The sequence below is a fragment of the Vicugna pacos genome, chromosome 20 (assembly GCF_048564905.1).
Source record: "Vicugna pacos chromosome 20, VicPac4, whole genome shotgun sequence".
Taxonomy (NCBI): domain Eukaryota; kingdom Metazoa; phylum Chordata; class Mammalia; order Artiodactyla; family Camelidae; genus Vicugna; species Vicugna pacos.
Genome location: NC_133006.1, coordinates 39992692 through 40064292, shown reverse-complemented (window position 1 = coordinate 40064292; position 71601 = coordinate 39992692). Strand labels below are relative to the sequence as shown.

General features: G+C 48.7%; 4 long non-coding RNA genes across 8 annotated transcripts; 1 reads left to right on the top strand and 3 right to left on the bottom strand.

Moving 5' to 3' along the window:
- Nucleotides 1-29286: 29286 nt before the first annotated feature.
- On the bottom strand, nucleotides 29287-31276 carry LOC140687828 (uncharacterized). Its single transcript, XR_012062444.1, has 2 exons — nucleotides 30918-31276; nucleotides 29287-30477 (listed from the first exon to the last, which is right to left on the bottom strand). It is a non-coding gene; the product is annotated as an uncharacterized lncRNA (long non-coding RNA).
- A 74-nt stretch (nucleotides 31277-31350) lies between these two features.
- LOC140687825 (uncharacterized) lies at nucleotides 31351-53572 on the bottom strand. 5 transcript variants are annotated; one of them, XR_012062438.1, is made up of 5 exons: nucleotides 52965-53115; nucleotides 52753-52881; nucleotides 50199-50238; nucleotides 47839-47986; nucleotides 31351-31935 (listed from the first exon to the last, which is right to left on the bottom strand). It is a non-coding gene; the product is annotated as an uncharacterized lncRNA (long non-coding RNA). The 5 variants fall into 5 exon arrangements; XR_012062440.1 differs by having other exon boundaries at nucleotides 52753-52832; nucleotides 52965-53033; XR_012062441.1 differs by lacking the exons at nucleotides 50199-50238; nucleotides 52753-52881; nucleotides 52965-53115 and adding an exon at nucleotides 53415-53572.
- LOC140687826 (uncharacterized) lies at nucleotides 53117-55702 on the top strand. Its single transcript, XR_012062442.1, has 2 exons — nucleotides 53117-53253; nucleotides 53446-55702. It is a non-coding gene; the product is annotated as an uncharacterized lncRNA (long non-coding RNA).
- Nucleotides 55703-59161: 3459 nt separating this feature from the next.
- Nucleotides 59162-64917, bottom strand: LOC140687641 (uncharacterized). Its single transcript, XR_012062041.1, has 3 exons — nucleotides 63336-64917; nucleotides 60502-60674; nucleotides 59162-59889 (listed from the first exon to the last, which is right to left on the bottom strand). It is a non-coding gene; the product is annotated as an uncharacterized lncRNA (long non-coding RNA).
- Between the last annotated feature and the right edge of the window lie 6684 nt (nucleotides 64918-71601).

The window sequence follows — 71601 nt, the reverse complement described above, 5'->3', positions numbered from 1 at the left end:
CTTTCCTATATATCAGCAATGAGCAAGTGGAATTTGAAATTAAAAACACCATGCATTAGCATCCCCCAAAGTGAAATACTTAGTATAAGTCTAACACAATATTGCCCCTGCAATGTGACTTTGTGAGTCTATATTCCCACACCTGAGCCTGGGCTGGTCTTGTGGCTTGTGTTGGCCAATGGAATGTGGCAGAAGTGATAATGCATTAGTTTTGAAGCTGGGCACAAGAGGCTTTGATTGGTCACATCCACTCTCCCTGGACCCTGCACAGTCACCCCATGAATAAGGGCCAGTTAGCCCAATGGACAGTGAGCAGCAGACACCAGGCATCCCAGCTGACAAATTAGCTGGCTGCAGGCAGGTGAGCCAGTCCAGCCAAACCAGCGAAGCCCTTCCGGACCTGAAGAGCAATTCAGTCAACCCAGACTCCTGAGCTAAAAACAAGCTCCTCTGGATGCTGTGATGGTTTGCGGTGTGGTATTCTTGAGCGAAGAGAAAGCTGAACATTTTATTTTGACAAATTCTGTACTATCTTTTGTGGTGCTAACTCAATCCAGAAGGGGGAAAAAGCCACTTTTTTTTTTTTTAGCATTTAGCAACTTGTCACAGGAAATAAAACAAATGTAACACTGCAATCTACACACATAGTTTTGATAGAGACAGTTGCGAGACCAATAAGAGACTTTCAAGCATAAAAGTGTATTATGTTAGGATAAAAATCTGTGAAGTGGACTAGAAAGAGGAATTCAGAAAAAAAGGAAAATGAAAAGTGGCTGAATGTTAACAAGAACAGTTCATATGATGTAAAACATTGTAAGTACCAAATCATCATAACATTTACATTTCATTTGGCCTACGTTTTTAAGTCATGTAATATTTTTAAAGTATCAACATTTTACAATATGCCAAAAATTACATCCTCGGCAACTATTTAAACTTAAGATAAAAACATTTTAGATGCTAACTTATAAATGTTGGGGAGGGTTTTTTGCAAAATTCCTTTAGGAGGTAGGCAAGATAAAATTCTTGAAAATCACTATTCCAGAAAACCCACTCAAGTAGTTTCTATTTCACAGGTGAAATGTGCTGCATCTGTTGTGTATTTCATCTAGCTCTCTGTGCACATGAGTAAGAATCAGCTGTATGTACATTCTTGCATGTGGCATGCATACAAATTTACACTCACCTGCAACCTTATTCAGAGGTACAGTTTCCTATTTAAAATGTCTAATTTCTCTGTGGCCAGCCAGCTATAGCTTTTTGCTTTCTTGAAGAGGTAGAACGACTCCTGGTCTAGGAAACTGAAGAAAAGGAAGCACACAGGCCCCCCACTGAGAAGTCAAAGAAGGTTATGGAAAAAGAAGGGGGTTTTCCTTCAGAAGATGCTGGGACACACATGAGAGAAAAGAGATCTCAGACCGTCGGTCCATAACATCAGGCAATCGATGTGAATTTGTGTTTGGTGGTGAAGAAGGCTGACAAAGTCCCCTACTTTGAAGGAACTTAGATTCCAGTAGGTGTCCAGAAATCAAAACCAGAGACATGCCAACAGTTCTGGAAGCCCAGCCAGAGGAAGCCCGGATGAAAGGTAGGGGGATTTTGTTCTCTGGTTGCTTCTGCTTTGTGCCTCTGGGCCCCACGTGTGCCGTTCTCTTGTCCAGTGTTCCTCCCTTTTCCTTATTACACTTCACTCTACCTGTTAGAGTGGATCACGTATTCACAAGGTTTGAAAATCAAATTGACACAGTATGAATGGGCAGGTTGGCTCCCTACCTGGTCCTCACCTTCCCCACCCCTACCCCCCACTGCGGGGTGATCGTTTCTACCAGTTCCCTGTTTATGTTGCCAGTCTTTCTGCAAATACAAGTAAATAGGGATGTATGTCCTATCCCCCGGCCAACCTTCCTTACTCAGAATGTAGTGCACTGTATGGCCTCACTGCTCCTTGCTTTTTTTTTTTTTTGGTTAACAGGATATTCTGGAAAGCTTGTTCTATCGGCACTGACAGCAACCCTTTATTCTTTATTTTGCCAGCTGTATAGTGTTCTTCTGCAGGGACGTCTGCAGATTGCCCAGCCCTCTATGATGGGCACGGGGATTCCAGGTTTCCACTATTGCAAACGATGCTTTCATGAAGAACCGTGTTCATACATCCTTCCATACATGTGCAGACACTTCTGGGGGATAAATTCCCAGAAGTCCTGCCCCATCTTTTCTTCCTGGAAAACTCTTACTCACCTTCTGACACCCATGGCCCAGGAAGCCAGGCATGAGAAAAGGCATGTCCAGAGAGCTACAGGAAGTACACCCACCTTCTCTGCTAAGCAGGAAGTATCTCAGGGTGTGCATCCCTCTTTATTTGCCCCTACATTCCCACGAATGAATGAATAGATGATGTTCAGACTTAGGTTTCTTAAACTCAGGCAGACAACTCCTAGCAGAAAAGGGTACTCTTTCTCAAGGTAGCAATTACTGCTCACCACTACGATCTCTGTATTTGTATACAGTCTAAAAATTAATGCCCAGAACAGTAAAGGGATTCAGAACACACAGCAAATCTCAAAAACCCACTTTTCTAGAAACAATCAGCTCCTCAATCCCATGCCTTAAGGCAGATTTTCTTAAGAAAAAATCTTGAATGTGTATGCATTAAGTACATTTTGACAGCTCTTGTATTTTTTTTTGTCCTTCTGGAACATTAATGGAAGTTATCAAATGAGCAAATAAATAAGGGAAAGCACACTTAGTACAACTGTATAGTTGTCTCAGTGTATGGTGGGGCAAAGTATAAGCAAAAAAATATGTGGACTGTGTCTACAGGACGATAATAGCCAGCATGCATCAAATACTCCCCATGTGTCAATCACTGTCCTGTGTTTTTAAATGTATTCTCTCAGTTAATCCCCTTCAAAAACTGCACAGTTGTTACTGTTATTATTCCTATTTTATAAATTTAGAAACTGAGGCACAGAGAGGTTAAGAATCTTGTCCAAGGGCACATAGTTAGCAAATAGTGGAGCTGGAATTTGAAGCACAGCAATCCAACTGGAGAGTCTACGCCCTTCGTTTCAGTTTTACTCTTTCGTGTGTCCTTTACATAAATAAAGAATAAAGGTAAACAGTTTGGGGTTGCAGTAATGGCCACAGCCATCAGGAACACAGGCTCCTTATCAGCACAGACCTTCTACCTCATGGCCCCAAGTGGCTACTGAGCTCCAGCCACCATGTCAACATTCCAGCTTATGGCAAGGAGGAAGGGGAAATAAAGGTACACCCCTGTCTTTACTACTACTTCTCAGAATTTGACTTCTGATGATTTCCACTTTTAATCCATTGGCCAGTATTCACAACTTCACTTCCTGGCCATACCTAGTTCCAAGGAAGGTTGGGGAAAGTAGCCCTTATTCTGGAAAGACATGCTAAAAATGTTGGGTTTTATTACCAAGGAAGAAGTGAAAATGGAGATCAAGGAAAAGCTAGCAGATTCTACCACACACAGAAATAGAGAAGCATAAATGGGTGGAATCCCAGTGTGAAAGGGTTTTTTTAAGTATCTAGAAAAAGTGATTACCTGATGCCTAAGTTTTCCTGCCCATTGGCTTCCCCCACTCCCATCCCTCACCCACCTCATAAGAAGAGGTTTGAGCCAACCCAGCTGATGTTTGGACAATGTTTCCACCTGCTGAGCTGATACCCAGCTGGCCTTGTTTCAACACCTGAAGGCCAGGCAGAAGAATAACTCCCACACCAAGGCCTCTTGACCTAATGATTCAGATGTCTGAAGAGAGCAACCCAGGCTCCACATCCAGACCCCTCTTCTCCAAGCACACACTGTGCTCTCAGATGTACCTCTTCCATCACCTCCCAGTGTGTTACCTGCACTGGACTTGAAGCCCAGGAGTGGCCTCACACAATCAGAGGAGGATTACAATTCTCAGATAATAGGCATCTATCAATATACTTCTAGAACCACTCCTCGGCTTGCTCTAAGATTTTCGACAATTGCTTCACACTTTTAACTCAGATAGTGCTTACCACCTACTAAAGCTACAAAGCCCCAATTCCATTCCTTGCAGTTAATTTTTTGGCTTTGACATAGAACCTTCCATGGCTCCCTATTTTACCCTCTCTCAGGAATAGGGCTTCTCGGCTTGAACCTACAAGGACAGCTTTAAATTCTGAGTCCGCTGATCAACAAGTCACCCATCCCTCCCACCCCCACCCGCATTCGACAATAACTCTCTGCGGCTTCCTCAGTGCCACCGAGCAGAACGCTGCACAGGGCGGGGCCAAGGCCGACGCTGTGTAATACCCCCTGAAACCCTCCCTCTGGTGTCCCGGATCCACAACGCAGCCCTTTCTGTGGCAACAAGGAGAACTGGTTTGGATGCGTGTTGTTGCCTTAGTGACGTCCAAGCAGGCAGCTAAGCGCCTGGGGGACTTGGCTGCCAGCAGCACCTGTTACCAGAGCTTTCCTTCAACAAGAGACTTCCAGAGCCCGCGGGAGCCGGGAACTGGCTGCTGGGAGTAGCATTCATTCACGCTTTCATTCGTTCCTCGAGCCCTTGTAAAGCATATGTCAAGGTCTTCTATGAGCCGGGGCTATGTCCTGAGAATAAGGGTCAGCGAGACCCAACGGCTGCCCCCAGCGAGCTTGTCATCTAACGGGAGCAACACCGCAGCTGGGGTGACTCTAGAAAACTCCGGCCAGGTCCCGCCATCCTCCGCCCAGCGCTCTGAGTGCCTCCCAGGCCCGCAGAGTGAAGGCCAAGGCCCTTCCCACGGCCCCCAGAGCCCCCCAAGGCCGGCCCCACGCTTCCTTCCCCTTCCAACCTCCTCCCGGCGCCTCATTCCCTCCCCTGCAGCCACGCCGGCCTCCCTTTCAAACACACCAGTCTGGTGTGCTGCTGCCTTCCACCTCCGTATTTACCTGTCCTTTGTCTAGAATGCTCTTCTTCAGGTATCTACGTGGCTCCCTCCTCCCTCCCTTCAAACCTTTACTCAAAAATCACCTTCTCGGTGAGGCCTCTCTGGCCACCTTGTCTCAAATGGCAACACTCTCAGCAGTTCATTCCTCCTTCCCAATTCATTTCTTCTCTCCACCCGCTTCTCCAACATTCTCTATCCGACTTTTTAACCTTGTTTCGTTTCTATTTCCCCCATTAGCATGTAAGCTTCTGAGAGCAGTGGGGAGTTTTAGATTTTTCTTTGTGTACCGAGAGCTCTCAGATTAGTGATGATATGTAGAATGAATGAATGAATATGCAATTTCAGTGTAACATGATACACTGTGAAGGAAGAATCCAGGGTACCAGGGAAGCAGGTAGGAAAGGCTCCTAACCCCATCTTACGAAGGCAAGAGGCTTTTCTGAGAACTGTAGGATGAATCAGAGCAGGCCAGGCGAGGAGCGGAGAGAAAGGTCATCCCAGGAAGAGGAAACAGCACACAAACCACCCCAGGGGACAGAGACCGGTGCCTGGGGAACTAACTGGGTATCCTTGAAGGCCACGTGCAGTCGGACATGGCACCATGGGGAGAGGGGGGCTGGAGCCACAAACCTGAAGAAACTCGGAGAACACTAGGAGCTAGTGAAGCAAGTGGCGAAGTAGCATCATTGAATCGCTACCTTGGAAGGGCCGGGGTGCATGGTGCCTCAGCCTCTGGGTAAATTCAGGGTAGAAAGACCAGAGTGTGGAGAGTGGACGGGAGGGTGCAGCAGACAGGAGACAGGGACAGCTGTGGAACCAGGGCTCAAGGATCCCACTGAAAGAGGGTAAGCAGTGAGCTAGGGCAGGGCTGGCCACCGTGCTCTGTGTGGAGCCAGACGGTGAACGCTGGGGGCATATTCAACTCTGCTGTTGTAGCAAGAAAGCAGCCAGAGAGGATGCAGGTGAAGGAGCACGGCTTTTCCCCATAAAAGTTTATTTACAAAATAGTTGGCTGCCAGATCTGGTCTGTGGACCCTAGTGTACTGACTCCAGAACTGGGGGTTGGGAGAGACAGGGATGTGCTGAGAGCGTGGAGCCAGCAGAGTGGATAAGGGGGCAGAGCTAGACCTGCAGTGGGAGCTGGGGCACCAGCCGGGGAGCTGAAACCATCCGTGCCCACAGCCCTGAGTCGAGGATGACCCAAGAGAATCTCTGTGTCCACCTGGTTCCTGGTTGAAATGCCCCAATAAACAGTGAGAGGTTGAGCGACGGTCCTGGGAAGAGCAGCCAAAACTGGAACGAGGGAGAGGGAGGGTCTCCCTAAGAGGGGCTTGGGCCTGCCCAAATTTAGGGATTCCTCCCACTGCCCTAGAGCGACTGCAAGTCACCCTGATGTGTCCTCCCTAGAAATGAGCCCCTTGAAGGTCCCGCAGGCCCACCCCCACCCCCCTTTGCCGGTTCCCGCCCTTGAAACCTGTGTTCTCCCTTCCACCTGAATCCTCTTCAAGCCGAGAGAGCTCAGTGAGCCGCCGGGGAATCAGAAAATATCAGGGGCCCTGTGGGTGGTGGGGGCGGCTGCCAAAACACAGATTCCTGGCGGTGAGAGAGTGAGAAGGAGACGGAGAGAGGCAAATTCTCCAACAGATGCACACAGGACACCGCAGAGAAAAGTAGTAACAACACACTGCAACAGAACAAGATGCAAAGTGACCCAGCCAACAGGCTCCCTCCCGACCCCTCCCGCCAGCGGTGGGCCCCTCAGCCCATGGGCAGCGGGGAGGGGGTTGCTCCTCCCTCCTGAGCACACTCCCCACTCGTGGCTCCTGTTCAACAGTTTTAAAGGTCACATGCTGACATGACAGTTGCTAAGACTGTGATGAAAACGCTCACAGGAGGTATTGTGCAAGGGGCGCTGGGGACCCACGGGCTCCGTGCACAGAGGACGGCCTGTCTTGTGGGCCTGTGCCCCGCCGGGCCAGGCATGCTGTCACCCACACTCCTCATCCCACGGCCGCAGGTGGAGCACGGGCGCTGGACCTGTAGGACCTGGGCCGGCACTGGCACCAGCAGCAGGTGCCCCAGTGGCCACGCCTCAGGCTGGGGACTTCTGTCCCAGAAGCAGCTTTGGGATTACATGAAGCAGCCCCACCTCAGATGACCTTTCACTTCCCGCACAAATGGCAAGTCTGCAATGGGCTCACATGCTAACGTGTACCACAGATTGTTCAATATATCAACTGAAGGAGGAAAACCAGACTCTGCTTGTCTTGGATCTGTTTTGGGCTGTACAGAGTTCAAAGGGAACCCAGGTTCTGAACACAGAGACCATTTGCCCAAGCCCCACCCGCAGGGCGGCAGGTTGGGACCTACTGCAAACCCATCCCACCCTGCCTCTCTCACCCAGCAGCCCCATCCCCCTGGACTCCACTCCCTTTTCCACCAGGCCCCCTGCGGCTCCGGCCTCCCCCTCCTCCCCCTCCTCTCTCACGGCCGCTGGCCAGGGGCCCAGGGCTGCTTTACGTGCACATGAGCCACAGCCTGCCAGCCAGAGGCCTGCTACCTGGCCAGGCTGGATCCGTGGGGCTCCTGGGATGGCTGGGAGCAGATCTAGGCAGGCAGGGCTTCCTCCTGACACCTTAGGATGTGCTGGCACTGACACAGTACTGCCCCCTCCACACACACACACAGACTAGACCCCTCTGGTGCTAACTTGGGCCAGCCCTGGCTGGTGTAGGGTGACTGATGAAGGCTCCAAAAGCACGTTCACCGATAGCTCCAGTGCAGCCCGACCCCACGGGCACCGCACTGCAGGACATGGTCTGGAGGGGGCAGTGCCCTCACCTGGGGTGTTGTTTGTTTTGCTCGGTCAGACTCTTCCTGTTTCCCATTGTTTTTCACTAACTCACAAGAGCCCAGGTAACAAGCAGGGAATTGCACCCGGATGACCACCTGGGACGGCTGCCACCACCTTCCCCTCCCCCAGCCCCAAGGATGCATTTCCCATTCAGGCAAGGGAAGCTTCCAGAACAGGCAGTGTGCTGCTGGCCATAGCTGAGGGCTTCTGAGCAGCAGCAGGTAGATGTCAGGACCCACACTGGCCCTGGCAGGGGCGGGGCAGTTTCAGGGTCCCCAGGCCAGCCCAGGAGCAAACACCAGCCCCAGGTCATGGCCCAAAGCTGGGCCGCTGCAGGCAGAGGACCGGCGCCCACCTGCTGGGTGAGCCCAACTAGGTGAGGAAGAAAAGCAGGCCTCTTGGCAGCTGTCTGAAGATGGGAAGGAGGAGATGGCAGACTTGGGCGCCCCCCGCCCACCCCAGCACAAGCCTCAAAGCTACTCTTACATCCAGAGGCAGTTTAACCCACATATACCTCCATGCCTCCCAGACTTAGAGCCCAACCTCAGCCCCTTGCTAGGTCCTGAAGCAAACCTCTATTTGAATCAGCTGTGTGACCACACACACGTCAGCAACCTCTCTGTGCCTCCATTTTCACTGCATTAAAGCAGGAGGATGAACGCCCCACCCCTGACATTGGCTGTCAGCACAGAGGATGGTGCCTGGCCACAGAAGACCTGGTCAGTGTTAGGCATGATACGAGGACTCTCTGGGGCCTAAACCAGCAAAGGCCTCACAGACCAGAATTCAACACCTTCCTTCCTGTCTCCCCTGAAGAGAACACACCTTCATGTAAAAAGCGGGAGAGAGAAACTCAAGACTTTTCCCTCTTTCCACTTAGAAGCACGATGCCCAGTTAGGGTCTCGAACCTAGCATTCAGCTTGTCCGAAATGTCTCTAAGCCAGTGCTCCTATGAAGACAGGATAACCAGGAAGAGGGGTGGTCCAAGGTTCCCACTCCACCTGTCACTGCAAAGTGGTCCCCTCCCTTCTCACACACCCACACGCACATGCACTCACTCTCACACACGCCCGGCTGAAGGGTGATGCAGCTGCGGGACCCATGAGACACGGCACGTAACATCTGCTTTTGAATCAAATAAGACAAGTCAGTTATTAATCTACATCAAAACCTAAAGTGCAGGTGTGGCCGAGGACACTGATGCCACAAGAGACCGGGCCACGGGTGCCCAGGCCACCAGCTTGCTGGCCTCTTGCTTCACTCCCTGGGCAGCTACAAGCCCTAAAAACTAGTCTGCGTTGTGCACCCATTAATACTGACCTTAAATACATGAGCACATCGTGTGGGACCCAGAAGACCACAGGGGTGCCCTCGGCCTCTGAGCATCAACATAAAATTAGAAGGAAGAACTTAAAAAGGAAATCCTGACACAGGCCACGCCATGGAGGAACACTGAGGACATTATACCAGGAACATAAGCCAGTCACACAGGACAGATACTCTGTGACTCCCCTTATATGAGGTCCCTAGACATAGAAAGTAGGATGGTGGGGGCCAGGGGCTGTGGGACAAACGGGCAGTTCGTGTTTAATGGGGACAGAGGTTCAGACTGGGAAGCTGAAAATGTTCTGGAGATGGACAGAGATGATGGCTGCACAACAATGTGAATGTGCTTAAGGTCACCAACCTGTATACTTAAAAATAGTTAAAATGGTAAATTGTGTTACATGTATGACATATTTCATTTAAAAAAGCAACATGTAAAATAATGTATATTCTATGTTCCTCTTAGTTTTAAAAATATATATACGCACATAAGCTTATCTGTGCACAGGCTACCTTAACAAGCATCTCTGAGGGTGGAAACTGTTTGCCTCTGGAAACAGAGAAGGGGGGGTCGGGCAAAGGAAGACTGACGTTGCGCTGTGCTCCTTCCAACCTGCGTTAAAAGGTTTTACTCCACATGTAGTGCATTTTAAATATTAAGACAAAAGATATTTCACATCCATTAGGATGGCTTTCATCAAAAAAAAAAAAACAGAAAATAACTCTTGGCAAGGATATGGAGAGAAGGGAACCCACAAGCACTGCTGGTGGGAATGTAAAACGATGTGGCTGTTGGGAAACCATATGGCAGTTCCTCAAAAAATTAAAAATAGAACTTATGACCCAGCAACTCCACTTCTGGGCATCTACCCAAAAGACCTGAAAGCAGGGTCTCAACCAGATATGTGTACCCGTATGTTCATGTTACTCAAAAAGTAGAAGTAGCCCAAGTGTCCATCAGTGGATGAATGAACCAACAAAATGTGGCATATGCGTACAGTGGAGTATTATTCATCCTTAGAAAGGAAGGAAATTCTGACACTTGGGTGAACCTTGAAGACATTATGTTCGGTGAAATGAGCCAGTCGTAAAGGACAGATACCTCATGGTTCCACTTCAGTGAGGTCCCTAGAGAGTCAAATCCAGAGATCGAAAGTAGAGTGGGCGGCACCAGGGGCTGGGGGTGGGGGGTGGGCAGTGAGTGCCTAATGGGGACAGAGTTTCAGTTTGGGAAGATGAAAAAGTTAAGATGGACGGTGGTGATGATTTCACAACAATGTGAATGTACTTAACGCCAGTGAATTGTGCACTTAAAATGGTCAAGATGGTAGATGTTATGCGATGTGTATTTTACTACAATTAAAAATAAAGTTAAAAGAAAAATTTCTTGCATCGCCCATCCCTTCAGATGCTGTGGCGCTGGAGCTGAACCTCCCCATGAGCTGTCCAGACGGCAGGCAGTGCGGTTCAGGGCCCTCTGAATAATGCATGAGTCAAGGGCTGTGGTCAGGGAGGGCCCCCGGCAGGGCCCCGCCGCCCCGCTGACCTCACAGTGCCCTTTGGGAGGGCTGGCTTGGGCAGTGGAGGAGCAGGTGCTGGGCTTGAGCCTGACAGGGACCAGGCTGGTGGCATCATGGTATAAATGCAGGCTGCCTGGAGCAGGGGCCTGGTGTGACTAGGGTCAGACTCCTGGACACACCCCCAAGGAGTCACTGCAAGATGCTCTAGATGAAGCCATGCGTGTCCTCAGCAGCATCCAGTCCTGCCAGAGAAGGGACGAGGGGCCCCGGTTTCCCCTCGAAGGCAATCAGTTCCCCAGCCCAGGGCTCCTCCTCAAAGTCTAAGCAGGCAAAGAGAAAGCAGACATTAGAAGACCCACCTCTTTCCTTAATACTTCACACCCAAGCTTCTCTTTACATCTTTGTTTTTTCTTCTTTGAGTTAAAAGCAGGCCCTTTCTGGCCGATTAGAGTATTTGCATCATTTCTATGCCATCATCTGGCAACTTCAGCTTTATTTCTGGGTTTCTCCTTACTAGCAGAACATGGCCCACTTCGCGGCTTGGATCCCAAGTACCTCTGCACGGGGAGCCTGGCCCACAGGCGTCCCTAGTGTCCCTGGGTTTCGGGTGCCCCAGAGGCTCTGTCCATTTACTGGTTAGAAAAATAGTGTCCTGCCAGAGAGTTTCGTGGAGGAAATGAAATGTGGGGAACAGAGACACTGGCAGAGCTGAAGAGCCAATCCCAGACAGAAGTCACAGCTAGAGCTGCCACATACCCTAGGTTTGGAAAGGGAATGTCGTTAGCTGGGATCAGGGAGGGGGCTATCCAGCGGGAGGATGGCTGTCAGGGCCCCAACCAGCTCAGGGCCAGGGGCCGTGGGCTCCCTGGCTTTTCACTCCCTTCAGTTTCTCCTCACCAATTCCTCTGGGCTGAACCCAGCTGCACGCCAGGCAGCAGGGAGGCCTGGGAGATGAGGTTTGCAGAAGACAGACCCTGCAGTCCAGAGCAGGGCAGGGGAACCGGGCACGTGATCGGCAAATCCAGCCACCGCTGTTCCAGTCGTCGCAACCTCAGAGGGGATGTTTCTGTTTTTTTGTTCGTTTGTTCTGCCCTGATATTTCTGTTCTAGATGCCTCCATATGCAAAGGAACTGAATTAAAGTTGGATAGAATGGGTATGTTCTAATTAGACTGTAAAGCTCACACTTGCCAGGCTAGCCCACCACTTCTGAAAGTGGATTTGTGTCTTCTGGCTCTCCCCTTGCCAGACTGAGTGTCCCCTGGACCAGCCCCTCTGCCCCGTGCTTCCTGTCAGCAAGGAGGTGCCCAGCAAGGGTGAGACGTGGAGGAGACACACAGAGAGCTGGACTCAACCCAGGGGCTCGGGGAGGAGGAGGCAGAGTAACAGGTTTGCACGCCACCTGGAGAGGCAGGAGCGTTAGTTACTTCCTGCTCCAGGGCTGGGCTTCCAGGTACAGAGAGCAGAGGTCACTGTGGTCCAACGGGCTGAGCAGAGATTGGGAACTCAATTGCTCTTTGTTTAGATTCAGCAGAGGCACCTAACCTTGTGTGACCTTGAGCCAAACACAGTTCTTAGGATACAACCTGCTTTACAAGATGAGGGAGATGACTAAGAAGTTCAGTGAGACTCTGAAAAGTAAGTGCACCCTGATGGCAATGCCAGACCCACACCCTGCCTCCCTCAGGGTGACCTCTTCTAGACCATCTCATTTGTCCTCGAGATCATCCTTGTGAAGGTGGGGGGAGGGCCTTTCAGCCCATCTTGCAGAGAGAGAAACCTAGGCACTGAAAGCACACAAACACCAACCCAGTGGGTCAAGCTGGCATCGGATTCAAGGCCCCGACCTGCTTCTACTGAATCAAGGAGGCCCAGGGACCACCTCAGCCCCAGAGTTACAGTTAAGAAACAACTGTAGGGTGGCGCTGTTTGCTTTCCACCTAGAAAGGGGAGAGGGCACAAGAGAGAAGACGACGAGGGAGTAATGGAAAGAAGAAGGGGAGAGAAAGCAGGGCTGAGGGAAGGGCAACTGGCTGGGAGCACACGGAGGGATTACTCTGCTCCTGCCCTTAATCATGGCCAGTGGGAGAAGCCGGCTTGTCGGGCTGTGGACGCCCTCCGCCACCACGCCATGGCACCCAGAAGCTCACCAAGCGATTCTCCAGGAGAATAAAGAGCCACTCCACTTCGTTTCTAATCAGGGGTAGTTCCCACCATCCGCAGGCTTCTCCCTCCCCCGAGGGCCAGCTGACCACATGGGAAGTCTTGTTCCCTCTGTTGTAAGGTGGGAGAACAGACACTCACGTGGGCCTGCTGCGGCTCGGACAGGTTTATCTGCACCTGAGCAGTGGAACACTCTCACCTGGATGGAGAAGGGACCCTGGCACCTTTCTTCCTGGAGGAGGGGCCCTCTCCTTTCCACCCCTAGCAGCACATCTAGGCTCTTGTCTAGACAGGCTCCTACAGAGGCTGGCCAGATGGAGGCTGCCAGGCACTCCAGCTCAGATGAGGCCCCTGACTCTGACCTCTCCAGCCGTCACTGTCCCAGCCACACCAGAGCACAGGATTCTGGCTGAATCTTTTGCTAAAACAAGAACCATCGTTTCCTCTAGCTTAGACATCCAAACTCACACCGTCAGATCCAGAAACACACACAGATTCCACTTTTGCTCATTTTCAACCCAAGACTTCTTCCAGAGAGCAGTTTTACAACAGAAAAGCTTTCTGACCTGCCGGCAGGGCTGTTCCAGCGAATCCAGGCCATAATTCTGATTGCACCCTGTAAACCGGTAAAACTCACTGCTGGGTCAACCCACCTCCCAGTTTGCCATCACGGAAATCTACTCAAGGTGCTCCAGGCAGCAACTACAGTGTGACTGCAGTTCAGGGAGTGTCGGAAAATGACACTTATTCTTGGGTTAATGTTATCCCTCTCAGCCCCCAGGGTCAGTCAACAAACAAGTTGTCCTTGGACCAGAGCCCTCCCTTTGGGCATCTCCCCGTTTCTGAGTGCAGCTGAGCAATGAGCCCTCCATCGGGCCGTGTGTGGAACAGGCATCCTCTGAGCCCCACTGTAGCATTTCAGGGACACCAAGTTATTGATGGGAACAGGTGCTCCTAATTCAGCATGACCCACCGAGCCACATTTCGCTTTCTCTGGAAACCTCTTGATTTAGGAGCGAAAACTCCTGGCTCCTCTCGGGCTGGCCTGGATTTGCCGAAGTGGTTTGCTAAATTTAATTGCCAGTTTCCATGCCATGTGATGGTGTGTGACAGGCCAACTCACCCCGTGAGTTAGCCAAGGGGTTTTAAATAAATGCTTTCTGACGGAAAGGATGATAAAGATTCCTGTTATTCACCAGCGTGCCCAGAGAGTGAGCTGGTCCGAGTCTCACAAGCGAGCTGCCGCGCTGTGAGCCTACGCACGCCCCTTCTCCACTCCCCACTGGCTACTGACAGAGGCTTAAGGGGCCTGCAGCAAGAGCCCCAGCCAGGTCGGGAGGCCTTCGCCAGCCCAGCCCGTCCCAGGTCTCCGTGACCTTGGAACACAAATAGTTCAGTGGGCCAGCCTCAGCTTCTCCATGTGAAAGAGGAGCTGTTAACAAAAAATCAGGAGTAGCAGCCGATGCTTGGGGCTTTGGGGAAGCACACTATAATGGACAGATGCGGGGCTGTTGGTGAAATCACCTACAGAACCCCATTAAGCAGCCCTTCGAAGAAAGCAGCATTCTTCTCACGCACACTTTTAATTTACCGATAGAAATAAAATGCCAACAGCGTTTGTGTTCTCCCCGATTATTTCCTTACGAAGCCCTCCCACCGCTGAGTACTCAGTCTTCCTTCTCCAGTTGCTCAGTGTGGTCCTAGGAACGGCAGCATTGGCAGCACCTGGGAGTTTGTGGGAGCTGCAGAGCCTCAGGCCACACCCCATTCCTGCTGAATCCGCACGTGCCGCTTAACAAGCTCCCCAGGTGACGCACGTATGTGCATTTAAAATTTCAATTGACATTTTTACCAGTATAGTGGGTATATCTCATTATCTAAATTTGCATTTACCTGATTACCGTTTGATGTTAAATATCTTTACGTACGATTATCAGCCACTTTATTTCTTTTTCTGCAAATTATTTATTCAGATTTTCTCTCCTTTTTTCTACTGAGTTGTTTTTTGTTTGTTTTTATTGGGGCTTTTTGTTTGTTTTGGTTGGGGAAGAGCAGGAACAACAGTCTGCATGTTGATCTTCATTCTAATAAAAACGTTGCAGTGTTTCATCCAAGCCTCTCCTTTTCAGGCCTTTATTTTATCTCTTGTCATACAGAAGTTCCAATTTCGGTACAGTCTATAATACCATTCCCACTGAATGTATGCATTGCTAGAAATCAGTTCCTCACATCTGCGTTCTTCAGAGGGAAACAGTTCAAATTTTTGGACACGAATGAAAAGAAGGTGGGAAAGGAAGTTGTAAACAAAACTTAGCAGGAAAATAAAGGGATAGTGCACTCCCATCTTTCTGTTTCTTCCCCCTGTATATTCTGGCCTGAAGTTTCAGTTTGGTGAGAGGCTTAGATAATTTGGAGATTTGTGTCCAAGAGCTAAAGTCAAAGGATGCTGCTGCTGGGAGGCGATTCTCGGGTCCGTCCTGTCTCTGCACGTGTTGTAGGCAGAGGCAGTGACTGCCTTTGCTCCGGCTTATCTTCTCAAGGATGTTTGTACAGAGAACAACCTTGGAAGTCAGAGGTGGTGTCTCCCTCTGGAGCACAGGGCTGGCTTGTTTGCTGTCCAGTGCAATAAAGATAAAGCCTTCCTTCCCACAGGCCGGTCTGCGCACAGCCCATTATAAAAGAGTGGGGTTTCCTCGACTCCACTCCTCTGCTGCAACACGCCCCACTGTGTGTGGAGGTGTCACAGGGCCCCGGCGGCCCACCCTGTGGGAACTGGGGCTTGGGGGCCCACACAAGAAAATAATGACACTCTGGCTCCTGCGAGCATTAAATCATCCTTTATCTCTAACCCAGGTGTCTCCTCTCTTTCGCCAGCGTCCCTGAAGCTGTCACAGGCTGATTTTGTTAACTTCGCAAGAAAGTAAAGTCCCCACTCCTCACAGTCCTTGGCAGTCACCATGTTATGAACGATTAAGACATTTCATAAACTCAGTTCTTATTTCAGTCAGACTGATCTGCCTACACTGCCAAAGTCAACCAATCAAGTCCTTTTCTTAAACTGAACAGTCCTGAAATGGCTAAAGAAAACTACGTTGCAAAAAAAGTTTACATTTTGTACATAATTGCTGCAAGTCTAATATCCGAAGAGCTTTCACGTAGATGAAGAGGTTTTTTCTGTGCGGCTCTAGAGAAATGAACTAAGGGGCAGGGAAAACTCTAGCTTAATATAAAAGGTAAAACAAAATCCAGCCATTAGAACTATACAAAAATGAGTAAATTTCAAGGAACTAGGCTCACTACTGGCTTAGATGACCACTTATGGGATGTCTATGTGGGGAGGAAACTGGACTAGGTGATTGTAAAGACTCCATCAAACTTAACATGCTACTGGCAAGAGTGTTGTTTCAGTGGACCCTCTAATCAGATTTTCATACCGACTAATGGAGAAGGTGAGCCAGTAGGTGTGACCATCACAGGTTTAAGATTTAGTGCCTAGTCTTGCAGAAGCTCAGCCACGTCTGGCTTACCCAGAACTGAGTTGCAGCTGGAGAACTGATTCATGCTAATAACCAAGTTCACCAAGAGCCTGGTTTACAAGCCAGGGAGCCAATGCCTTAATCTTAAAGCAAAAGACAAAATTTTCCAATGACTATAATTTTCTAGCCCAGTATATGGAGCACACTACCTCTCCCCAGCCCCTAGGTTCTAATGAAACAATTATTAGCAGCTGTTGTCTGGTACATAAAACCAAGCAAAAAGGATGGAATGGCCATGGAGCTTGCTTCCTCTGAGGGGATGTGTTAGATCATTGCATCAGAGGCTGATGGACTATCTCCTCCCCCATAAAGAACATACTTAGTAGGGACCAGAATGTTCTTGTTCACTAAACGCGATGGCTTTTCCTTTGACAGAGCTCGAAATACTCAACAATTCTTAGCTTCATCCTCCTCTTCTAGACCCCCAAGGGACTCATCACCCTATTGCTTGCACTTTATATCAGGTTTGTGCATTGTAACAAATTTATGGATTATTTGTTGTTAATCTCCTTTTAAATGGGCCGCCTTCTAAAGATACCGAAAGAAACAATTTCATCCATATAAAAGCATGTGGTGCATCCGTAGGTCCCAGCTCTGTCACTGACTAGCTGGGTGTCCTGTTTGGGAATCACTTAACTTCTAGAAGCCTCTGTTTGCTCATTTGTAAAAGATTACAATGCCTACTTATGGTTAAAGATCAACAATCATATACATAAAAAAAACACTTTATAAGGTCTAAACGCTGAAAAAATTGTGAAGTAATCATTGTAACAGCTGTAGACAGTAACGTGCACAGGTTGTGTTACAACTGGTGGCCATCCTGCCTACAGCTGGTTCTGCCCATGTGTGAGGGTCTTAACCAGCTTCAGTGTCGGCAGGGTGGGGGTTTTATTAACCTTTAGCTTATGGTCTCAAGTAATACTTTTTATCTTGTCTTACAGTCTGGCTCCCATCTTATTTTTGAGACTTAGAGCTGCCTCTGTAATGGTCTCTGTTGAGAGATTTCTTTTTCCCGCACCACATAGGCAGCCATAAGAAGTACTGTGCTCAGAGGGTTGTCATCAGCAGACGTGCCTGCAGTGGGAGGATCCTGGTGGCCTGGGCGGCTTCAGAGAGTTCATCCTGGACCCTTCACCGTAAACAGGATGTTGGGTCCAAGATGGGCAGTGAGCATAGGGAGGACACAGCGCACAGCAGAGCCAGCGGCGGGAAGTGAAGGCATGTTTAGCACCACAGACAAGAGCCTGGTGAGATTAGCCTCTCTGACCCCAGACAAGGACACTCCCAGCTGCTTCACAGAAGCCACTCACCTCACTCTCAGCACTTAGCACTTTCTACTCTGACCCAGGGGTCCTCACCGGAACAAGGAAACTCAAAAGCACATGAGAAGAGAAATGACCCAAATTCTTTTACAATGAAAAGACTGTAACTCAAAGGAAGATAAAGGGTATGACTTTGAACTTGCTCAAGTTAGTTCATTCATTTTCAGTGCTGAAAACCAACACTGGTCTTGCACAGTAATCCACTTACTGAGGTTGAAACCCGAGGTGTGAAAAGTTCTCCGCTGACAAAGTTTTACTCCAGCTGCTGCTGCTAAACAACATGTAAAAACATGCCATTTAATTTTAGCTTTAAAATAAATGAGTTCCTCCCCGAACCCACTCAGGAGCACAGGCTGTCACCAGGCTACAGGTGTGCTCTGGAATCAGGCACGACCAAGAGATTCCATCGTGCTAAAATGCGCAGGGGCTGGGACCAAGCAATCCATCATGTGTCATGTTCTTGTGAGCTGTCTTAACAAGCGTGAGTGTCCCAAATGCACTTTTCCATCCACTGTGCACACATAAGGCCAGTGTTGGGGGGGGGGGTGCATGTGGATGTATGTATTCTATTTTAAATTCTATATTAAAAGGTGTCAGTGAAAGAGTGATAAATGAGGCCAAGAGGTGAGGTGGCAAAAACCATCATTTAAAAGGCTTGGAAGCAATTAGATGGTATTAGCTCATTCATTCAACCAACCCATTTAACGTGCTCTTCCTGGGTACCAGGTGCTGTGCTGGGTCCGGGGAGACACGGAGGTGGCCCAGGCACGGAGCCACTCAGTCTGATTAACACACAAATGTGGTGACGCAGAGCGGCAGAGCCACAAAGTAGGAAGGTGAAGCACTTCGGGGTCTCTCTGGGTGGCAGTTATTGACACGTGTCATCTTCGGGGTCCCAGAACCATCCAAGAAGGGGCTTACTGAGTAAGACAGCAAAGGCTGTTAAGTCTCTTGTGGCAAATAAATATGAAGCCCGTAGGGAAGAAACGGATGCACTTGTGAAATGTAACAAGAGGGGAAACATTACATCCTAATAAGAAATACACACAGACTTTGTAATCCCAGAGTAAGCACTGTCCTTGTGCAGAAGAATGATACGTGAGGCAGGAATGGGCCCTGATGTTTCTTTTTTCCATAGATGTTGGACACAGTTCTGCCATCCTAAGAGGGGACTCTATTGGAAATACCGTTTCACCTAAGCCTCTCCTTCTTGGTAACCTCAATCACAACCTCATCGTGATGTTTGGAGCTGAACTGGACAATCGAAGTGTCTACAAACCCAGGTGCTGGACTCTCAGTTAAAAATACGACCCTGAATCAGATTCATTTCTGTGGTTTGGCCGCCCGCTGTGTGCCGCCACTATGGGAGAGGGAGGCTGGTGGTCAGGGGGAAAGGCTCACACAGAGATGCCTGACCTCCTTGCCCCCAGCCCCCAGGAGGCAGATGCTCAGAGCCCACCACCCTCTTCTCTGATTGTTGAGTTTCTTGTCTGAATCCCCTGCTAACCTGTGAAGTCCCTGGGCAGGGACAGTGGCTCGTCAGTGGCTCGTATCCCCAAAGCTTGGAACCTTCTAACCAGGGAGGGAAGCAGCTCACCTTACAGATATTTCTTCCCATTTACCCCAGCATTTTATTTTACGTGCTTGCACACGTACACACATCAAGTTCAGCTCACTGTGCAATATTTTCTTAATGCATTCCTTAATTTTTTTATTTCTACTTGGATTAATATTTCTTTTTATGTATGAATATATTTACATTTGAATTAATATTTCTTTTTACATATGAATATATTTAAATCTTCCCATTTGGCTTTATATTGTGCCAGGGCCATTTTAAATGCAAATATAAGAATATTCACCTTGTTTCAGAATCGCTGAAATTATTTAATTTGTGTTTGGTAGCTCATATATGCATATTTTTTATTCTTATGTAAACAGTGGAAACACTCATTAAAATTAGCCAAACTATGTTTATTTCTCCTCTTGACATGTGCACACCTTGACCAATGCTTTCTATTTTCAGCTGACAGGTAAGAAGAACCCAACATGAAAAGAACTGTGGGTCACTTTTCCTTTCCTTCTATGTCACTATTTTCAGCATAAGTGGTTGGCTAGTTCAGGGAAACAACGTGAGTGGGAGGGGACACGAGGATGTGACAAGGCTCCTTGGCCGTTGGTGTCTACTAGAACCCACGCCCTTCTGCATTTGAAGCATGTTCTGGCTCTGACGGGAAGCTGGGCCTCTCCCCCCTCCTCATGTCCCTTACTTGCCTCCCCTCTCTGGTTCATCAGTCATGAATGCAACGCACTTGCCTACATTCACACTGAGTCTCCCCGGGCTCCCAGGTGTTGGGGTCCCCTGGGACTCCATGCTCACCGGCATCACGAATGCCACGTGTGAAGGGAAGGTGGACACCGTGCACCTTCTCTGCTCATGTGCATAGTTTACTGTCCCTTTGACTTCACTCCTGAAACCCAACTTCAAAGGTACAGTTATTCAGAATTTCAGGATGGCAACAGCCAGGCATTTTAAACCAAGCTTTAATGCTTTATTAACCTTCTGAACACAGGCCCCTAGGCAACTTCAAGGCGACACGCCCATGAATCAGGCCCCGGATCTACAGATTGTTCACGACCCGTTGCACCTTATTTCGAGCAACAACTGGATTGAAAATAGCTGGAGGAGAAAGCCTCATAGCTTCAATATTCCTCACTACAGAATACTGCTATTCTTAGATAAACAACAAGGTGCGACTGTAGAGCACAGGAAACTATATTCAGTATCTTGCGACAACCTATCATGAAAAAGAACATACACGTGTGTAACTGAATCACTATGCGGTAGCCCAGAAACTGACACAACACTGGAAATCAACTGTGCTTCAATTAAAAAATGAATTAAAAATAAATTTTAAAAAATACCGCTACGTCAGGTGCACTAAGAATATTCCCACGTGACTTCAGAAGCCATCTGACATTCTATTAAATTCAACAGACGTTCACTGCGCTCAGTACTATCCAAAAGCCGTCCAGGATGGGGGGAAGGTGGAAAGGAATCCTTACATGAATAGACACTGTCCCTGACCTCAAGAACACTAGTCCAGCTGGGGGGACGGAGAGCTACAGAACCATGTCGCTAGATGGATACGGCTGTTGCTGTGATGGTAAAAACAAGCACCAGTGACAGTGACTGAGTCCAACTGGGAGACAGGTTTACAAGCTGCAGGGGACATTTGAATTTGTCCTTGAAGGGTAAGGTACTGATAAAGGATGTGGGAAGGACATTGTCTTGGCTTGGATTCCTCCAAGAAGGAGAGCCTGACACAGGGTCTGTGTGCAGGTAGTTTATTTTGGAAAGAGATCTCAGGAAAACAAAAATGAAGAGACTGGGAAGAGCGCAAGCCAACCCAAGGGTGTACTACCGAACTGAGAAGTGCTTTGGATAGATGGGGCTCAGCAGAATGGAGCCACGTGGAGTGCACCTCCACCCCAAGACCGTGAGAGAAAGACTGATCCCCTGGCTCCCAACCTCCACTGGGCCGGGGCTGCCCCAGGACTATGCATGAACTCAGCGTTTCCAGGTCTGCACACGCCCAAGAATAGCCAAGCAGGCTCCCCCAGTCATCCCACATGGCCATGGAAGAGAGGCCCAGAGGCAGGGAAGGCACACGTGGTGCAGCTGACACAAGGTGCAGTCAGGCTACACTTGTGCATTGCTGGTTGCCCCGGCAACACCTGGGACAAAGAGGTGTGGTGTGAGAGAAGCATCAGAGATGTTCTGTACAACATCCAACCTAGTGCTTCTCAAACCTGAGCATGCGTCACACTCCCTGGAGGGCTTGTTAACACAAATCGACAGGCCCCACCCCACAGTTTCAGGTCCAGTAGATGGAGAGTAGGTGCTGAGAAGGAACATTTCTAGCACGTTCTCATACGGTCATTAAGGCTTTTAAAGACAGCTGTTCACTCTGTTTAGGGACACAAGACTGAAGAAGCAGGAGAAAAAGAAGTTGCTAAAACAAACAAAAAAATCCGTATGTTCAGGAAGAGCAGAAATTGATTTCATCATAAGAACAGAACTGGCATGCATTCGCGTGTCCCCATCAGTCTACTGAGAATTGCTCATCTGTTGATAATCTCACAGGAATTTCAACAGCCAAATGGGAAGAAGAGGTTAATGTTGGTAATTGTGTTCGGGCCTTATCCCCACCTCAATCCAGATCCACTCTCTGTACTTCACTGTGTCTGAGAAGCTCATCTCTTTGGACTGCACCCACCAGATTGGCCAATCAGAAGCAACGTTAAGAAATCAAAAGGTGGGAAAACAGAGGGCGTTTATCTCTGTGTTTCTCTGTGGCTGCCAGCAGCTGTGTTCTCAAGTGCCTACCCTCCTGTTGGGACCTCCTCTTGTACATTTCTCATCGACAGCCCTGCATTGCCCCTCATTGCCCCTCAGGGTAGTCATGGTTCCTCACTGCTCCTGGTCCTGGGAGCCTCACCATCCCCGTTTGGTCCGTTAACTTCTGCCCAAAGTGCATTAATATTCCTTTCAGTTCAGCCATCTTCTTTCTACCAGGATCCTGACTAATAACAGTGTCTCGGGGGGAAAATTAGAGCCAGATAAAGCTGCGTAACTAGATCAGTATTTCTAAGCCTTTCACCGTAAAGAATTACCCTGAAAACAAGGTGATACTGAAATTTTAAGACTTAAATACAGGATAAAATGAAATACAAAATGAAAGAAAGAAAAAAAGAAAAAAGATGAGTAACATGTTAAAAATAAACCAAGGTCCTGAAATGACTGCAGCGATTAAAGATACACCAAAAAAGCAAGGAGAACTTGACAGAGACAGAGTTTTCTTTCAAACCCTAAGGAATTTGCTAGAGGCAAGGGAGAGGCCCCAAAAGTGCTCACTTGTGCTGTAGAAAACTTGTACCCATCTACACTGGGAACATGGAACCCTGGCAGGAGAAAAGAAAGCGTGATTTAGGCTCTGGACTTGAAAGCCTTCTGAAGCATCCTGGGAAACAGGAGATAAGATCAGACCAGAAATTAAATAATCCGAGAACGCACTGATAACACAACGTGTTGCAATCAACTTAAAGGTCACATCTGGCTTGATTTACACATCCGTAATAAAATCAGTCAAAAGTTGGTGGTTCTTGAGTGTATTTTAGCTCTGTTCCATGGGCTCTCCCACCCCAGCCCCATCCCAGGCTCTGCCTAGAGTTCTCGGTTCAGCACCTCAGAGGACACAGGGAGTTTCTGCCTCTGTCTTCAGGGACCACGTTCACGTTGGAGTGGCAGGGAGGAGTCGCCTTGTTCCCCGGCCAGGTTGTTTCAGCTCTCAGAGGGACTTTGAGACAGCGGGTGTTGTGCAGCGAGGAAGCAGGGAGGATTGTGTTTGAGCCTTGCAGCTCTTCTAAATGGACCTCTGTTCTTCTTCCACTGTTTACACTGTGCCCTGTTGTTTTCCAGATTTCCAGGGTTAAACCCAGCACTGCTATTAAGGCTATTTGAGTCCTTCATAATTTCTAGAGCTTCTCTGCTAATCCGATGTGTGTAGCGCTTTTCTTCTAGCTGGGCGTGAATGTAGGGCGAAGCACTGCTTCTGTTCACGACCACGGAATTTTCCCCATGTGATCATCTAAGATGTGGTCTGTGTCCCTAATCTTCTTATCAATGAGTCATTCCGGCTTATTGGTTACAGTATTTTATCTCAGGTGAGAGGCTGTCGTTGTCATCATAAACGCAGTGAGTACTTACTGAACACTTCCTGTCTGCTAGATGATACACACTCTATCACTTCATCTTAGAGCAATCCTGTGAGGTGTCTCCATTTTCACAGATGGAGAAATTCAGCTCGGGGGGACTAGGAGACTTAAATCCAAGATCGTGGGGCTACTAGGTGGCAGAGCTGGGCCATGAATCCAGCTGGCCCATGCTTTACTCTAACCCACTTGTTCTTGGCGCCGGGGTGACATTACTCCCCAGGGGAACATGTGGCAATGTCTGGAGACACTTTTGGTTCTCACAACCAAGGAGTGCTACTGGCATCTAGTAAGCAGAGCTCAGGGATGCTGTTAAATGCCCTACTGTGCATGGGACAGCACTCTACAAAAAATTACCCAGCCCCAAATGTCAGAAGTGCCAACAGTGAGAGACCTGGCTCTAACCACTGCACTACATTATATTCTAATCCTTTCCTTGTTTATTTGTTTTTATGTCTTTGGATTAGGAAGGATGTCTTTATTGGAGTAAATCCTAACAGTGTATCGTTCAGATTTACCCTTGACAAATTAGGGTAAGAAAGCCCTTCTCTTTCCCCACCTTCGTCTCTCTTCCCTCCCCCCCACCCCGAGTTGGAATGAAGGACTGATTAACTGCTTAGCAAAGTGTTCACTCTGTGAGAACAGTGTGTCGAAGTCGGCTGTTCCGGGACGGGCTACCTGGCTCCAGTGTTGGTGCAGTAAGATGCACCCAGGCAGCTTTGCAGATTTTTTTTCATAGGAAATTGAAAGGAGAAGAAAATCCTCTTACAATTTTTCTGCCTTTTCCTATACTTTGAAATATCATATCAATTCTACAACAGCTTGAAAAAGTGCAGAGGCAGAACTGAAAAGCTATGCTTTCAGCTTTTTTTTTTTTAAAAAAACTCTCTGATGCCTAGGGACTCATTTATTTTGGGCGACACAGTGTTTAGCTCATGTGCGCTTGCTTTTGGGCTCGAGCCAGTGTAAAGCAGCACCCAGCTCTCAGGATGTGGCTTTTCCTTCTCCCGAGATCCATGGTCTTGTTTCTTTGAGGTTAATACCTCCCGGAAAAGGAGAAAGACTTCCTCCTCGTGCTGTTTATGAACGGAAGGGATGCTGGTAGATTACATAATTGTTTGAAAAGACACCAGCATCAACACCCCCAAAAAATGAGACCCAGAGACGAGTTTGGAAACTTCTGGAAGGGAAGAGTGGAAGAAGATTTGGACAGTAAATATCACGACGCATGGGGAAGCCTGGCGGGACAAAACTGTGGGAACAACTCATAATTTCCAATGTGGCCTCAGGCTGGACTCAAAAATCTGATAATGACGATTTTTAAGCACTTGATGGGCAGAAACATCTTGAAACATGTCTGCGTCCCGGCTGCTAAGTACAAACACCCTGACCGATAGAAGCCCTAGGAGACGGTCGCGGACGAGTGGTTCTAATGTGCCAGTGACAACAGCCCTTGAGTGGTGTCTCACCCGAGCAACCCTCCGCCCCAAATCCCCCAAAAGCCCTTCTTCACTGAACTCAACTTTCTAGCAACAGAACGAGGGGAGGGACGGACCAAGACTGTAAGGAGAATACTCTGGGCTTAAAGATGCAGCATGGTCCAGCCTGGATGGCCTCCAGCTTAACCATGCAGACCGGTCACCGGGGGACCCTGTTGAGAAGCTGATTTCGGTGGGTCTGGGGTGGGCCTAAAATTCTGCATTTCTGACAGGCTCCCAGGTCATGCTGGCCCTGCCGGTCCTCAGACCTCACCTTGAGAACCAAGGAGGTAATGAGGAAGTGGAAAGGACTCCAGAGGGCTGAGAAGCCAGGCTAGTCTCCTGAGACGCAGAATCCAACCCCACCTTGCCCTCTGCTGTCAGAATGAAGCTCAGACTCCCAGCCTGGCAGTACGAGACTCCGGGCAGCCTGGCGCCAGCTCTCCTGCACAGCCCTGGCTACATTCAGCTTCTCCCAGAACAGGGTAGCCCACCGCCCTCCTCCTCCACCTGCTGAACTCCTCCCCGGCCATGCTTACTTCCCACACTGCCTTTAAATACCTCTAACAGAGCACACGGGACACCGTCTGGTGACACTGCACCAGAGCCGGGAGTACCCTGCTAAGCTGCGAGTCCTCTATTGGCTTTATTTAGGTAATTCTGCTTCTTCACATGGTTCCCTGGCACCTAGTGTATGTTAAACAAAAAAACAAGTGTTCTAAGCACTTCCACCTGACTACTGCACTTAATCTTCATAACAACCTCCATGACCCTTTGAAGTTATCATTGTCGTTACTGTCCCCATTTTAAATATGAGGAAACCGCAGCGCAGAGAAATTAAGTCACCTGACCAAAGCCCCACAGCCGGGAAGCACTTGCCCCAGGATTTAAACCCAGGCAGTGTGGTGTTAAGACCCAGTGATAAGATATACAAGCCACAGCTCCGTCCTGCTCCCCCTGCCGCTCTCCGTCCTCACCCAACTTACAAAACCCACCCCCTCTGCCAAGTTGTGTCTCCAGCGTGGACTCACACTGGGGCTGGAACACACGTTGGTGTCTTCCTTCAAGTGGGGCTCACAGCCCCCCGAAAGGATCACTGGCATCACCAAGTATGGCAGCCTGTCCAACATTAAACAGTGAGGGAAGCATGCAGTTCAAGAACTTGTCACAACCACATGGAGGGAGGGGTGTGTTGGTGCTGGCTCACCCTCATGGCCAAGATCACCTCAGGGTCCAAACAGTGACCCACAACTTCCAGGCAACAGTTACAGTGCCTCCAGCCAGGAACTGGCTTGTGGATTTCACAGGGTGGGTCTCTTGGCCACAGCTGTGTCTTGGTCTAAGTGCAGCACCATGTTCACAATCACCCAGAGTTTGGTGAGAGCCAACCCTTCACTGGACGTCACCACCCCAACCAGGGCCCTCTGGGAACCTGGAGCAGATTAGAGGGCTGGGGGCAGGCGGGGGCCGACTTCCCAACGTGCTATTATTCCATGATCCACTCTTCCAAGGACGCTCAAAGCCGAAGGTAGGTGAGGCTTCCCACTGGGTTGTGGAAGTTCTGTGGGGTCTGTGTTGTGAGGCAGCTCGTTCCTCTGCCCAGTCCTGCCTCCTGCCCCTTCACTGGCCTTGATCACTTCTAAACATCCTGCTCCTAAACTCCATCTCAGCATGTGGAGAACCCAGCCTGCAGCACACTGGCCTTAGAGTAGGACGTATCTTTCAATGTTCTCCTCCCTCTCTCTCGAGTGAACACTACATTTGAGAATCCTTCAACCTCAGAAAGCTACTCTTTGTGACTAGAAGAGACCATGCATTTCTGCATGTCCCTGCCTCAGGTCATTACCAGTCTCTCTGCATAAAATATCCACCCCTCTTCCCCCCACATCACCCACGTGGCAACCTGCTAACCATCCTTTATGGCTCAGCTCAAATGGCCTGCCTCTTTCGGGCTTTCCTATACAGCCACTCTCCTAGGCAAACATTTCGCTCCCACCCCTAGTCTTTCATCCACCAGTACCCCAGTACCGTACCATCTGCATCCTCCACTATGACGCTAATTATACCCTTACCATCTCCCTCTCCCCTGTATTAGATCACTTTCTTTTCCACATCATGACTTGGCCACGGGCTATGACCAGACATCTATCTTCCTCTGGAAGTTTAACGCTGGCTTGGCCACAGAGAACATACATATCCCTTGGTCCCTGACCAAATATCATCTCTGAGCTCTCCAAGGTCATGACCACCCCTGTCAAGTCATGAGGAAACAAGGTCAGAAAGCATAAGGACAGACTTGGGAAATTCTAGGAGAGATGACTTCTAAAGACAGGCAGAGCTGATTCTGGAATGTGGATGTAGGGGTGGATGGAAGCGGGGGAAGGGCAGGAAGCGACCAAAGGACTTAGAATAACTGGCTCATTCCCCGAAAAGGAGCTCGAGAAGACATTCACAATTAAGTGACTCCATCTGGGGATTCATGAGGTACACACCTGGAACTGGGATGCTGGTGATTCATTCAACAGATGCTTATTAAGTCCCTTACACTTCATAATAATGTGCCTTGCAACGTGTCAGGCACTGTTCTAGGCACAGGGGGTAAACCAGGAGTTGACAGTGGTGGCCCCATCTTGGCCCAGCGTAGTGTTCAATTAAACACTAGTTCAACATCCAGCAATGTGTTTCCTACTTTACTGTTGTTTCTTATAAAAACACCAAAGAGGGAGTGTCCACTTCTCACACACAACACAGTTAAATTCTCCCTCCCCTCCCCATTTACCGCTGTCACACATGCAACCACCCTGAGTCTCTTTTCTACCACCCCAAGCTCCTGACTCCCTCACAACCAGCTCAGCCCCTCCTTCAATCCAGAAGAATGAGGCTGAGATGTCAGTTTAAGAAAAAAATAATTACTCAAAGTTGTGTCCCAGGCCAGGAAGGGAGCCACAAGAATCCAGCTAGTGTCCAAAAACAGCCCCAGAACAGGGAGTCCCATTGGTTACCATGTTTAAAGGGGGTGGGCAAAGATTAATCTTCAGGAGGCCACCGATGTCATCCTACATCATAGCAGCGAGCTGCCTCCTGGATGAAAGCCAACTCCAGATGGTGCTTATCAAGGAAGACGGGGAGAAGGAGCAGCAATGTTTATTGTGAGAATGTGAAAGATCCTTTGTCATTGTTTATTGACCATTCCTGACACTTCAAATGACCAATGTGTGCTTCATCATTTCATTGGGTGGATATTAGTGTAAAAAAATCACTCACCAAGCACTACAGGACTGCCTTCTGCCTAAGGCATTCTGCAAAGACAGAAAGCTGATAATAAATTCAACCAGACATTTTTACCCCTTACAACCCATGAGCTGGACAGTCTACAGTTACAGACTGACCCAAGTCTTGCAGGAAATGGAAAGGCGTCTGTTGGAACCCCCACCACCAAGAAGTATTGGCTTTGTTTTCGCTTTTTAGCCACCTCATCTCCCATGATAAGAATGACTAAGGTTTACTGAAAGAGGACAACACACCAGGCACCGTATGCTAGCTTTTTCCATGGATTTGCTCACTCAGTACTCACAGGCCCATGAAGTAATTTCCACAACCGTCCCCCTTGGAGATGAGGACGTCGAGGTTCAGCAGAGTTAAGGGGCTTTGCCCAAGGTCCCACAGTTAAGACCAGGAGAAGCCACGTCACCAGCCCAGGAGTTGGTGCCCTCACCATCTGGGAGCTCCGTGTCCAGATCATTCTGCACCTCAGGAAAGAGAGAGGGGCAGCCCACTTTGTGCATGAAGCTCGCTCACAGCTCACAATTGGGCTGTGTCCACACGATGAGCTTCATCTGCTCAACCAAATGGCCGTCCACTTTCACCAGGAAGGAACATCACTAGCGATGCACCGGCCGGTCGGGGAGCTTCCTAGACAGGGACTGTCAGAAAACAGGGTTTGAAATCCAAGCTTTGCCAAATAAGCTTTGGCACACTGCAGCTCTGAACTGCTCATGAGAAACTTTCATTCTTGTGCATTTCACCAAATCTGAAATTGCTTCAATCTCATTTCAAATATTTGTTTTTCGTTTTTCTTCCCAACTTTCTGAATAAGGTAACTTTTAAAACAAGTGGAATGTTGCTTTCCTGCTGAACACTTAAGTAAAAGATGAACTAGCTAATGGGTGACAAGTTATCCTAATATTATTGTAACAAAATTCATAAATCATGGCTATTATAATTTTTCTAAAATTTTATTTTTTGCTTCCAATACTTAACTCTTTCTTTCAGGTGTTTGGGACAGTGTTGCCAGAGACAATTTTGTATAGAATATAGAGAAGGATCTCATCCATGACAGTTCAACATTCACTTCGGAAATAAAACCTTTTTATAACACTGAAAGAAGGCTGGGTGGGTACTTTCCCTCTTATTTATTTTAGAACAGAGATATAACAGTAGTTTAAATAACTGAGGCATAAAAACCTCATCCAGAATCACAGCAACCTGGCAGGGAAGTTAGTGCTATTTTCCCCTCCAGATGCACACAGACTGTCACACTTCTGCAATCCTATAATGCCCTTTCACCCCGCTGACTGGAAATGTAATTTGTCTTTGTACCATCAGGGTCTGTCCTTCTCCAGCCAGCTGGATGCTGACGCACATGATATCCTTTCTCAACACCAACTTGAATTATGAATATTTACATATGCTTCTGACTTTCTCAAAATGCCTTTATGCCCATGATCTCTTTTAATCCTTATAGTTACTCTGTGAGGTATTATTGTTTGCCTAAATGCAGGAATTAAGATTACATGTTATGCTGTGGTAAACAGGCATCGAAACAGCAAACTTTTGTCTGTAAAGGACCAGGGGGTAGACATTTTAGGTTTTGTGGGCCACGTAGTCTCCTTTGCCACCGCAGTGCCAAGGCAGCCACGGTGACTGGCACATGAATGAGAGGGTGCATGTTCCCATGGGACTTTATTTATGGACACCAATTGGAAGTCATTTTGTTTTCATAGGTAATGAAATATTGTTCTTCTTTTGATTCAACCATTAAAAATGTAAAAACCACTCTTAGCTTGTGGACAAACAGGTGGTGGGCCAGAATGACCCGTCTGTGGGCCATCGTGTGCCAACCCTGGTCTAGAACAGAGGCTCCTGGAATTCGGAAGGACCTTTGAAGAGCTCTGATTTCATCGTTTCTCCTCCGCTGGGGAAAGAATCACCAGATGACTCCAGAAGGCAGCAGTCTGCCACAGCAAGCTTGTGTAAAGAGACCCCAGGCCGTCGGACTCCCAGTTCAGTGCACTTCCCACCAAAAGGCACTGCCTCAAGTAAAAGCAAATAAGAGGCCAATTCAAGCGATAACTGTAAAAACGGCCCAGCTTCACGCCCAAAGACGAGCGCGCCCAGTGCCGGCCGCGCGGCCTGCCGCGGCCTCTGCAGACAGCGTCCGGCTCGCTGTCCCGGGGCTGGAGAAACCGTAACGGGTCAGGCGGAAATCGTTCCAAGCAAGAGCAAGGTGACTTTCGCTCTGCTGCTGCCTTACTCCACTACAGTTTAACTCCTCTCCTGCCTGAGCTGTGAAATCTGTAAAATAAGGAAATCATCATTGGCCTTTTTAACTTTTATGATAGTTTCACTTTTTATACCAACTTAATCAGTTGCAAAATGGAATGCAACCAGCGGGCAGGGCAGGGTCTCCCCCAGGTAACTGCTGTCAAAGCACTCGGCCTTCTGTTTGCTTCAAGGTCATGTTTTATCTCCTCTCTTCGTCTGTCTTCCACTGTTTCACTAAGAACAAAACCTCACTCATTGGGAGCGGGAGGGCAGCTGCCCCGAAGCAGCCGTTGAGATCAGAGTCAGCCGTTCTGGAAGCTGTAGCAGAGACCACCGTGCTGTGTGTGTGCATGTGAGTGCACACACACGTGTCAGTGTGCTTGTACAGAAACTAGTAGCAGGGTTAAACTCCTTGGGGAGGGGAGCGCAGTCAGCTGGGCAGAGCTGGGAATAATGGAACAGAAAGGTACCTCAGCCATACTTTCATCTTGCCACGTGGGAAGAAAAAAGCACACTCTGCTTGTCTCCTCTTCTCCGACACGTTTCCTCCATCAGACTTCTCCTTGCTTCCTTCTGTCTCTCTGGCCTGGCTCTCAGAGTCATCTAGTCTAGAAAAGGCCCTGAGGCCTGGTCCTCCCGAGTCTCAGCCCGAGCCCCCCGACTCCGGCCCCATGCTCTGCACCCATCTCCACTGCAGAGCATTACCCATGTGCAGTGGTCAGACATAAGGGTCTGCTGGTCCCGCTGCTGGTCTGGGAGCCCAAGACCAGGGCCCTGCTCACTTCATGCATCACAATGCCAGCACCTAGCAGAAGGTCTGACACACAGCAGCAGAAACTCTGCTAAGTGGTACAGAGTGAGTGAATAAGACTGGTTCAAAAAAAGGAAAAAAAAACACAAAAATAAGAACCAATGCTTTTTAATGAAGATTTAACTTTGGTCAAATAAGTACCTATTGCCCTGATGGAAAAGCTGGACTGAACCCAGAGTCCACTTTGATCCCCAGTGGGACAGGAACAGCAGAAGTTGTGGACTCAAAAGAGCCCCTGATCTCCTGGGGGGAGGGGTGTGGGAGGTCCTGGCAGTTATTCACATAGCGATGTGCTCAGCGGTCACATCCCTTGGCTTTCCCAGGGTCCTACGGCCTCTTGAAGGTGGGTCAGCAGGGGAATGCTGTGATGAGCATGCCTTCTCCAGCATCACCTCATCTTAGGTGAGATTTCAGAAGTGTCCAAAGAAGCAAAGAAGCGGTACAACTGGAGAGTCAGAGAGTGGTCCCCACCAAATACCCTCTCCATTCTGCAGGTTCTTCATCCCCAAAATGGACAACGTTCCCATCTTTCTCCCACCTTACTCCTAACCTGGAATGTTGCCAGGCAAATTTTGCATGTTGCTTTGTTCAGGCTTTCTTTTAACTTCTATCACACCTCCAACATGCATTTAGCATGTACTGTGCGGCAGGCGCTGAGCTGAGTTCAGCAGAGAAAGCTGGGGAAGAACAGAATGACACTTCTGAGCAGCTGGTGGTCAAGTGGGAAGTGCAGGAGTCGTTATCCATTTATAACCCACAAACTTCTATGAAACATCTATTAAATGCCAGAGTAGGCCAAATGAATTAATTAGGCCAGCAGAAAAGGGAAAGGGTGCTCTACTAAAAATAAAAGTGGAAACATGCCCCATAAGCAAGGGCAAACACTGGAAGCCTCCAGAGTCAAGGAAGGGAACCCATGCTTGGGTGTAAGAAGGACGACTGGTGGTCAAAAGACGGAGCATGAAAGAACAGGACTGATGGAAACCCAAGCTGACGTTCTAGTGCCAACATTCCGGTTCCCATGCAGGTGCGTGTTCTGTCCACAAGCCCAGAAGGGTCATGCCCCAGGAGGCCACCATGCTCAGACCACCGCAGGGCGGCAGGACCTCCGGAGGACACTGAAGCCAGTTCTCTTGACGCAGGAACAGAGTGGAGGCGAGGCTGTGAATGCAGCAAGGTAGTAAGTGACGTGTGTCTCAGACGGTGTCTTCCTGCAGGAGGGAAGATGTCTGACTGATCCACAGGTCACCAGGGTCTAGCTGAGGGGGGAGGTGGGCTCCCGGGAAAGCTCATTCTGGAAGCTGTCGGAAGATGAGCCAACACAGGCTGTCAGAGGAACACAGAGGGTGTGGGTGGAGTCGTCGCCTATCACACTGGTCCTTGCTGTGGGGTAGCCAAGATCTCCTCCCGCGTAATTACCCTTTGCAATTTTCGAAGCACTGTCCCACATTCCCTCGCACACAACTGGCTTTTGGAGCAGATGTTGACGGGGAAGCCCTGCTGGAATGACTAATGGCTCAAGAGTGTGCTGGAACGAGGAGCCACACTAGAGGCAGAACAAGGCAAAGTGACATCACAGTGGCTCAAGAAAGAAAAGGGCCATTCACAGCTGACAGGTGTGTAACATTTGCAGCTCAGAGGTTTATTAACAACCACTTAGCCCCAAAGCACTCCTACTTGCCCATCAAATAAAATCTAAAAACAAATGAATTCCACAAGCCTTATCAGATCCACACACATGTACACACACACTGTGGCTATTAAGATAATCAGGATTTATATTTTACATTTAGTACCATTTCTAAATTGAAAAAGATTTCCATATCACTGTTACATGCACTACATGCTACTGTTTTTTGAAACTGCAATACAATAAAACACAGGTTGCGAGTGTTAAAATAATAAATGCAATAATGCAAACACGGTGTCACCAGGCGTCCACCCAGAAGCCACAAATACAGCCCTCTGGTCAAAAGATTACAATGTAACTGGAGCCCTGTAATATATTATACTGAATATAAATTATTTATGTAATTTAATTGTAAGCCTTAGCTAGATGCTTACTAGAGTTATTTTAAAAGCAAAACAATCTAATGGCATAAACCTGAGACATGCTCAAGCAAGGTGGTAAAATTTATAAAATATGGTAGGGAATAATTTGATCTTAGCTGTGAACACAACAGAACTTCACTGACAATTAGTCTTCTGGGGGTTTTTCATTGTTTTATTCTACGTCAAGAAAACCTCCCACAATTCTTCATAGGTAGTCAGGAACATTTTCTAGATTGCTCATTTTTACTTGTCTTAGTATCTCACTATTGCTACTACCAATGTCTGCTCCTCAGTAAATATACTGCCATGTCATCACAAATACCCTATTGCAGTGGGGAATTCAGTAGAACGAGTTGGACTTGGTCCAAGGTTTAGCCATACAATTATAATTGGAATCTTACTGGGGCAACTAATATTTTTACACTTTTTGATACACATTGACAAATGACTTTTTATAAAAGTTATACCTACTCACACTCCCCCCGAAACACAAGAGAGTATCTCAATGCATTCATGCCAGCCTACAACACTATCATTTTTGAATCTTTGCTGATTTCAAAATAACATTTTTGCTCATTTTAAAGCAGCATATGATTAGAATGTTAATTTGCATGTCTTTGATTCTGAGCTATGCTGAACATCTTCTAGCCATTCTGTCCCTCATCTGTGATTTTTCTGTAGATGCCCTTTGTCCAATTCTTTGGGAGGGTGGGAGAGGATGGAAGTGATTAAGATTCCTTAACAATGTATTTGAAGTCTGTGATTGATTCATTCACTCTGAGCATTTCCTGAACACCTATATGTGTAAGGCATTGGGGGAAATAGCACAAACAGTCCTTCCTCCTGTGGAGCTGACACTCCGGTGGAACTGGCAATGTCTATTTACGTTAGGTTAGCCATACGTTGCTACCTGCTTGTTGACAGCACTCCTTACAGCATGCAGTGTGTCCCAAGCATAGGGCTGAGCTGTTCTGCAGGGCACAGCACCGGTTCATCCTGGGCACACCCCCAAGATACATACACACTCACCCCGATTTTTTTAAATAGCCAGCATTCCAGACCCACCCCACTCCCCAAAATCCTGCAGAAATCAGTCACTGACCTTGAACTACACTCCTGGAAGATTTTACACAAAGCTCCTTCCTCTGCCAAAGTAAGCCACCCAGCAGGATCAGCCCTCAAAAAGCCGAGCCTCAAACTAGAGCAGGAGTCAACGCGCTGGTGATTTGGCAGACACAAACAAACAAACAAACAAACAAACAAGGAGGCTGGGGGTGCAGGGCTTGACTATAAGAGACCTTCCAAGCCCAGTCACACCCAGGCACCCCACAGAGTTCCAGGCCCTCTTATCAGACCGGGCGCGCTCTGCGCTCCCTTTGACACAAGACCTCAGAGTCCTATGTTCCCGAGTTGAGCTCAACTCGGACAAACAGCGTGCGTGCGTGTGTTGTGTGTGTGTGTGTTTTCTCTAACTCTGCTTCCTCCATCAGTGACAAGATCCTGCCAGCCCCATGTCAACGCCTTCCTGCCTCTAATGTGACTCTGCCCTCCCTCCCCACAGTGCTTCTGTGACACTCGTTATCCGCATCCTGTATACAGGAGGGGTGCTTAATCTCCTACCGCAGCTGACTGCACCCAGCCCTAATCATCGTTCCCCCTTGTCCCCCTCACCTGGCTCCTGTGTGCCCGTGACCCCCTCCCAGCCGCCTCCTGTCACCTGATCCTCTGCCCCGTGGGCCGTCTTTCTATGAAGCAGACCTCTCCTCCCACCTGCTTCCTCGGCCTCCTTGCTCTCACTGGAGGATGCATTCTCCCCCTTCCCCTGCTTTCCTCACTGCCTGTGATTCTTTGCAAAGGTGGGTGTGCTTGGCTACTTCTAGGCCAATCAGTGACCCCCTCCGCATGCCATCTGTGTCAGTCTACTCAGCTGCAGTAACAAAGAACCCCAGCTGTCTTCTCCCCGTGTCCGCACATGGTCCTCCCCTGTGTGTGTCTGTGTTCTGATCTCCTCTTCTTAGAAGGACACCAGTCCCATTTGATTAGGCCCCATCTTCACAACCTGTTTTAACTTGATCATCTCTTTAAAGATTCCACCTCCAAGTGCAGACACATTCTGAGGTCCTGAGGGCTAGGACTTCAACATGTGAATTTTGGAGGACACAGTTCAGCCCATAACATGGCCTATGAATATAACCCTTATCACGGTGTTTCTACATCATTCCTAGTATGGCCACAACCCAGGCCTCCCCTAAGTCCAACCCAGTCCACTCCCACCTCCAGCCCTGGCCTCTTTGAGGGCCATCTCCCTCTGGACTCCTGATTTTCATTCTCACCAGGACCTTCAATCCCTCAAACTCCTTTACACATTTGGCAGTCCTTCAACCCCCTCCTGGCTGCACCGTCTCTCTGTCCTCCCTGGAATCCACAGCCAATTATCCGTTCTGCCCTTTTCAGAACCCACGTTCCCCAAGTCAGGATCAGTACTCAACCAGGAAGCACGGGTCCAGGTATACTATTGTTCATGGCCAGCATCCATCCTAACCTGTTTGGATTTGTCAGTGTCCACGTCAAGCTTTCATCCTGTGAATGTCTAGCATTTCCTCCACCCACTCTTTCTTACCCCAGTTCTGCCTCTTTCTCAGAGAACCCTCCCCCACCCAACCAGCCAGAGAGGAGAAGCTATCGTCTGACCTCACCCTCCGGCCACAGGTGATTGGAGTAAGGCAGATACTGCCTTAAGACTCCCTCTGGGGGTCAGCCCCGTTGGAGACTGCCGGGTCCCTGGGCTGCAGGACTGCCTGAGGCAGAGCCCTCCTAGGCACCTTGGGAACCCCAGTCCACACACGGCCCATGTGACGGGAAAGGGGCCTTGCAAAGACGCAGCCTACAAAGACGGAAATGAAACAGACATGCCCCAGAGATGGGAGGGTGGAGGCCAGAGCGTGAGGCGCCACGTATGCTTCTCCAGCTCCCATGATGTCAGCCTCCTTCTGCCGCTGGGCTCCCGGAGAGGCCCTGACACCAGCCGACAAACCCCGCTTTACTCAAGATGAGCAGGTTTTTGTTCCTTGCCACCAAGCCGTCCTTGACTAAGGCACCTTTCAACCCAGCTGCTGGATCATCCCTGCCGCCCACTTCATTCTTCTCTTCTCCCGGAATCTGTTTGCCCGTTTCTATTGAGACAGTCACACCACACACACAGCGCCTGATCTTTCCCTTGAACAAATGCTGCCTGGTCTCATCCCAAAGGGAGCAAGCGGCAACCCCACGGCTTAATCACACAACAGGTGAGCTGCGCCGCGCCAGCAGTCACGCCAGCTTGACTCAGGCCTGCTGGAGTCACTTGCCTGCTAGACCTCCCTAACTCCAGTTCTGCCTGCTTGGGTTACTCCGCAGGAGATGCAGAAGGCTGCAGCACCTGTGGCCCAAGAGCAGCGGGGGGCACTGGGTGGTGAGGGCAGAGCTCTGAGGAGGAAGCGGGGTTGGGGGTAAAATGTGTTCAAGTGAACATTCTTCATCTCAAATCACTTAGAACTTCAGCCATGAGATTAAGGTTTCCGTGGCAACTGCTAAGCCCAGGAGCCTCGGGAAGGCTGCAGCCTTCTCAAAACTCCTCGGGACAAGGGGACCCTCCAACATATCAAGATGTCCCACAGGCCAAATTTCTCCCTTCAGCTTTGGCCAGAAATAAACTTTCTCTTGCACATTTTATGACTTTTTGTAAAACCTTAGCTCCTGAAGAAAATCCACTTTCTTCTCGTGGCGGTTTTCTGATTCTACACTATACTGCTATCCCTAATGATAGGAAGTTCCTGCAATTTTTCAGGCATTTTCTTGTGAAATGTTGCAGTTTGGGGGTATAGATCTGTTTCGTTTCCCTTTGTTCATTCGGTCTTTCTTTGTCTCTCTCTTTCTCTTGCCCCTCCTCTCCTCCAGCCCTCACTCTCTTCCAGGTAAAACACTAGACATCACATGGTTTGCAGATTTGAATGCATCCGTTTAGGAGTACCTGCAAAGGAAAAGAGACACACTCTGGCAAGGATTCATTTCTAACAAATGGCAGGTATTTTACCCCTTTGGGCAACACACGCAGAGCTCCGGGAATCACGATCACCTTACATGGTGACATCCACAGTGTATACTTCCCTGCAGCCAGTTTTTTGAGAGACCACTCTTTGAAATAAAGGCTTGCCCCCCACAGGAGAAAGAGTACAAGCATGTTCTTTTTGTTCATTGGCTTCTTTTGTTTTGTTTTGTGGTTGATTCACAGAAGTGATAGTGACTATATGTGTAGGCAAAGCTCCTACAGCACACATTTCCACTAACGTGAATGAGAAATAAAGTGATAATTACAGGAACATGATTAGAATTACACCCACCACACTTGGTTTCAACATGTTCACTGCAGGCATGGGCACCACACGAGGAAGAGAAAAGGCCGCGTCAGGGCCAGAGGCACACGTGGCTTAAGGGGCCCGCTGCCCATACGCCACCTTGCTCCTCTCACCATTGGTGGCCAAGAGCTGTGCTGTGATTCATTTTCCTGATATGTAAATACATGGACTTTATGTTCCATCTCATATGCCATGTAGGCTTTCCTGTGAAATTTAGGATTGATTTTGTCAGTTTTGATTAAACGGTTCATATTTTTAAGTTTTCAGTAACAATATATCTATGAGATGCCTTTATTATTGAAAATCCTGCAAGAAAAATTAATCGTGGTGAGTGTGAAAGTTTCTAACTTTTTATTTTAACCACCAAAGCAATTCCTTTTTAATTTAATTTTTGATAGCCTGAGGTTGCTTAGAAATGCAGCTGTAGCCTTATTACAAAAGAGAGTGCACCAGGAAATCTCAGTTAACCAGAATGCCACTTTCTGGCTAAGCAAGCATCAGATGTGCTGTAAGCACAGAGAACTGGACCAGGGGTCAGGACACCTGGCAGTCCAGCAGGGCACCACGGACGGTCCATGCTGGACGGACATACTCCTTGCAGAGACTCTGGTCCTTCTGCTCTAATTCTCTGTATATCGGGTCACCACCCGCCTTCTCTTGGTGCAGCACACCGCAATCAGCCACGAGGAGGAAGGGCGATGGGCAAATGGCCCGTATCTTCTACCCATGCTCCTTCAGTGGAAAGTCACTAATAACTTCACCAACATACAGAAATGTTCCTCATATACTGTTAACTAAAACATCCATCTGGAAAACAGTGAAAACACAATTTTGTAACGGGTACACCCCAGGACTGGGTGAGGGAAGGAGGCTAGGTGACAAAGGGGACAAAGGAGAAAGTACAGGGAGACCTGCAATGACCCAGAGACAAAAGAGGCTTGGACCAGCGCCCTGAGGAGAGGGCTACGCACACAAAGTAACTGAGTTTCAATTTGCTGGATTACAGCTCATTGAGATTTTAATGTAGGTTAACATCAAAAACCTTATTGGGCTCAAGCACAGCTCTCATTCATTGGGACTGGACTTAAACCACTGTTATGTGAGAGGGATGCAAATCTAAACCTAGAATACGCATCTCTCTACTGCAGTCAGGACCCAGGGCCCTCCACCTGGAGCCATGGACGGCGGGCCTCTGCAATCCACCTGCCAGCTCTGGGCCACCCTGGACTCTCTCTGTCAGTGGTCCGTGGCTGACTTTAGTCTGTGATGTTTTTGCTGACAAGCAGAACAAGTGTTTGTCACATCTTTAGTTTATGAGAGAGATAGCAGGAAATATTTCTTTTCTGCTCTCAAGTAGTAGAATTACGACTATGTTTTTATTTCCATCCAAAAATTCATATTACATTAAATAGGAAACGTAACATAGTAATTGAAACAAATTGGAAATTTCTATGACCAGAACATTTATGAGTTCAGATTTCATGTGAGCACATGGAAATAGTTAGTGAGTGTACACTGGCAACATCCAAATTACACCTAATAAAATGGCCAGAGAGAGAGAAAGGTAACGTAAGAAGATTTATTTATCCTACCCAATTCACTGTTTTACTTCAGTCCCTAACTGTCGGCCAAATCCAGCCATTCTGTTCACCCTGAACCTTTGATAAAGGCTGCCAGTGCTGTCTGGGGGTTGCTGGTAAAGCTTTCATTGCTGGTCAGAAATTCAGCAGGTGTGAAACAGTCCTGTTTCCTTTGCATTCTTGGTCATCCGGGCAGAGCGAAGAAAGATTCCCAAGATAAAAGGCGCTAGCATTCAGCTGAGCGGTGCCCTGTGTCTCCAGATTAAATCAGGAGGCTTGTCAGGAATGGGAGCAGGGGCTTGGGTCAGCTGCTCTCTTAAAGGATGGAAGAGACACCCGAGGTTCGCTGCAGTGTGGCATGAGCCCCTCCAGCAAGGGGGAGGCTCAGGGCCTCTTCAAGCTTTGAGCTTCTCTGTCCCCACCAGAGTCCACGTAAACCTGGGCTCATCACAGTTCTCCTTCTGGAAAACAGGATGTCAGAATCTCCTCACTGGCATATGCATCCAAGTGTCCCACTGACGACCCTCTTAAACCCAGACATCACAGCATGGAAGCGTGAACTACAGGGGACCAGTGGTCCTCTGCAGGGTTCTGTCACAGCAAGAGATCTGAGCCTTTCCCTCATCATCTCTAAACCAGGGTGAGCAACACCCACCGTGAGCACCACACACAGCTGGTGTAAGGATCACATCTAACGAGAAGGAGAGCAAATGTGAACAGGTTTGGGAAACTATCAGGCCCCACCCAAAGGTTAGCCAGTATTACTCAGGCCTGAGACATGCAACAAGCTTCGGGTGACTTTTTAGCCAAATTTACGACAAACATAGAAAAGATCTACTTGGGGGTGTGATCGTGTCTTGATGAGGCAAATTAAAAGAATTACAGGAGGGGGCCTCAGGGCTCCTCCACTTGGGATCGGCCTGTCCCAGAGCCAGAAACTGTCTCTGAAAGCTCACAGGGCAGTGGAACTGGGGGCCCTGCCCTCCTCTTCCCTTCCTCACCCTGCACCCTGCCCCTCCTGACATGCTCAGAGAAACCATCCAGACCGCAGCCCCACTCCCGCCCCCCACTCTGTCTGCCCGTCCCCTACTCTGTCTGTAAGCCCCTTCAACACTGAGACAGAAGTGGTGAATCTGGGCTCCTCACACGTGCTTCTGACAGGTGGCCCACAGCTGAGGGGGGTGGCCAGCAGGGGAGAAGAAAGGGGTTCATAAGCTCCCCCTAAATCACTATGGCCAACCTGGGGAAGAGTCCCTCTATCTCCTTCCAACCACAGTCCCCAGTGGCCCTACTGGGACGCCCCTGTCCTGAGAGGCAGTTTGGATTCTTCACGAACCGTCTACTCATGAGTCATGACGGTCTGACACGTGGGCAGGGCAGGGAGCCCACGGTGGGGACACTCTCGTCTCTCACCTCTGCTGCGTTCAACCTTCTGCACCCCCGAGGAGTCTAAAGCCACAGCCTCTGGGTTGTGAGGAAGACGAGCACATTTCAGCCCTGCTGCTCCTCAGCCAACAAGGGGGCTTGCTTCTCAGTAACACGGGCCTTCTCTCCTCTCACCTTCTGTTTTCTTGGGCCATGTAAAACAGGCTTCAGATCCATGTGTCCCACTGGAAAATGCAGACGACTCACCTCTAGCCAAGAACTGGCATTAACTAATGCTGATCCTGTATGAAGCTATAGACCCAAGTTCTGAAACTTCGGCCCTACGAGGGAGCAAAGCTCTACCCTGAGAAGATGACACACAAAATGGGTCCCTGCCCAGAAGAGCTTATACACTAATACGTATACGGGCAAGAGCAAAACATGTTTTTCCCATACGGCATGTTGTTGAGATCTTGCTCTTAATGGCATAAATCTTTGTAAATCCTCCAGATTGAAAGATGAATTGAGGGAAGCGTGTGTGTACAGCAGGAGGCACTTCAGGCTGCCTGTGGATAATGTGACAAGCCTAGGGACTCATGACAGGAGCAACCCTGTGGAGGGTCCTGCCAGGAGGGGCAGGTGCTGCTGCTGCTGCTCCAGAATGACTGACTTCTGACTGACCGCCACCCGCCCAGCCCAGCGCCCACCCCCGTGCATCTCCCCTTCCCAAGAAGAGCATGCTGGGGCCAAGCAGCCCTCTGAGGAAACCGGGCTTGAGTCATCACTGTGCTCCCAGCACCTAAGGCCAAGCCAGGCACACACACTCCATGCACAATAAATATGTATTTCATGAACAAATAAATTAATCAATGCACCTGCAGAAACAGCCCTCCTCAAAGAACTTTCATCACAGGGTAAACATGAGATGCATCTTTGGTCGCTTTTATAAATGTGTCTTAATTATATCACGTTCACAACATGGGGTCACTGCGTTACAGTTTATTCAAGCTGGAAGGAACCTTAGATATCAGTGAGTCTGACCATTTCCTCTTCCACGTGAGAAATCTGATCCATTCCACCCACTGGGGAATGTCTTAATTACTTGCCAAAATAGAACCTTAGTAATGTGTAGGCAAACTTTCCCCGGGGTCACAAGGACCACAAAAAATCTGGCTGGACCTGTAGATGGTCTTCAGTAAGAGGTTTTCCCTGGTGTTCACACTGTAAATTCTGCAAGGTCAGGGAGTACATTCATGGGCGAGAAAGAGATCGGCTTAGATTTTGTTTGTTTGCTTAGGTTATAAAGATACACCTAGCAGGAAGCAATTCTTTTAAAATTCTTTGAAACTTAACATTTACCGAATAGCTATTATCTATAAAGTGCTCCAGTAGGTACTCTGGAGAGATCCAAAGGTGAATTCAATATCCCTGCCCCCAGAGGCTCTTCATTTCATGTGAAGACAGACAAACATGTACAAGTGATCCTGATACATCCCGATGCACTGCAGACCACGACACCCACCATAACAGAGGAACAAGGTCCAGAGAGAAAACCACCTGGAGGGACCAGGGCCCAGCAGGACAGGAGCAGGCCTTGAAGGGTGGATGGAGGTTCAGCAGGCAGACAGAAGCGAGCAAACGTGCATCACACGAAGGAATCAGCAGCGGCTGAGGCAAGGGATGGAGGGAATATTTCTTACTTTGCCCCAATGGTGTACTTGGCCCTTTAAAGCAGAACCTTCTAGAACTCACAACAACAAAATGAATTAGGTGCTTCTATTTTCCAGAGAAGGAAACCGAACCTTGGAAAGATTAATAATGTACCGAGTGAGGGTCAAGATTACATAACAGACACAGGGCAAAGCCAGAATTTGCACCCCTGCATAGCTGAGTCCAATGTCCTGCTTTTTCCACTTCAGGAGGCTGCCTCTCAGGGAGAAGGGAGACAGCAAAGCACGTTTCAGGAACGTCGGCTCAGTGCGGCTGGTCCTCCAGGACCAGGGGAGGAAAGTGGACCCCGGACTGGAGGATGAGGAAGATGGGAGAGAAAGGAGGGATGGGGGAGGAAGAGCTTTGTTACCACCACTTGTTTTTTAAGGTGGAGGAAATTAGAGTAAGTCTCCGGGCTCAGGGGCAAGGAGGGTTGGAGGTGAGAAGCAGTGACAATGGAGCAAGATCTCAGGGCACGAAGAGAGACAGGGCAGGGGCAGAGGTAGAGGCTCAGCCTTGGAAAGAGTAAGGAGCATTTCCTCCCCGAAACAGGATGAAAGGAAAATAGAATGAGAAATTATCCAGAGAGAAAAAAGAAAGGAAGGAAGGGAAGGAGGGAGGGGAAGGGGAGGAAGGAAGGGAAAGAAAAAAGAAGGAAGGAAGGAAGGAAGGAAGGAAGGAAGGAAGGAAGGAAGGAAGGAAGGAAGGAAGGAAGGAAGGTAGGTAGGTCTCAGTGGCACAGAGGACTGGATTTCTCAGTCAGTCCAGTGAAGAGGTCTGTTCTGAGGAAGGGAGGCAGGCAGGGTCAGCTAGGGCTTGAGCACAGTGGAAAAGATTTGGAGCAGCTGTCATGGGAATCTGATAGGGGCTAAAAATGGAGTTAAAGGAAGATGGCCACGAGCACAGGGAGAGTCCGACGGCAGGAATGGGCTGTGGGCCCGACTGCTTTGGGTGCCCGGCATCTCTTCACCAGAACTCAGGAGAGAGGGATCTGGGGGAGACGAGAGGGTCATCTGGGAAGATGCAGTGGAAGGTCAAGAGGGTAAGGGAATCGGAAACTTTTGAGAACTTTGCCAAAATGGCTCACCAAGGAATCCATCAGGGCGGAGTGGGAGGGAACAGATGCAACTGGGATGGGTCCAAGATGCCCAAAGATAGAGAGGGCTCCAGGGGCCACAGTGAAGGCAAGAAGAGGTCCAGTGGGAACACGTGATCGGGACAATGGAAGGACATGAGGTCGCGGCTACGGAAGGCATTTCAGGGACGGAGAGCTGAAAGGCGGCGTCCCCTGTGGGGCGATAAGGTCCAGGGTGTGGCCATGCTCTGAGGAGAGAGATGAGGAGACAAGGAGGTGAGGGAGGAGAATGACGGGGGAGGGAGAAAAGGAGGGCTGGGATGGGGCAGGGGCAGGAGCAGGACGAGGAGCCGCACGCAGTACCATCTGCCGACCGCACAGAGAGGGAAGTGGCTGGATACGCACTGGACCAAGATGAAGGAGCAACAGAGGAGCTGACTTAATAAAAGGGACATTCAGCTTGGTTTCTAGTGATATTGTGTCACAACTAGTGCTGTTCCCCATCCGCCCCACCCCTAAAAAGAAAAAGCAAGTAAAACAGGCTTCGGAGAGTCCTCCCCAAGTAGGTGAGATCTGGAGGAGAGTGTGCAGTGAGGAGGGAGGGGAGGCTGAGTGAAGGAGACGGTCTCCTGCCAGGCAGGTCCCCAGATGTCATGGGTGGGAAATGCCGAGGCTGAGAGCCTCAAGTTTACAAAGTGTCTACTGCTTAGCCAAGCCAACCCACCCACCTATCTGTGTCCAGAGCTCTACAAAAAGGACCCCTGGGCATCCCAACCCCAGTTCACAGGAGACCACCCCCCAGCCCCACCCCCTGCTGGCTTATCAGCTGCTCCAGGCCTGCAGGGGCCACACTCCCACCCAGCCCAGCTTCACCCATTTGACCTGGAAACAGGTTTGACTCCACTGGGTTTGACCTTGGCCCTCTCCTGGACACAGCTTTAGACTCACTGTGGCCTGCCCCGCCAGCCCCCTGTCCTTGCCCACTGGAAGAGAACACTTCATAAACTCTAACCACTGGTGGTGCTCAGAACCTGCAGAGCATGGGCTGGAGAGGGCCATGGAAGTCACTCAGTTCCCCTGGGGTTCCTCTTGTAACAGTTCCACCCCGAAGTGCCCCACTGCTGCTTGGATACCCCAGTACTTGGGAACTCATTCCCCCGGACACAGTCCACCTCACTGCTGAATGGCTCTACTGGAAACCTTCCATTCCCGAATCCTGGTTCTTCCCCTCACAGCTGTGCAAAACAAGCCACATTCCTTTCCCATCTGATAGGAATCTGAGGACAACCATCATCTCAACAGAGCCTCCTTCCAGAATAAACAGCTCTAGTTCCTTACACCTCTTGTCACGAGACACGTGCTCAGCTTCCTTCACCATCCCATCCGTCCACTGGCCAGAGTGCTCCCCACATAATAAATGGCAAATACAGATGGATGCTGCCCGTGCGCCAGCCAGAGCCCTGGGTGCACACTAACTCTGAACTCTCACATCATTGCTACGTGCCATTGTTGGTACTACTGTTATTCCCGTTGTACAGATGAGAAAGCTGAGGCCGGGAGCCGTAAATAACTTGCCCAGGGCTAACACAGCAACAGAGCCAAGAGTCAAGTCCAGGCAACTGGACGTGCCAGCAGCTCTCAAACTTGGCAGCTGTTGGAATCACCCTAGGAAGTTCTGAAAATTACCGGTCTGGGATCCACCTCGAGAGACTGATTTTATTGGGCACCCAAACTTTTCAAAGGTGTCTGGGTGATGGTAACACGCAGGCCAGGTTGACCACGACTCTGCCATGAGACTACAGCATCCCGGGCAGTCTGGCTGCTGCTGGTAGGGCTGGATGACAGGCGAGCGATGGAAATTTCCAAGGTTCCCTGTGGAGGAGAACTCAGGGACAGGCTCAGACATGGGCGACGAGAGCCAGCCTTGCAGGAAGGCTAAGTAAACAGCCGCTCAGCTGGTGTGAGTTTACAGGCCCTGGGAGGCCCTCATTCTCCAAAAAACAAAAGACAAGAGCAAGAAGACACAGAACCTCTCCTGACCAGACACTTGGGCTCAAGGGCTTCCTCCTGGAAGGACCTGCACGGATCACAAGCCCACCTGGGGAGCAGAGCCACCATCTCCTCAAAGTGGCAACTTCCTCCACAGTTGCCAACCTCCTGACCTCCCTTCAGAGCTGGAGATGGGTGGAGGGGAGGGGGACTGCCAGCCCTCCTGCCCATAGGCTCCTCTTCACTGATTTCGAGAACTCACACCAGAAAGCACTGGGGCTGTGGCTCCTGAGGCCGAGAAAAACCTGGCCACTTTCTGCAGCCCCGCCTCCGAGGGCCCACAGGACGTTATGTCCATCAGACGTCCCTGGGGGCTCTCCCACTGGACCCGTCTTTGCTTCCTGTGCCTCCACTGGAATTGTCTGGGGCCCCTAAACGCAGGTTATGGCTTTTTAAAGCATGAGGCTGTCTCACTGGTTAAAGATTGGCCATCAGATGATGCCTGGTTGTTGCTGGAAACTTCCACACCTCTCAGCCCCTTGAACTGGCTCTTCCCGACTGCACCACAGTGTCAGGCACAGGAGGGGGCCTGACCCTGAGCTGCTCACAGGGGAACAGTGGCCCTTTTCCTCCCTGGCGCCCTCCCCTCCTCCCAGAGCCAGCCCTGCACACCCAGGATGGCAAGGGACCTGAGGGTGAATAACAGACTACCCTCCCCCACAAGCCCCATTAATATTTAATGCAAACATCTGAATACAAATTGACTTCACTTTTGTTTCACTCCCTTTCCTCCGTGCCCTGTCTGATGCAAACAGCCTTTCATCCAAGACAAGTGCTTCCCTCCGCTAGAACTAGGGAGTGGAGGTTGTGGTCCCCTCGCGGAGGAGAGAAGCGCAAAGCAGGCACTGCAGCTCCAGACGCCAGTCGTGTCAGGACATTCCCAAGTGACAGTGTCTCTCAGGGGCATTTACCCTCTGTGCAGGTCACAGTGACTCGTGGGAGCCTCAACATGGGAAAGAACTTTAGCAAACAGGGATAGAATATTAGTAGCCTGGAAGCCCCAAAACAATCTGTCCCAGCTGAGAAAAAGCAGATGGTTCGAAAAAGCAGACAGATTTGTTCCCATCCCTCCAGAGTCTAGGAACCTGGCTGTTTCCTGGTCCGTGTCACAGATCGAGGTTTTGAGGGTTTAAAGAAAGGAGGGGAGGGAGTGGTGCGTATTAAATTTTAAACAGAGAGTAAGAAAGGCAAATGCTGATATAAATATATTTATTTGGGATGGCAAAAGAATAGGTAGGTGCCTGAAGAACAAGAAAACTGGACAGGTGTGGGATATATATCAATGAACTACTTAAACTTTCGGTAAGAGCACGAGGCTAGTACAGAGTTCGTTCACTATAAGGGGGTGTAGTAGCAAACAGAGGTACAGGATAGGGCTGTATTTTTGCAAAGAGAGTGACGACAGAGAAGCAGTCCCAGGCAAACGTCTGTTTACTGTTGACTGCATTTATTGTTTTGCCTCTGTGTGTGTGTGCACATATGCACACACACCAATTCAGGAACCGTGAGCACAGACACTCCCTCATGTGAGTGGGTTGCATGTGTGTATAAACAGTGTGAAGGGACTAGGGCCAGAGAACGAATCTGTTGACATAGTTCTTCCTAAATCCTCACAAAGCATCTTCAAGGACAAAGACACCATAATTCTCTAAGAATTACTTTTGATACAAAAACACTAATTCAAAAAGATACATGTACCCCTATGTTCACTGCAGCATTTACAGTAGCCAAGATATGGAAACAATTTAGTGCCCATCAACAGATGAATGAATAAAGATGTGGTACACACACACACACACACACATACACACAGGAATACTACTCAGCCATTTAAAAAAAGATGAAATCTTGCCATTTGCAACCACATGAATGGAACTTCAGGGTACTATGCTAAATGAAATAAATCAGATGGAGAAAGCAAATACCATATGATTTCACTATATGTGGAATCTTAAAAAGCTAATAAAGAAAAAATTTCCAGAACAAATGAAAAACCAAACAAAAATAATCACGTAGATACAGAGAACAGAAGAGTGGTTACCAGAGGAAGGGGTCATGGAAGGTAATGAATAGAGGGGATCAACTATACGGTAAAGGATGGAAATAATATATTGGTGGTGAGCAGTCTGTGGAGTATACGGAGGTAGAAATAAAACACTGTACACACAAAACTTACGTAATGTTGTAAGTCAACATTACCTCAATTAAAAGGAAAATGCTTTCCAGATTTACGGGGGATGACTATCTTCCACAGCAGAGATAAAAAGACCCAAACAGGCTAAATGGTATACCCAAGGTCCCACAACGATCGGGGATGCAGCTATGGAGAGAAGCCTGTCCCTGCCAACTCCTCACCCCAGCGTGCATATCGTGTGCGTTCACCCATTCACAGGAGGTGGTGACGACCCCTGAGGTGAGCCAGGGATCGGATCACGGTGGAGGACGTTACTCTCCAACTGTCCATCAGAACAGTTCAACAGCAGCAGCAAGACAGGAGAAGGAACTGGAGCAAAGAGGGAGAAGGCAGGGAGAAAGAAAAAACAGGGCAGAATTACACGGGTTATTCTCAGATTGTTGGATCTAGAAGTTAATTTTTAAATCCCCCAGCTGAAAAGTATAATCAGTAACAAAGGCTACTTATACAAATGGAAACTTCATTTGCATTCTTGACACTTTTTAATGGGAAGTGAAGGAGAGAGAATAAAACGCAAAACACCTTGACCTATAACCACAGTAGAAATGTCTACTTTGCAGACATGTGAAAATAAGGGCATTTCAGTGGAAATGAAATGATGCCTGAAAGGAGGATGTCTAATGCCATCAACGAGGGTGGATGACGCTTCCCCCCACAGGAGGCTCATTCTACAGTAAGACCTGCCTAAAGTGGTACCAACTCAAGCTCTGAGAATCCTGGAAACAAAAAGCAAATGCTAGCCTTTGACAAGGACCTGTTTCCATCATGGTTCAGTGGACTCATACTGGGCACTGTGTTATTTGGAATTCTACACCAGCAAAGCCTTGTATCACCTCCACAGGGTCAGTGTGAAGAATTCCTGAAGTTGGAAGGATTCACGGAGAATTTTAAGTCTCCCTCATGAAGACAGCGTGAGAAATACAAGATGATAATTACAAAAATAACTGTGACTAGGAAGAGAAAGAGTGACAATCACATGCAGTTTGAAAAAATCCTCAATATGATAATATTTATGTCAGGAACACTAAAGGTATCATCTGGGGACTATTTCCTCTAAAAGGTAAAATTTAAGCAGTTCTTTTTGGCTGACGGAGAGGCCCAGAGGATAGTGGGAGTCTTAACAGAAGGACACACACTCTATCAGAGACATATCAGAATCTGGAGATGGGCTAGGTGACAAAGGACGTGTAATTTGTATATTTATCAACAGAAAATACAAGTTTCAGAAGGTTAAAAGGCAAACAAGCAATCCCACTGACTTAAAGCCTTGCTACCCACACAGGGGCCAGAACCAGAAGCACCAGCATCTCCTGGGACCTTGTTTGAAATGGGACAGCTCAGGTCCCACCCAGACCTAAAGAATCAGAATCTGCATTTCATCAAGATCCCCAGGGGATTCACATGCACATGAAAGTTTGAGAAACTCTGCTGTGCGTCAGCCAACAAACTCTCCCCAAATCCACCACGGTGTTGATAAAGGAGCTTCAGAACCAAGGAGAATATTGAGAGTGTAGGGGGCAGAGGTGGCCACACCCAGGGTCTGACAGTTGGGCAGGTGCCGGACAAAGGTACCGGACGTGCTGGACGCTCAGTCTGCCCCTGCGGGGGCGCTGTCCTCCCCTCTCCACCTGCTCTCAGCTGGATGCTGGCCTTTATGAATTATATCCAAGGTTTGCTCTTCTCCTGGCTTCCCAGAGGGCTGGCCGGTGGGGACTCTAGGAGGAGGTGGGGGAATGGGAGGAGAGGAAGGAGGACTGTCTCCCTGGCAGGCCACAGGCTGTCAGTTAATGGGCTCCCCCATCGAAGCTTCTGTCAGGCATCTTCTCTGGGACAGGGAACCCGTTCTTTTCTTGCCCCTTCAGGCTGAGAGCTGGCCGTGGTTTGTCCTATGCTAGTGCGGGATGCTCCGCCTTCGCTGGTGGTTTTCTGTAACCTGCCTACACCTTTGTAAACAGTCTATCATTACGTTCTCCTCAATGGCCTATTTAGATTGCACCTGCTGTTTACTACGAGCCTGAGTGATGTGCCAGAGGGCTGAGGGCCAAGGGACGGGGGGCTCTAACCAGTGGGAGGTGAGGCATGGCCGTCTTGCAGAACTGTCTGCTAAGCTGGAAACCAGAAGTCAAGGTCACGTTAGCCAGGCATGGGGGATGCGGGGAGGAAGAAGCCTCGGGTACAAAAGAGAGGGTGAGAAGGAGACCAGTGCATCCAAAAACCGCCTAGAGACTCAGGATGGCCGAGGCGAGGGGAACCCCATGACTGGAGAGGAAGAACAGTGGAGGTCTCAAATGCTGTATGGATCAGGGCATGTCCACAAGAGGAATTTCATTTAGCTTTTAAAAGCCATGATCACAATGACATTTTAATAACTTAATAGATTCACTCAACACATAAGCTCCTCATGTATATGCCAGGCACCGAGGACAGAGCTTGAACACAAATTCCCCAATCATATATCTCAATGGCACTAGAGAACGCTTGTGGTATAAAAACAATGAATAAGACAGAAATCAGTGCTTACCTGTATAGATGCTATGTGATGGCAAATCATAGGGGAAAAACTGGAAGAAAATACACTACCAGGTCAACTGAAGTTATCTTTAAGACATGAGAATTACTAGCTATTTTTATTTTTTCTTTATTTTTCCATGTTTTTCAAATCAGATTGTTTGCCAATTTTTTGTTTCTATTTTTTTAAAAGGATAATTAAAAAATTTTTGGCCTAAGATAATCCTTCCTTTGTAAAGGATGAATGCATCTTGCTCAATTTCACCCAGCATTCGATTCCCAGATGACTATTAAACTCTGTCTTCAAGACAATGCAAAAGGGAGACAAGGAAGCAAGTTCCCGGGCCTTTAACAAGGAGCCCTAAACCACAGGGTCTGCACCGGACCACCCACCCCTGCTACATCTTCCACCCATGCTGGCCTGTGGCCTCAGATGCAGGTTACATCTCGACACTGGTATCTGCTCCACGTTCCCTTGAGCTTTCTACCCAATGCTTGGGGAGGGATCTTACTGACTTCCACCCTCAGCCCCACCCTTGCCTCCCAGGCTTTCCTTGACATTTTGATTGATGACAGCTGGTAATCCGGGCTCCTCCCTGCCTTTGCTTCCGGGACTCTACTTGAGTGCTCCCCAGCTCCTCCAGAAGTGACACACTGGCCTCCACCCCTTATTGTAAGGCCCTGGTTTCTGTCTTGCTGTGCCCTGCCCCACATCTCTAAAGCTGACACCCTCCAGGGCCTCCAGAGGATACACCAGGTTACCCAAGTGCCATCAATTACCAACTGTAAACTCTTTTATTAGCAGCCGATAGCAACAAGTTTAAAAGTGTTTGGGGGGAGAGGTTTCTTTGGAAAGGGGAAAATATTACTATTGAAAAAAAAGTTATTTGATAAAATTCAGGAGCCAATTCTAAATTTTTTAAGTATGGTAAAAGCCTATTTATCAAAAACCAACAACAAACATTAAACAATGAAATACTGAAGCTATCCCATTAAAATCTGGACTGACATAGATGCTTCCTTCACCAAAATTATTCAGTCTACTTTAACAAGTTCTCAATAATGCAGTAAGACAAGAAAATTAAAAAGGAATATAAATAGAAGTAATAAGACCGTATAGATATAGATGAGTGCACATTTAGAAAACCAAGAAATTATATTTTAAAAATCTATTATAAATATTAAGAGAATTGGATGAGGTTGCTACATATACTAAATGTACAAAATTCAAAAGTTCTTATTTATGCTAGCAATAACTAGTTTTAAAAGGAAATGGGGTTGCAGGACACAAAGTTAATACACAAAAGTCAACAGCTTTCCTATGTATCAACAATGAACAAGTGGAATTTGAAATTAAAAATATAATACCATGTACATTAGCACCCCCAAAAATGATATACTTAGGTATAAATCAAACAAGGTATGTACAAGAGCTATATGAGGAAAATTACAAAACTCTGATAAAAAAATCAAAATGGAACTAAATAAATGGAAAGATAGTCCATGTTCATTGATAAGAAAAATCAATATTACCAAGATGTCAGTCTACAGATTCAATGGAATCCCAGTCAAAATCCCAGCAAGTTATTGTGTGTATATTGACAAACAGACTCTAAAGTTTACATGGAGAAGAAAAAGACCCAGAATAGCCAATACAATAATGAAGAAGAAGAAAGTTGAGGGACTGACACTACCTGACTTCGGGACTTACTACAAAGCTACAATAATCAAGATAATGTGGCACTGGCAAAAGAACAAATAGGTCAAAAGAACAATACAGAGAGCTCAAATAGACCCACATAGATATAGACAACTGATCTCTGACAAGAGCAAAGGCAATACCACAGAGCAGAGGCAGTCTTTTCAACAAATGGTGCTGGAACAACTGGATTCCACATGCAAAAAAAAAAAAAAAAAAAAAGAATGCAGACACAGACCTTATCCCCCTCACAAAAATTAACCCAAAATGAATCCCAGACTTAAACATAAAATGCAAAATTATCAAACTCCTAGAAGATAACAGCAGAAAACCTAGATGACCTAAGGTGTGGCAACAATTTTTTAGATATAACACCAGAGGCACACCCATGAAAGAAAGAATTCGTGGGGTGGAGGGTATAGCCCAGTGGTAAAGCATCTGCTTATCATGTGCAAGGTCTTGGGTTTAATCCCCAGTACCTCCACTAAAAATAAACAAACCTAATTACATCCCCCCAAAAATTTTAAAAATAAAGAAAAATAACTTTTTTAAAAAGAAAGAATTGATAAGCTAAACTTTACAATTAAAAACTTATGCTGTGCAAAGCAATGTCAAGAGAATGAGAAGATAAGCCACAGACTGGGAGAAAGTATTTTCAAAAGACGTATCTGATAAAGGACTGTTTCCAAAATATACAAAGAACACTAATAACTCAACAATAAGAAAATAAACAACCTCACTTCAAAAGGGGCCACCTCACCCAGGGAAATACGCAGATGGCAAATAAGCATATGAAAACGCGCTCCACACCACATGTGCTCAGGGAAATGCAAATTAAAACAGCAGAGAGATACCATTACACACCTACCGAAACAGTCCCACTCCGGAACACGGACACCACCAAATGCTGGAGAGGACGTGCAGCAGCAGGAGCTCTCTCACTCGCTGCTGCTGGGAACACAAAACGGCACAGCTCACTCTGGAGGACAACTGGCAGCTTCTCATGAAATTAAACGTACTCTTACCATCCGGCCCAGCAGCCACAATCCTTGGTGTTCCCCATCGGAGATGAAGACTTACCTGCACACAAAAGGCTATACAAGGATGCTGTATCACCTGCATTTATAACTGCCAAAACTTGGAAGCAAGCAAGATGTCCTTCGGCGTGTGAACGGATGAACTGTGACGCGTTAAGACAGCGGAACGTCACTCGGTGCTGAAGATAACGGCGCTCTCAAGCCGCGAAGCGACACCGAGGGAACGTTAGGTGTGCGTCTCTAAGGGAGAGAGCCACTGCGAAAACTCCCCCTGCCTGACACTCTGGAAAAGGGAAACCCGTGGCGACAGTACAGACATCCGTGGTCGCCGGGTAAGGGAGGGACGACCAGCGGAGCACAGAAGACTTTCAGGGCCGTGAAAATGCTCCGCGTGACACCAGAATGACGTGGGCGTGGCATCACGTCACCAGCAAAGCCCGTTAACAACTCCCAGGAAATGAAAATAGAATGCGGTAAGAAAATAAAGTCTAACCTTTTTTTTTTTCCTTTTCCTTTGTGCCTAGTCTAGCTTCACTGGCTCACAGGGGTCGCGCGCAGAGGCCTCACACCCTGCCCTTCGGAACAGTGGTCCTGGTGCAAAATGGCCGCAGGCGCCTCGCGGGGCCGTGTGCAGAGGCGCGACACCGGGCTGTGAGCAGAGAGGCTGCGCAGGAGACTAGCGCGCTGGAGCCTGAGCGCGCAGGCGCACTCGCCCCGCAAGAACCCCGCCCCTCCCTATAAAGTTGCCCCACCCCCGCCTGGCGGGAGAGCGCATGCTCCAGACAGCCAGCTCACACCTCCTAGTTCTGTGATCGATGAAACGATATGAACCGAGCTCTCTGTCGTTCTATCCGCTCCAAGAACACCAGGCAGAAGAACCCTTGTTGGGGCCTGACTCAAAAGGGTGGGTAACAATGATACGTCTGTCTAAACCCACGGAATATACACCACCAAGTAGAGTGAACCCTAACATAAACTCCTGCCTTTGGGTGATTACAATGTGTCAGCGTATATTCATCAGTTGTAGCAAACGGACTGCTCTGTTGGGGGACCTTGGCAAAAGAGGAAGTTATGCATGTGTTGGGCCGGGAATATATGGGAAATCTCTGTACCTTCCACTCAAGTTCGCTATGAACCTAGAACTCCACTAAAAATATTATCATAATAATAAAAAAAAGGAAAAATAATCTTATTGTAACAGAGGAGAAAACAAAATAACTTTGAATAAATATAACAAGAAACATAAAACTTTTAAGTAAGCTATAGAATTTTATTAGACATAAAACAAAATGATCCTGGGTGGAAAACCAATGAAATAACATACATCTTCCAAAGTTAATGATTTATTAAGAATTCCAATCAGAACACCAGATAAATAATCTTAATAAAAGTTGCCAAAAACATTTTAAAACAAAAGTAGTGAGGGAGCTTTCCCTTCCATGTGTTAAAACTAATTTTGAAAATTATTATAAACTCTATGGAATTGGCACAGGAACAGACAAATGACTCAATGAAAGAGAATAGAGCCCAGGAGCAGATCTCAGGGGACACAGGAACCTACGATGTGATAAAGGAAGCACATTGATTCAAAGGGGGGGAGCGATGAATTATTTCATAATGTTGGCGTATCTGAGAAGCATCTGGGAAAACATTAATTAAACACCCTGTCCCCCATACTATATTACTATGTTAAAAAAACAATTCCAAGAGAGATTGAGTTTTAATGTCAAAAACAAGCAATAAAAGTTTTAGAAGAAAATATTGGGAAAAATATATTTGCTTGAAATAGAGAAGGTCTTAAGCAAAACAAAAATCTCAGAAGCCAAAAAAGAAAGACTGAGATGTTTAACTACATGAAAATTTTGCTGTCATGTCATGGAATCCACATGACAAAAGACACCACAAAGATAAACAGACTGGAAGAAAACATTTGTATCTATGACAGCCTTAGGGTTAATATCCCTAATATATTTTAATGCTATACATTAATAATAAAAAAGAAATGCAAAAAATATATGAAAAATAATATATAGACAGACAATTCACACAAGAGGAAATGCCAATGACCAATAAGTTTATGAAAAAAATGCTCAATCTCACTGGTGATTAGAGGATTAGAAATTAAAACAAGGTATCTTTTGACAAAAAGTTAAACACTGACAGCATCCAGTCTTTGTGAGCATGTGGAGAAACGGTCACTCTCAGACATTGCTGGTAGAGGTGGGATTTGCTCTACTTTTTGCAAATTAAACTGTTTCAGTATAAATTAAAATTAAAATTGGGCAAACTCAGATATCCCACTTCACGATATCTGTTCCACAGAAGTAAAAGCTTTACTTCTTATATAAATGGGATTTCAGTTGTATATTATTTATAACAGTAAAAAACTGGAAACAGTTGGAAAGTCTATCCAGAGGACTGAATGAATCATAGCAAATTTTGTGTGTAATATTAGGCAGCTCTTGAATGATTTAGATCCCTATATATTGATCTAGGAAGACAGCCGTGCTATATTGTTAAGTGAAAAACAAATTGCAAAATAAAAGATATACTATAACTCCACTTCTGTAATATAAAACAATATGACATATGATCTGCATTTCTATACAATAGGAAATCCGAAAAATTCACACCCAATTCTGCGAAGATAGGGGAAGAAACTGGAAGGAAGGAAGGGAGAGGATTAAATGGTTTTCTTTATGCTGTTCTGTATTGTTTAAAATTGTTTCAATCAACATGTGGTACTTTTATAATTTGAAAAATTAAAAATCATAAAAGGCAGAGAGAGTTGTGTACCAGGTAGAAAGAAGCCTGCCTGTTTTTCACATCCACGGTGAAGGCAGCAGCAGCTTGGGCCGGAAAGAAGCTCCGGCCCCAGCTGCCCGAGGGGGTTGGCGGGAGGAGCTGTGAGCTGCTTCCAGGCTTCTGATTTAGAGGACATCCAAGCTTGCTGTCCTGTGTGGTGTCATTAGTCAGAGCCCTAAGGCGTCCCATAGCACCAGGCCACCAGGGCAGGGAGGGAGAACTGCCACCAGCACCTGAGGTCCTGTTCTTCATCCAAGGTCACTGCCTTCACTCCCAAGGTCACACTGTGACCTTGGGAATTGGGAATTTGGAGGCCAAGGGCATGGGACATGCCCTTGGCCTCCAAATCCACCTTTTCCTTAACATTCCTCTTTACTGAAAAATGAAATCTTCGGCTCTTAGAAATGACTCCAGTGAACTCAAACGCGTGTTATGAAATTCCTTTTCAGAAATAAATAACTGAGATGTTGAGACTTTGTGACATTTGCTTACTCAGAGCTGCGAGTCAGTGAATGGCCTTCAGCTTAGCCTCAACTTCCGCTTCTGTGGAATCGCCAGTTAACCTGCTGCAGACTTGGCTCCTCGTAAACACAGAAGAGAGGTCAGAATTCACAACTGTGATCATTTTTTAAAAACTAATTTTTTTTTTGGTATGGCAGTTTACTCATCCATCTGATTATTCGTTTGTCAAATTGACGCAGAAGGGAAATTTGAGACTCACACAAAGAGGGGAGACTTTTATGGAGACTTCCATCTGGGGAGCAGATTTATGAGGACTTTTTAAGACCGAGAATAACTTAACTGGGATGAAGCACCAGGCAGGGCTATCCCTCCTCCTCAGCTCCCCCAAACCGAAGGTGTGAGGCTCTGGGAAACTGAAATGCAGAAAGATACCCAGATGGAAAGGTTCAGGAGGCATTATGGTTGAGACCTGAGTAAAGCCAACCTTTTTAGAGTGAGTTAGCTAGAACTGAGCTATTTGTTAAGTGCTGATTTTTTTTTTTTTTGTACTGACTTCTCAACCAGGCAGCTGCCCTGGGCTTTAGAAGCTCAAGTTGAAATACAGGGAAGGAAGTGACAGGGTGATGTGGGAGGCAGCTGCCGGTCTCAGGCAACATGTGCAGGATGTCACAAAGGCGCAGACGCGCCGGGAGCCCCAGCACTGTGCCGCAGCGGGTCACTCCCTACAAACCACACACTGGAGAGTACACAGAAAGATCAACGGCTGGACATGCCCTGAGATGGAGTGACAAGTGGGCAATCTAATAGCGAGGGGCAAAACGGGAAGCAAAGTAGCTTTGCCACATGTTTGTTGTCAGAAGCATCTTTCCAGGCATTTTTTGTTCAGTTTTACAATATGGTATTGAAAGGGGACCCCAAAGTGCTCTTCTGGGAGACTGGAAAGAGTATTACCTCTCAGTGCTAAAGATGACACAGGGTAGGGAAATATACGGGCAAAACCGAAAGCAGGGGTTTGAGCAGAAACAACAGGGGCCTGACCTACATGCTGGAAGTGAGAGCAGCATTTCTCACCATGGCCAGAAGCCAGAAACAGCCTGCGTGTCCATCCACTGATGAGCCAATAAGCAAAATGGGATGTACGTATTCAGTGGAGTATGATTCAACCTGAAAAAGGAAGGAAATTCTGAAACACACCACACCGTGGATGAACCTTGAGGATATTATATTCAGTGACATTAGCCAGTCACAGAAGGACAAACTGGTTCCACTGATACAAGGTCCCTAGAAGTCATCAAATCCATAGAGACAGAAAGTAGAAGGGTGGGTACCAGGGCCTGGGAGGAGGGAGTGGGGAATGAGTGTTTAATGGGGACAGAGGTTTGGTTTGGGAAGATGAAAAAGTTCTGGGGATGGACGGTGGTGATGATTGCACAACAATGTGAATGCACTTAATACCGCTGAACTGAACACTTAAAAATGGTTAAAATATAAATTTTATGTTATGTATACTTCAGCAGAAGAGAAAAGTAAGCAGGCAAGTCTACACTTCTCGAGAATTCAACCAACACTATTTGAGCATCTACTCCGTGCTAAGGATCCATGTGCAAGCAACACTGAGAAAACAGAATGAATAACCCAGTTCAGGCTTGGCTTACACGCTGCCAAACATCTCAATGAAAATGAAAGTAACTACACTCAATTCTTTAGAGATTTCCATCCCAGAGTTTGGACTCCTGAATACAGAGTACATGCTCCCCAAATCTGATTTGCTTCAGTGCTGATTTCCCAACTCTCATCATGTTTGCTTGTGGCCAAAAATACGTTGGCAAGCAATCGATTCAAATGTTTTAGGGTAGCAAGCTCATTTGGTATCAGATATAACCTTGACCCCAAGCACCTTCTGAAGACACCAAACTGTTGTTCCTCTGAACCTCCCCCTTCAGTCTGAGGAAAGGGCCCGGCATCCCTCAGGTGGGAGACAGAGAAGGTAAGACTCTCTGGGCAACAGTAAGTTAAAAATAAATCCAGTTCAAAAATAAATAAATAAATAAAAATAAATCCAGTTCCCTTTAAGTTTCGGTTCATGAAACCATACACGGCAGCACACGCCGGTGGGGAAAGCTAGACAGACGTGCATCTCAATCCTGGCTCCGCCGTGGAGTTCCGTATGTGATCTCGGGCAGGAGCAAGCGTCTGAACCTTGTACTCTCAGCCTGCGAGTGGGGGAGATCACGGTAGTTTCCGAGGGCAGAGTTCTCAACAGGAGGGGCCTGGGGGAGGGAGGGATGCTGCACCCTCCTCCCTGCCCCCCAGCCTTTCTAGAGTCCTGCTGAAGGTGGAGGGACAGATCACATTTGATACAATAGCCAGTCATTATAACACACTCTACAGCCAAAGAGGGTTATTATTATCACAGCTTTGGGAGGATTTAATGAGGACAGATGCTGACGGCATTTGGCAGACTACCTAGTAAATGGTCAATATTATTAACATTAGCCCCCTTCAGGCCTCTAAACAAAATGCTTTTGAGTGACATCCCTCCCAGTCAGGGTCTATAATTCTTTTTACATCCCTTCGAATCTTCCCTTCAAACTGACATAAAACACAGGGTTTAGCCTTCATCATGCGTACATTTACTCTCAGGTGGTGTTTGTTGAGCATCTTCTCTGTGCAGGTGACCTGGGCCTGGCTGAGGCGGCGGAAACCAGCCAGGAGCAGAGGACTTGCTTCACGGGAAGCGGGTAGACCCAGGCGTGCAGACACGGCCCCGACAGTGGAAGTCTGCTTACCCTCTGCGGGCTGACATGACCACAGATCTCAAGGCAGGAAGGCCCTGGGAGCTCGTCCACTGGCTCTTTTGTAACCGTATTTCATATTTCCTTTGCACTCTTGGGTGGCTTGCAAGCAAATCAAACTGGCAAAGTTAGCCCCAAGTAACCTAGCAGAGTCCAAAGGTCGTTCTTTTTTCTTTTAAACAACTTTATTGTGGTATAATTTCTGTACAGTACCGTACACATATTTCAGAGGTACAATTTGATGAATTTTAACAGATGCATACACGTATGAAACCACCACCACAATCAGGATAGCTAACATTTCCATCCCTCCCCTAGAGGTGCAGATTTCAAACTTCCACTTTATCCCTTCCCACCCCCTTTACCTCTTGGTAAAATAGATAGATAGATAGATAGATAGATAGATAGATAGATAGATAGATAGATAGTCGTTCTTGCCTCCTCTGAATCCAGACTGAGCTCAGGCCCTAGGGAGAGGCAACTTGGCATAATGGTGACCAGTACAAACATAAACATTAGCATTAGTATCAGCTGAGTCACTTAACAGCAGGGTGACCTCAGTTAAGAACTTCACTTCTCTGAGTCTCCATTTCCACATCTATAAAATAGGAAGGAATAAAAAATCTCACAGTTTTGTGAAGATTAACTGGGTCAGAGCACATAACATAAGGCTTAGCACATAGTAATTGCTCAATAAATAATGATGCATACGCTCACACAAGAGCAAGACCCAGGCTCTCTGCTCACAGTAACCATACCCAACATCCATCAGTCCTCGCTGTGTGACGGGCGCTGTGCTGAAGCCTCACGTTCGCAGCAGCTCCCTCGAGCTTCGAGCGGGCTTCGAATCCGGGCTCCGTGGTCTCCTGCAGGGTGTTCCATCCTTCCTAGCCTTGGTTTTTTCATCTGTGAAAAGATAACACTTACCCCATCAGAGTATCCTCCTCACTCTGACACTATATGCCTGGAAATCCTGGAATTTCTGGAAATCTGCTTAGTGCCCCAGCTCTCCGCACATGCCCCCGGACGGGGGCTCTGCTTTGCTCTTGGAGGTGAGGGGCGCGCCCCTCTGAGGGCTCCCTCTGACACCGGCCCTGTGTTGCATCGCCTGTTCTTGCCGCCTTGGCCTCAGCTCAGTGGACCAGGTGTCAGACCAGAGTAGCCACCTAGAGCCCAGCCTGACGGGTGGACTATGACCCCATCCCCGGGCCCATCCAAAACTAGGTCTTTACTCCTAAAGATTTCTAAATATAACACTCGTAGAGAGAATCAGCAGGGAGTAGAGTGGTAACAGGAAATACAGAGCCGCACAAAGAACTGCAGAGAGCAGGAGCCCCGAGGCAGTGGGAGGAGAGAGGAGAGAGAGCAGAGGTACCACTGTGGTGGGAAATCACCAGGACAGCTGGTTGCCAGGGCAACACGAGACCTTGAACAACCTCCCGGTTCCCCAAGAGGACCAGGGAAGCATTTCCCACCTCCCCTCCTTCTCTGGGTGTCCCTCCACCAAACCCCCATTACCTGAAGCAACTTGACAGGTTTCACAGCCCGGACTTCATCACTAAAAGGCACTTGGACCCACAGCCCAGTCTGGCCCTGACCTCATTGTCCTTCAGAGCATGCGTGGCCAGGTACCGCACCAATGGTTCTCAAAGTGAGGTCCCCGGGCCAGCAGCATCAGCATCACCTGGGGACTGGTTGAAGATGCATATTCTCAGGCCCTGCCCAGTCCTCCTGAGTCAGAAACTCCATAGGTGGGGCCCCACTCTGTGTTTAACAAGCCTTCCAGGTGATTCTGATGCTGGTTCAAGTTTAAGGACCACTGTCCCAGATGGTAAGCCTTATCACCCAGGCTGCGTGAGTCCACCCCTGTGCCTCCCTGGCTTCTACTCAGGACACAGCTGGAGACACCCCCTTAATGGAACTAGAAGGATCTGATCCACCGCCGACATATAAAGGCCAACAAGTCTGCTCTGAGCCCTGCCAGCCACCTTCCCCTGTCCCCTGACTGGTTCCCAGGAATAGCATCTCCAGATGCCCTTCTTTCTCCCTCAACTCCCTGTCCTGCTCACTCTCCCTTTCAGCATGGATGTCCTCAAGGAGGCTGCTGGGCTGCAGAACCGCAGGCTCCACACCTGGAGTCGGAAGACCCAGGCTCCCCACTCACCGGTGTGTGATGGGAGGAGTGGGTTAAGTGGGCGGTAGATGTAAAGGGTCTACCCGGAGAGGACCCCCAGGCACCACTGCCCCTCTGCCCATCTCCCCTCTCCCATTTCCGTTTCCTCATCTGTATAATCGGGATGGTAGGAACTACATCATACGGGCCACATCCTAGGTCACATGCCAAACAAGAAGGGCAACGGGAGACCCTCTGGGAACTTTAAGCCTTGCAACTAGAGCGGGGTCCGGTGACAGCGACAGCCCAGAAGTCTTGGAAATGCAGGGTGTCAGGCCTCCAGGCCCTACTGAGTCAGAATCCGCATTTCAGCAAGACCACCAGGGGATTCACCTGCACTTTAGATGCTAGTGAGTGCGATTGAAAGAGCTAGCAAAATAAAAGATACATGTCGTACAATCTTCAAGTTTCCCCCTCAGCCTTCTCCTCTCATCCTAATGCTCTTCCCCAAAGTCGTCCTTGACCAGCCGGTTAGAATCACCTGGGCCAAACCCCAGGCCAATTACGTTTGATCCTCTTGGAAAAGGGCCCAACAGCAGTCTATTTTAAATTCCCCAGGTGACTTTAATGTGGGCCCAGGGGAGGCACATCCAACCAGCCACCCACCCTGTGGTTCTGTAACCCCGATTCCACCATCTCCCAGGGAACTTGGCTGCCACATGGGTTGCCTTATCTCTCTCTCCAGAGCTGCACCCCTCTGCCTCTCTGCTCACTCCCTGCCCTCTCTTTATCCACTGAGCACCCCCTTCACGTCCCCACCCCCTAGCTGGCTTTCCTCTTTGGCTCCCATCACTGGTCCTGTGGCTCTCCATTGACCAGAATCCAAAAAATATTGACGGACCTGGATCTGTAACCTCACACGTGGATAAAGCCCCTTTGGTCTCGTCCTCCTTCCAGCTAGCATCCTGGCCAGCTTTCTTCCCGAGCCAATCTCTAACCCGTGGTCCCAGCCACCAGCCTCCATTCCCTCAGCGGGGGAACACCTGCTCTCGCTAAGCCAGAAAGCCTCTCCCGCCATCTCTGCTGCAGTCACACCCCAGCCTTCAACCCCTGCTTAGCGCCGGACAACTCTGGAAAATGTGGTTTGCTGTTGAGTTAATTGCTATTTGGTGAACAAGGGAGGATTCTGCAAGGGACCTCCAGTCTCCATGAAACAATGGATCAAAGAGAAGCCCAAAGAAAGAAGAGTTGCTTCGGTCGCACTTGGGAAACACCTGCCCCAGGACTGAGGATCTAAAGGGATTTTTTCCTTCTGCAGCAAGTGAGCTGCAAGGCAGTTCCTCCTGGATCCAAAGCAGAAGCCAGATGGGACCAAAAGAACACGAGTGCAGGCAGACCTCGGAGATTCCCCGGGCTGGGTTCCAGACCACCAAAGTAAGCAAGTATCTCAACAAAGCAAGTCACGTGAATGTTTTGGTTTCCTAGTGCATATAAGGTATGTCTGCACTGGACTGTAGTCTAGTCAGTGCACTATAGCAATATGTCTTAAAAAAACACACACATACCTTAATTAAAAATACTGTATTGCAAAAAAAAGCTAACCACCATGTGACAACACAGTGTTGCCACAAACCTTCAATTTGTAAAAGACGCGGTATCTGCAAAGTGCAATAAAGCGAGGTTTGCCTGTACTTCTTGAGGAAACGTGGAGAAAAGCCCCGTGGGCTGGACCCTGTAGCTGCACAAAGGAATCAGAGACTCACTGGTCTAGGAGTCACTGCGGAGGCTGGAGAAAGCCACGTGGACAGGAACGGCCGCTCCAGGCCACCACAGTCCACATGGCCAGCAGGCCCGGGGACATTCCTGGTCTTCCATCACACCTCTTCCTTGTCATGCTGTGTGAGAACCTAGGAAACTCATCCACCCCGAACTCCAACCGTGTGCGCGGCGTAAAGGCTGCCGTGACTCTCCCTGCCTTCTCCTCCCAGCTCTCAGGGAGCTCTTTGTCCTCGTGCTCCGATCCTGAACTGGAAGGCTCCAGCTTTCGCCTCTAACTTGACTTGAAGACTGATTTTTTTTTAATTTGTTATTAAAGTGCTATGCATGCATCCCTCTCACAATTAAAATAACAGGAAAATGGGAACACTGCCCTTGACTCTAATTAGCGAACAATCTAATGGAAAACGGAGAAAGAAAAGGTCCAAAATTAGACTGCAGTAGCCCGGTCACTCCCACATACCTCAAAGGTACCTTCCGCTTTCTGAAAGTCCTCTCTTTGAGTTCCGGAAAATCACAAGAAATCAAACAGCTCCTTCTTGAAATGCCACAGACTCTCACAGCATTCCAAAGTCTCCCCACATCTCCAGGCCCCCCTTCGTCATGCCTCAGATTCTCCACGCTCTCCCCACCAAGGGGTCTCCCATCCACAGTCTCCCATCTTCCGGAAGGGGACTCAGGTCCAGGATCACACAGGGTCAGGCACCAGCCAGCCTGAATGAGCCCTCTTCTTAAAGTCTCGGAGGTCAGTCCTGCGGGCCCTCCTTCTCAGGAGACGCTTTCGCATTTTATTCGTGGATTCTCCCTTAGCCCATTCTATTTGCTGGGGTACTGATTCGACACACGGTCTGACTACGGGCTCTGAACCAGACGCTCGGTAGGTGACGGTGCAGTGCCTGGAGCCGCGGAAGCCCAGCGGAGCCACGACCTGTCTGGGAAGGAGAGGCCCTGAGGACCAAGTGCTGGAGGACAGCGAGGGAGGCAGGAGAGGGGCCTCCAGGCAGGTGTGGTGAAAGGCCTGTTGCGGCCAGAACAATAGATGTTGGAGAAGAGAGGTGACAAATGAGCACGTGCAGAGGGGTCTGGAAAGGCTTCGAAAGGTCACAGGGGGCCCCTGAGCTCTGGAAGGAGACGAGCAGGGGAAAACACCCCTGGCTCTGGTGTTTGGAAACAGAGTCACAGCGGTGGTTTGTAGGCTGACCGAGAAGGAGCAGGACTAACCCTGAGACGTCCAGCCAGGAGGCTGGCGATCTGGTCTGGCCTTTCAACACTGACAGGCTCAAACCGGAAGTGGTCCTCTCAAGCAACCCAACCTCATACACTCCGAAAAATCGTTTGCATTATATCCAACTTGCAGTTTTCTCCTGTTTGAAGCCAAGTTTGGATTTTCAGAGAAGACAGACCTGTAGCTTTGGTTCCAATTTTACTTCCTTAAGACAGCTACGGAAGAACAGGAGTCAGCTTGAGTGCGCTTCACCCAAAGACTGATTAAGCACTTAGACTCCCTCTAGGGACCTGCACATCGGACCGAAGGGCTTAAAAAAAAGAAAGAAAGAAAGACCGAAAAGAAAAGGTGAATTTATCTTCCCAGCCTCGAACTGTAATTTGCATTTGGCATCAGTGGCTCAGAATTAGTAACTTCCCTCTGACTTGCACCAAGCACATAGCTCACATTTTAGACAGAAGTTCTCTTCTCCACCTTTTATGCCATTCTTCAAAATGGCAGTGAGAAATCGGGAGGAAATCTGGCATGAGAAAAGAGAAATCCTTGAAAAGGCTCTCTCTGTGTCCAGAGTTGAGAGCTCCTTTCGTGTCTGCAAAACAAACGTGTGAGCCAGCCCGAGCAATAGCACATCCTGAACAAGTAGAAAATTCTGCATGCCTTCCCTACAGGTAATGCCAGCCTGATCTTCCATTTTTCTTAGGGTCAAGAGAGCCCAAACAGGGGGAGAAAATCCAGTTCGGCGGTGGCACGAGGAAGGTTGGCCAGAAAACAAGTCCATGGGGACAGAGGGTGTTATTCAATCTTCGAGTCTGAATGAGACCCGAGTTCTTCAAAGGAGGCACAGCCCGATGAAGAGAGAAGCCGGGTGCTCAGGGGAATCGCAATCACTCCGAGAAGCAGCATTTCCCAAAGGAAAGTACGGGATTCAGAGAGATTTTGAGACCAGTGCACAGACTTGTAGCTGAAAATCTGCAGCTTCTGCTAGCACCTTAAAAAATAACTGAAAAAATTGTGGCCCATTCTCTTTCCACGCAGGATGTTTTATTAACCTGCAGTTTCTGAGCATACTCTTCTCTATGCAAAGAAAACAGAAAAAGGTGTGTACAAAGGCAAGTGGAAAATATTTTAATGGAAATAAACTAGATGTGGATTCTGGCCTGAAGACTAAGCATTAAGCGCGCACACAGAAACACACACACACATACACAGACACACACACACACACACACACACACACACACACACAGAGTAAGCAGTGCCCATCACCAAGCCAACTACATGCCTTTAACAATCAACATCCTGGATGTTTGAACGTTTCCTCTGTAAGCCCAGTGTTCTCACAGACACCATTCCATTTCTATGCACAACATCCCCAGGACCTTCCTAGAGGCAGAGACCACTCCCATTCTGTAACCATAAAAAAAGTCAGATGCCAAAAGGCTAGCAGACTTGCCCCAGGTCACAGAGTCATTAGCCAGGGCCTACATGCCAGGGAGGCAGACAGAGCTCACAGGAAACTACCTAGGCCTCGCTGGGGCCAAAGCCATCGACACTGAGATTCTATTGCAGTGTTTCAACAAGCATCTTGGGCACGCTCTCGCCCCTCAAACCACACTGTAACAGCATTGTCACTTTTGTTCCAAGAAGGCTCTTTGATGGTAAAGAGTTCAAAGAGCCTCTTCCTTCATCCAAACTGGTTTGCCCAGACCTCCTCGTTCAGCAGGTGGGAGGAAGTGGAATCTGGGAACCGGGACCTGCAGACACAGCCAACTCAAAACAGAATCCAATCATCACCACAGCAAGTTTCCCCAACCTGGGTATTTGACTAATTCCCATTCAGGGCATAAATCAGAGCCGTGACACTTAGTATAAATAGCAACCAGCCAGTGACACCCCTAGGACATTTTCTCATGTGCCCTAACACTGCCTGCTCCCCACAGGGCCCTTCAGGATAGAGTCCCAGTTATTGGCCCCAGCTGTCCTGAATGGACGCCAGTCAGGGAATGTGTCTCCCACCTCCACCGACTTGTCCCTCAGTGCTATGCCACTTCCTCCAGGAAGCCTTCCTGACCTCCCTAGGCCGTATGATTCTATAGTGCCCTGTCCCACTCCCAGCACAGAATTTAAGACAGCACCCCACAGGGTAACTACCTGCCAGTTTGTCTACCTCCCTGACTCAGACCATAAGCTCCTTGAGAGTAGGCTGGCTGGGTCTGTCTTCTTTGCCAAGGTACCCAGGCACCTAGCACAGGGCCTGGCTGTGAATAAATGATTGAATGAATACTGGCAGTCAACAAGTAGATACGGCTTACCATCAGAGCAGACGTGCTGCGAGACACTGAGGACAGAAAGGTGAAGACGTTACGTCTTCTGCCTTCGGGTAAATTATCATGATTAATTGACAACGCCTTTTATCTATATTTCACATACAGGTCGGTTTTTACAAAGCACACCTACCCAGCGGGTGACGGTAGGGAACCCTAGGGCTGGTTACAACCACAACAGAGGTTTCCTTCTCTTTGGTACCAGTGATGATCCTGAAATGTTTAGACTCAGATCTGGCCTTTAAACTGCTGCTTCATGAGAACGAACAAACAGATGAGAGCATTCTAGGCCACAAAGTGGTGTCATGCCTTGAGGCCAACGAGATGGCCACCTCCCCAGAACAACGAGCTTCCAAATGCTCCTCTGAATGGGAACAGAAGCAGAGTGAAAGGTGAGAAAGACAAGGTTTCCCTTCCTTTGCAGCTGTCCTTTCCAAAACTTACTGCAGATAACACACAGCCTCCATCCTTTCCGCCTCCAGCCAACTCAAAGGGAACAATCCTGACACACTTGACCCGTCCTGAGCTATTTCTAAACGAGCCCCCACCCCACCCCTTGAGGCGGAGACCAGAGTCAGTGGTTCTCAAAGTGTGGTCCAAGGACCAACAGCATCAGCATAACCTGAGCACGTGTTAGAAAGGCAAATTATACAGGCCCTCCCTGGACGCACTGAGCCAGAGACGCTGGGCTGTGGCCCGGCCATCTGTGTTTTGGCTGGCCCTCCATGTGCGCCTGATGCAATCTCAGATTGGAGAACCACTGCCTTGTTCTTTATCTTCGGGGAGCCTGCTGCTCTCTGAAGTCTCTTGTTTGTTAATTTGAAGGCGTTATTTATTTCTTGTCCTCCCTCACTGGGATGTGCATCTTCTGTGGCTTAGAATGGGCTGTCATATCGTGGTGCTCGGTAAACATTTCTCGAGCAAACAAACAGATCTTCCTCTTTTTGCTTGTTTCCCACTTTCCCCACTTTCCCAGGAGCTGGCCATGAATGATCCCAGGAGTTAAGCCACCCTCGAGTCATCTGGCCAAGCCCGGCTATTTATCGGTGGAGGAGAAGACGTCAAGGACAGGAGCCGTGACACAACACGACCCCATTCGTCACCCCTTTACCCAAGTCCCCGAAGCTGCAAACTCACTCACACCATCTGAATTCAGCTTTCCAAATGTCAGAGGGCTGGTGATACCCCATAATCAGGACATCTTGGCTCACAGATGGATGCGGGATCACTAAGGAAAGCCCCTCTCCAGGGGGATCGACTCTTTGCAGCCCCTCCAGCACTTGTGCTGAGTGGGTGCAGCCCAGCACGGCCCCCACTGCGTGGTCCCCCCACCTCTGTGCACACTGCCACCCTCCCCTCGCACACCACTAAGGGAGGGGTACCCTCATCTCCGTGCATAAAATTCCAGCCGCAGTCTTCACGGCAGACTTGTTGAGAAGTTCCCTCACTAGGTCAAAGTGGCAGGAGAGCCACATTTTGGGGGAAGAGGAAGGGAACCAGCCTTTGGTGAAAATGAAGACAGTAGTGGCCACCTCCCCGAAGCTGTCCTACTGGACATGCTGTGCTGTCTGTTCTCCTCCGATGAGGAAACTAAGGCTTAGGAAACATCCCTCCCAGGACCTCAGCACCATCCACCATGGACCTTGGCCTCTAACCCAGCTCTGACCCCAGAACCCTTCTTCACCTGTGCAACATCGCAAGCACACGGTGGCCCTCAGGCCCCTCCCCAACACGGGCCAGGCCAGCCACAGTGTTCCGCTTAAGTACCTGGGCAGAAGGGAGAGAGAAAAGGAACTTTCGGAAGGGATAAGCTGGGCCGTTTGAGGGAACCAGGGGAAGAGGACTCTCAGCTCCCGGTTTCTCCGGTCTGTCAGCCCGGGGGTGCCACGCCTCTCTTCCCGGATTCGCCTTGGACCCGCCTGGACGGTTAATATTAACCCGAGGGGATGGGCACCCTTGCGGCTCGCAGGACCTCTGAGACGGGTGGGATGCTGACTCACTGCCTGCGTGGCAACCACGTGGTCACCACATGTCTCCACCGCTCCTGCAGCTGAGGGGGCTCCCTTCATCGGGGCGAGGAAGGGGAAACGTGGTTGGTTTTGCGTCTCCATCCAAGAGTGAAGGTGCCTCAGCAAAGGAGCAAGAAGGAATTTCCAAATGGCTTAGCCCAGAGCATCCCTGACTGGCTCCCTGACACCCTCCCTGCCTGCTGCATCCCCAGGGTTTATCCACTTTTCCCCAGTCATGCCAACTCACACACACAGGAGGTCGGATGCTGTGGAACAAAGATTTCTAAAAAGCACACTGGCGCAAACGGGAAAGGGTTAGAGGCTTCTGGATTGCACGTCTGCAGAAGGCTCAGCCCCTCCAGCGAGCTCCTGCAAGTTCCAGAAGCAAAGGTCAGGTCTCTCTCTGCTCTGCCCCGCCCCCACCCTCAGTCCAAGTCCACCCCTGCCCCAAAGCCAGGCTTGCTCCACCCCAAGCGTGTTAGCAAATCTCTGAGCGAGGATGGAGAAACCAGGCACGGGGCACCTTTCTTTCTGCCCCTATTTGCCTCCCACCAAAAATCAAATTCACTGCAATGAAAAAGTTCCATGCACTTGAGATGTGGAAACTGACAACTTTACAAACTCAGCACACACACGGGAAAAACAGGGGAGAGCGCAGTCCTACAGATTTTAAATGACGTTATTCTGAATGAAAATGCTCATGCCCAGAGGAAGTCTGTCCTCCTGCTTCTCCAGATGCCTTTAAACGTAAAAATATCATGGCTAGGCTGAGACAGTTTGGCGGGACACTGGAACAGATACAGAAACACTTTCAGCTCTGATACCTGCGCCCCGAGGTGGTTTGAAACCTCAATACAGTCCAAGAAAGCTGCTCTCCACCCCAAGCTGTCATGATGGTTAGGCGGACACGTGGCAGAGCCAAGAGGGGGAGGAGGGGCCAGGGCGCTCGTGGGTGTGGGCTCATCGCACCTTCCGATTCACACCATCGTTAAACCAGCAACTTGGACAAGAAGCAATCACCCAGAGCCCAGCATTCAGGCAGAACACAAAAAGAGAGAGAGAGAAAGAGTGCGGACCTCAAACGCAGGGACAGAGGGATGGGTCAATAAACAGCGTGACCACCCAGACAATGTTGCAGTTCCCTCCGGAGCCCAGGAAAGCCTTGATGACAGAAGCCTCACTCCTCTTGGATGAGGTTTGCCCCTCCAGGGAGTCTCCGCTTCCCTCTGCATCACACCATGTTTTCATGCATCAGAGCCAGCCCATGGGGCGCTGACACCCCCGAGCCTGCAGGTCAGAGCACACGGCAGACACGCGGCCCACAGTGGGCGCACAGCACGTGGGCCCAGATCCTGCCGTGACCCCCGGTGCAGCAGTGGGTTAAAGTTCAGAAGCAGCCTGGTGACAACACCCTCACTTCCCGGCAGCCAAGCCCCACAGGAGAGGGAGGTTTCACACCGCCTCCCTCAGCCGCGCCCAGGAAGGCCCAGGAAGGCCTCGAACTGGGCTTTCTGGTGCTGATCATCAGTTACAACAGGGTTCACAGAATCTGAATGGTTTTTTTCGGAAATCAACAATGAACCCAGTACTTGATTTTTCAACACGCTGCTTCAACATCCAGCTTATTTTTTATGTGTTTGTTTATTTTATTCAATTTAAACAACAACCACCCAAAAAAAGGGTTCACCCATTTCTTATTTTTAGTAAAAAAAAAACACAAGTCTTCCAAGGGGTGTTTTCAGAGGTGAGGCCAAGGAGGTTCTCCTTTTGGCTGCTCACGGAATCAGGGTTTAGAATCACCAAGCACACCCAAGAAAGGTTGATTCAGTGAGTCAGCCCTGAGCCCAGATGCCAGTAGGAAGGATACGGGTGGAGGGGTGGAGGGCTCCTTGGAGGGAACTGAACTCTGTCCTCTGGTCCAAATGCCCAGCTGGGCCCAGAACCTGCAACGAAGGACCCCACAGCCCTCAGAGAGTGGGCTGTCCCCAGTTTAACTGATTTCGAGAGAGCAGGGAGTGGATACAAAAATGGAACCCAGGCTTCAGGAGCCTACAGTGGAGTGACACAGAAAAGTGAACCGACATACGGAGTTGTCAGACCCCAAACGTCCCCGGGATGGTCACCATTTAGGTGGAACACAAGTGGCTTAGGTTTTAAAAGAAGGAAGTAGTTAGGAGAGAACCACAGAGGCCTGGGGTTTGGGCAGGGCCCACGGAAGAAGGGACTCAAGTAGGAGTCGATAGTGAGTGGAATACAGCTATGGTTCCTGGACTCCATCCCACCCTCCTCGCTCCTCTTTCTACACACTCCCCCACAATCTCCCCAACAGCTCCGGCTAATGCCTCAACACCGGGACTCACACATCTTTATCTTCAGCTCAGTCTTTCTCCCCAACTCCAGATTCCGGGGGTCTGTGAGGTCATTTCCCTGCTGTCCCGACTGGTGACTCTAACTTGCCATCTTTGTTCCCCCACCCCCACTCCCCACGCCTGCTTTGGCTCTTCCCTTCCTTCCATCTCTGTGCACCTGCCAAGGGAGATGTGCAAACCGGACGCCCCGGGCTCATCCAGGACCAGGCCCTCCCCTGGCCAAGCCTGGCCAATGACACCTCCTAATGGACCCACGAGCTGGCCCCGCCTCTCCACCCCAGGTACATTGTGTCTTTGTCTCAGGCTCCCGTTATTTCGGACACCTTCCACCTGGTCCCCCAGACCCTAGTCTTGGTGCCTCTGATGTTCTACAGCAGGTTGTTTAGCTACGAGAAGGGGCTTCCACCAGACCCTCCTGGCCGGCTCCTGGTGAGTCACGTGAAGCCCTCCCTCCAGAGCATGGCTGAAACAAGCTCTGGGCTTCCCCAAAGCACCGAACTATTCTGTGCAGCATTTTGAAATGATGAGTTTTAAAGCTCAGAGCGTACTTAGCGAGGCTAATTAGTTACAACGAGAAGGGAAATAGCTCAGTGGTAGAGTGCGTGCTCTGCGTGCACGAGGTCCTGGGTTCGATTCCCAGTGCCCCATTGAAAAGAATTACAATAGGAAGTTGCCAGACAGTGCATATTGTTGGAGACCTACAGTGGGCCGCCCCACGCACCCTTGGCTGATTGTGTGGTGCCTGCCCTGCGCCTCAGTGGCTAGTCTGCCTGCTGTGTGTGTGTCAGACGTCACCCATCCA